At 34.1% G+C, this 72089-nt stretch overlaps 2 protein-coding genes across 2 annotated transcripts; both read right to left on the reverse strand.

Moving 5' to 3' along the window:
* Positions 1 to 20734: 20734 nt before the first annotated feature.
* Positions 20735 to 23512, reverse strand: LOC149141030 (alcohol dehydrogenase-like). Its single transcript, XM_089452701.1, has 10 exons — positions 23361 to 23512; positions 23105 to 23241; positions 22830 to 22873; positions 22430 to 22752; positions 22001 to 22083; positions 21819 to 21894; positions 21673 to 21734; positions 21437 to 21532; positions 21163 to 21324; positions 20735 to 21076 (listed from the first exon to the last, which is right to left on the reverse strand). The coding sequence occupies exons 1-10, from the start codon at positions 23503 to 23505 to the stop codon at positions 20966 to 20968; spliced, it is 1239 nt and encodes a 412-aa protein (XP_089308827.1). The 5' UTR covers positions 23506 to 23512; the 3' UTR covers positions 20735 to 20965.
* Positions 23513 to 43376: 19864 nt separating this feature from the next.
* LOC149141031 (alcohol dehydrogenase-like) lies at positions 43377 to 46245 on the reverse strand. The gene is made up of 10 exons (XM_089450767.1): positions 46016 to 46245; positions 45760 to 45896; positions 45485 to 45528; positions 45085 to 45407; positions 44656 to 44738; positions 44474 to 44549; positions 44328 to 44389; positions 44092 to 44187; positions 43818 to 43979; positions 43377 to 43731 (listed from the first exon to the last, which is right to left on the reverse strand). Exons 1-10 carry the CDS (start codon positions 46170 to 46172, stop codon positions 43621 to 43623), a joined length of 1251 nt encoding a protein of 416 aa, XP_089306893.1. The 5' UTR covers positions 46173 to 46245; the 3' UTR covers positions 43377 to 43620.
* Positions 46246 to 72089: the final 25844 nt, after the last annotated feature.

Here is a 72089-nt window from a genome sequence, read left to right on the forward strand (position 1 = left end):
GTGGGGATGGTATGTTTTTAGGATGGATTACTGCAACTAGTTGTCTAGGATTTCGGTTGAGGAGGGAGTCCGCCCTACGAGGGCTCAAGACATTAGGGAGGATCCTAAGCTCCTAGAGCTCTTCAGGGGTTGTCCATGTGATATGATGACTCTTTTACATCATATCATCAGAGCTAGTAGGTTACTAGTAGCAAGGAGGGATGGGCATGGCGCAGAAGATATGTCCCATGAGTATTCACCTAGTACTATGCCATCATATCATGATGATGAGGGTGGTGATGCTTCTAGTAGTACTATCCCATCAGATCATGTTCAATGTTTCATTGATCTTTTTGGTAGTACTCCACCTCCTTATCATTCACATCATGATTATCACCCAGTACTGGCAGTGGTGCCTCATGTTTCTCCTGAGAGAGTAGACTAACCACCTTCTCCTTTGACACCTCATAGTTTGTCTGTTGAGGAAATAATTGACCAATCATCATCTTCTGCTATAGATTAGGCTACCACTACTATGTTTTTCATATAATATATATTATAGCAGTTATTTGAATTCATGCAATTATTTGACTTCTTATATATATATATATATATATATATATATATATATATATATATATATATATATATATATATATATATATATATATATATATATATATATATATATATTTTTTTTGTATTTAATTTATATGTTGGTGTTGATGCGTATATTATTAGGTCATATTAGATATCTTCATTTAATGTGCTTGCAGATAGATGTGAATGTGATAGCAATTATTCAACATGAGATGTATATTTGAGGATGTGTATGGTGATGATGTTAGGTTACAATTCTTATGTTTTGTTAAATGTGATCACAATGATGATGCCCTATTAGATTATTAGATTTGTGTGATATCTAGTGGCGTTTATATGTGTTAGAGGTGTATATAATTAGATGATGTTAGTGGATTTGAACGTGTAGTTTAGGTTATGTTTATGTTTGTTAGATGGTTTTCATCATGATGTATTTTTTTATGAAATAATATTTATTATAGATTATGTACTGGTGAATTTATATCAATGTTTTTATACATGAAATTACATGCAAAACAACTTACTTCAAAGAAAGATCAAAGATATTTTTATAAATTACAAAGTTTAGTATGATTGAAACTATAATTGTAAAATTACCATAAATATTTTTCTATTGCTTGGATAGTTCATTCATATTTAGTCTAACCTAATTAGTAAAATATCTCAATACTCACAAGGAAAAAATAATTAAAGGTAAAATAATTTATTTTGTTCTTAATAAGACAAAAATATTTAACTCATTCAATTTTTAATATAAAATATTAATAATAACAAATTATTCAAAAATACAATTTAAACAATGAAAAATTACACTATGGTCGATCTATATATAGAGATAGAAAACCACTATAGACCCATCTTAATCACAAATTTATGAATCACTAAGAGAGATTAAACCTTTTGACATGTACATCTTTTTTCAAGTTTTGCATTCTAAAAATATATTTTCATATAATGAGATTTGGTCCCTCTCAGCTCCTCGTAGATCCATTGTTAAGATGGATCTATATTGGTTTATAAAATTCAACCTATTATTAAATTTTAAAAACTTAACTCAATTTTTTTTTATAGTTAATTTAGATTTAATATAACTTAAAAAGGTCCATTTTAATAAAATTTAATTTATCACTAAAGTTATGAGTGTTTCAAGCAATTTAAATTTAATATGTATAGAAACTCTTACTAATTTAAATTAGAAAATTCTCTTTGTGAAGATGAAGTTACTTGTAGTTCATGGGGATTTTCTCTATCAGAAGGTTTCCCTTAAAGAGGCAACTAAACTTTTTCTAGTAATAAAGATATAACATTTTGGTGTTATTTTGGTTCTTTATTTGCTATTGTGGTTTAAATTTATCTTTTTCAATAATTAATATGAGTTAAATAATACAAAAATCATACTATATTAGATTTAAGTTTTTGATAGGTAATATATTTTTTTTTATTTCTTAATGAACAAGTCAAGAAATATTATTTTTTCCACATACTTATCACAAGATAGTCACTAAAATTCATGTTTTCACATTTCTCCTAGCAAATATTACATCATGTTTACAATGATAAAGACATGTTTATTTTAAATAATTTAATTATAAATACATAAAAAAAGATACTTATTTTACATAATCTAAATAGGAAAGAAAAATGCATCACCAAGTCTATTAGAAAGTCAAACAAATACCTCTTAGTCACCATCACATTATTTATCATTTAATTCTTAGCCCAAAATAATTATTAATTCAATTTTTATTTGTAATTATGATTAAAAAGAAAAGTCAAAAGTCTTCCATTGTCCATGAAGAAAAAAACATAACCTCTCATGCATCCATGTAAGCCTCTTTGTTTCTCTTATATATGGTCCATAACAAGATGTAGTCAACATTTTATACGTGCATAAGACCACCTTTTAGTTTACATAATGTTGTAAGAACTAAAATTTAAATACAGTAAACATGAATTTACTTGTCATGTCAAGAATTTAATCTTACATATTAATACACAATTTTTTCATTCTTAAAGTCGTCATAGATTTATCACTACATTACTTGTATTAACCTTCAAATAAACCTGGAAAAAAATATGTGAACTGATTAATAAACCAATAAGTATCTAAATCTAGAATAAATCTTCAATGTTGTTTCCAAATTACCTATCATTCTTTGTTGTCATCACCTTGATTATCTTCCTCACTCTAAATCATAACACCGTTGTTCTCAAAAATATGTTTTGATCTAGGGCCATGTCTTAATATGAACCATCAATCTATATCCAACACACCTAAGTAAAAAATATCCTAGTTCTAGTGTTTGGGGAAAGCATAAGGCTCCCTAGTTTCATGCCACCTCTTTCTAGAGTTGATAGATATCATCTCACTCTCATGATCTTCCTTTACATTACTTTGATCGAAGGTGTCCCACCACTTACACCTAAAATAACACATTGGAACAAAGATAATTCCACTTCAATGATCTCTTGTATCTTTCAGCGTAACCTAACATCACCTATATTAGATTTTCATCGCAATGGCTAACACGACTAGATTGCTTGAACTCGACTTCCACTCCATATTCTTGTGTCATGCATCCATCATCAACATCCTCTATGTGAAAATGATGTCCATATGCCCACATAGATGGGAATAAATGCACTTGTAAAAGTGTGAAAAAATCAAAGTGTCATGTGTCCAATAACCTAAACATAATTTAAATATAACATATAGATGTTATAATGCAAATGTGTATTATGAAGTTAAAAATGTACACAAAGAGATTATCACTCAATTATTGCACCCAATCCCTATGTTTAGCACACTGTTAATGACCAGATGCACCATATTTCTCTCTCACTTGATCAATAACCCAACTGTTACGACATGCCATTGGCATATTTTATTTTAAATGATGAGGATAAAGCACGCTTCTACCATTCAACTGTAGAATGTGATCCACGGTTGTGTCATATCCATATTATAAAGAATGAATTTGTTGATGACTTCAATTTATGAATTTGCTAATGAAATCAAACCAACATATATAGTACATATCAAATCAAAATATGTATTAATATGAAGTTAAGGGTGAATAGTTACTATGTAGAAATTTGACTAATTATAAGTCACTTACCCTTGATCATGCACCTATTTCCATTCAATTGGAGAAGCTCCCCCTCTCTTTTCTCTTCATCCCTTTCATTGTCCCAAATCATTGCACCTGGTGTGTTTTTGATCTGCTTGATGTACTCACTAGAATAATATAAAGACTCACATGATATGTACCCTTCTGCCATAGACCCCTAGAGTTTCGCCCTTTGTCAAAAAACAAAATTCAATTTCTTCATGTACCTCTCTAAGAAGAACATTCAACGACAAGAAACCACCCCAACTAATTCAACCTCATCTGCTAGGCTAATTAGAAGATGAACCTACAAGTCCATGAAACTCATCGACAGTTCCTTCTCAAACATACAAACAATCTCGGCTATCTCTTTACGCCACCATGGAATGCTAGCCATATTAATCTCCTTTGATGTAATCCAATGTACAAATGCAAATAATTTACATATGGCATGTCGTAGGACTTGGGGGAAGTCATGATTCACACACCCATGCATGAGCAAAGGATAATGACAGTGCAAAGTAAACACATAAAAGAATTAATTATATTTTATCTTATTCCATAAAAATAATAAAAAATAAAAAAAACCATGTTTTTGACATATGTACTCTTATAAGGTTCAAATGGTCATGTGATTTCAACCCCGACAAATTGTCTTCCATAGTGAAGCAACAACATAGTGAATACCCATATAAAGAAGGCAACCTCACACCCATTATAACATCATTTTCAAAATAAATATCATCTTTCTTTAAAATCCATGGGACATCACCTTCTTTCAAAGACTAAGAGGGGCCAACCTCTCCTCTAGCTTCTTGACTTGACCAATATATATTTTTAGTTTTTGAAGAAATAAGATCTCTCCTAACAGCCATTGTGTCGTTTTATTTTGATGATATGTGCCTCCATAAAGAAAATGAAACATTTTTAAATATATGTCTCGGATCTAGTAAGTGGGCAATCTTAAGATGCTCCCAATATGGGAGATCATAAAAGACAAATTTCCTTTTCATCGCAATGGGCAATTTCTCAACACAGGTGTCAAAGAATTTTGGATCATCCAACATAGGTTCCCTATTTGAATTGAGAATTTATGCAAACTCCTTCTCCTTCTCTCCCTCATATTATCTAAGCCATTAAGTTGGTGTCATTATTGTGGGCCTTTTAGTTTTCTCTGCTTTACCATTGAAAGCGGATTTTTCTCTTTTGTAATCATGTTCTTCTAGGAGGAATTACCTAAAGCAGTCATAAAATGGATTTTGTAGGTGGTCACACCAACCATCCTTCAAAGAAGGTCCATGAAATTTACATCCATGATGCCCTTCTATTACAAAACCTACAAAATTATTGTATATAGGGCGCATTAATGATCATAAAGATCTAAAAAATTGCAGCGAATTAAATTAATATGCGAAAACGTATTGTTACATATGTAAAAAAATCAATAAACATGAAATTTACTAGAGCAAACTCTTAAGCTTGGATAATCATGTATGGTGTAAGCACATATGGCATACAACATAAAACTCCTCTCTATTGCAATGGGTCTTGATACATCATATACATGTATCCCTTCCCATAATTCCTTCAATTCATCTACCAATGTGATCCAAGTGGATCTTCAGACACAGTGGCATGGAAAAGCTCAAAATTCAAAGTGGCAAGAAGGCAAGTATCTTGACATCAGATCGAAGTGCTCATCTCCATGATTCCAACAGTGCAAATGACACTCCAATCTGAGTCCGAATGAAGGAGATAGAAACGGTCAAAGTTCTGGGTTGACTTGTAGGAAACAAGGGAAAATGAAAGTCCAAGGATTCTCCTGGAAATAGTCCCGTTGCGTAGATATTCTCATTTTGAATCTACTGCAACTTGAATGGGCTGAAACAGACTCCAGAAGATGAAGTTATCATCAAAATAATTTGCTTTTGTTCCTTTGGAAAATGAGGCATTTTCTCTAAAAAATGGGTTTTAAGACTTATAAGGCAAATTGCAATCGAAGGAGTCTAAGGGGTGGATCTAAGGCCACGCGGAAGGAACCCCTGATCAACAACATGCGATATCGGCAACTTAAGGTAGGCATCGACGATCGGAGGAACAGAAGGCATTGAACCTGCCAATCCGATACGCAAGGTGCGATATCAGCGATCGGCAGATTGGCATTGGCAATCGGTGAAGAACTATGGGCCGCAACAATTGCGATATGCTGACAAGGCTGATAGCAATACGCCAATATTGGTGATATCGACGATCGAAGATCGGTGGTTATGACTTGCGATAAAGCGCGGACCTCATGGGTTTATAGACCGAATTTTATATAATTTGAAGTCTGGGTAAAAGGCTTTTGGTCGCATTTTTCCAATGTTTTGTGTATTGTCTGTTTAAGTGAAACAAGACTATTTTAGAGGTTTGTTGCACCCATCGATCCTTCCATCTGAACAACTTCTATTTTAACAATCCAACCTCTGATTAAGCACGTTTGTAACCAAAAACCATGATAGAAAACCCAATGCATGCAGAAAGTGCAAGGGAGAGATGATTTTTGGCATGCAGTTTGAGGCAAGACAAATACAGTAGGGCGAAAGTTCATTTTGTCTAAATTAAGCAAATTTTGGCCGATAGCGATACACCAATATTGGCGATCGCCGATCGGTGGTTGCGACTTGTGATAAAGCACAGACCCGATGGGTTTATAGACCCAATTTTACATAATTTGAAGTCTGGGTAAAAGGATTTTGGTTAGGTTTTTCCAATGTTTTGTGTATTGTCTATTTAAGTAGAAAAAAACTATTTTAGAGGTTTGTTGCGCCCACCGATCCTTCCATCTGAACAACTTCTATTTTAACAATCCAACCTCCGATTTAAGAATGCCTGTAACCAAAAACCATGATATAAAACCCAATTCACGATGAAAGTGCAAGGGAGACAAGATTTTTGGCACGCAGTTCGAGGTAGGAGCAATACATGAGGGCGAAAGTTCATTTTGTCTAAATTAGGAAAATTTTATATGGTTTCTGCCCTTCTCGATGCCACAAACGTAGTGATGCTATCCATTTCTCCATCTGAGTTATGATTTTCTCAGCCATTTTTCAAAATGGAGGTATAAGACTCCTTTTATGTAGGTGATGATTGTATTCTCTTCTTTTCATGCCATTTAATGAATGAAGGCCTCCCCATTGATCGAGCAGGGACCGGAGACATAGTCCAAGTTAGATGAACTCTGTTATCAAGTCTTCTTGTATTCTTTTCATGCCTTATTTGTTTCTTCTTCTTCTATCATGTGCACATTAAATTTTTGTGTTACGCTGCAATTTTCACACGTGATTCTTTTGATACATCTATAAGCAAAAGATCCCTGGATCACAACGGTTGTAAGTAAATATCCATAGTCTTTACTTGTCTTCTTCTAGGGACTATGAGAGCCAACATAAGATGTTCCTTCTTCGCGGACAACCATTGGGGATATTGTTATTGATCACTACTACAGGCCAAACAAAGTAGTTGGTGTTTTGGTGGGAATATGGGTTGATGCCATCAATGGATATGCTGAGTCATAGACATCCTACTTCATCCTTGAATTTTTAATGCCATGTATCCTCTATATGCTTCATGGCTATTAAATTTATTGGGATTCACATAACTCCTGACTTAATTTTGTGTGAGGCATTCCATCCTTGTGACATAACTAATTATTTGCAATGAAAGAGCCTTTGAATCCTTGGGATTATAGGCATGATCCTCAATATCTTACGAGGAGGACCATGTGATTTACCAGTTTTTTTATTTACTATATGTGTCATGCCCACATTTCAGACATATCTCCTTTTCTATATATTCTCCTCTATATAGAATAACATCATTCAGGCATGCATGATATGAGATGTACTGAACACCCAACATTTTCAACAATTCCGTTGCCTCCTCGAAGCTACCCGATAAGAAGTTATCTCTCAAAAGAACCTTATCTTTGAATAACTTGCAGTTGGTGGGCAAGATAAATGTACAATGTCAATATTTAACATTCATAAAATCGACCATTTTTATCTATGTGACAAGATTTCTCAAAATACAAGGGACTTGATCAATCATGCAAGTCAATTACCTCAATATTATCAAGAAACATGCATTTGACATGCCAAAATTTTCTATCAAGTTGTACAAAATCATCGTTGTCCCCAATTAAGTATACTTTTACTGGCCTCCAAGTCCAAAGAGATGGATGGTGGAAGCATATTTTAGGCTTTCAAATATTTTACAAAAATCATGCACTATATTCACTCTACTATTGTTAATAACTTTGCTTGCTCTCATCAATTGGATCCTTACTTAAGATGGATCTATGCTCATGCTTAATGATATTATTTATCTTTATAGATAAAAGTATTCTCATTTTTATTTTTATTATCATTGATTTAATTTCTTTGGGAATATTTTTAGTAGTAAGGTTTAGATATATCTCAAGAATAATTATAACATTTTTTCTTTTAGATTAAACTAAAGAAATGTTATAAAATTAAATTAAAATAAATTATTTTATAAAATATTTTGATTTTGAAATAAGTTATGCTTTTTGGGCATGTAGTATTGATAAGCCATGGTATTGTAACAAAGTCTATTTACAATTTAATAATATTCATGGTAAAGTAGGAGTGAATATCGATGGATAATAATCTTGTCATACTATTGTAAAATAGTTTGATTGTAAAATAAGTTATGATAATTTGGCATGTGGTAATGATAAACCATGGTATTTGACCATGGCATTTTAACAAAAACTAATCACAAGTTCATAATATCAATGCAAAAGTGGGGGCGAATATCCATGGTTAAGATTTTATTATTTTATTACTTTAACTTTTTTATTATTAATTGGGGCAACATTTAAATGATTACACTCATCTCGTGGTTAAGATTTTATTATTTTATGACTTTAACTTTTTATTATTAATTGGGGCAAGATTTAAATGATTACACTCATCTCGATATTGGGGTTTATATTATTTTTAACTCTTTATTTATATTTTTAACTTTTTATTATTAATTGAGCCAACATTTAAGTGTTTACGTTTTTAATTATTGTTTAATTAAACAGCCATTTAAAATTGTTTACATACTTACATTATACCTACACATATACCCTATACTAGGTTGTAGAGTGTTAGTTCCCTATACTACTAGTTTAACCCCTTATTGTTATTAGTACAACCCCCTTATTATATTGTTGTGCCCATGTAGTCCCCATATTGTTATTATTGTGGCCCATAGAAGCCCACTATTGTTACTATTGTGCCCTTACATTATTATTGTTATGTTGGCTCTGATTATATTATGACCCCTTAGGCTCCTATATATAGAAAGGAGGTCTTGTCATTTGCATCATCCAAGAATTGCTCATTTGTGTAATGTAAATGGGGTTTTCCCCTCAAAGAAGCTTATTTATAAGGCGTTGATCTATCTTTTCTATCTTTTTGTGGGTTGGTTTCATAACATTTGGTATCAGAGATGTGGATTCTAGGGTTTCGCTGCTCTAAACAAGTCGTAATGACATTTTCACTATAACGTTTTTGCTACAAAGTTTCAAAAGCTAAAAAACAAAACCCATTTGAGAAGAAGTTGGTCTGAACCTTGCGTCTAAATTTTAGATCTTGTCTCGCTATATTTTCGGAGATATGATCTAAGGAAGTTAGGGTTTTTGCAAGCTCCAGAATTTCATCTCAAACAAGTCATCATGGAATGTTTGCTATAATATTTGTTCTACGAAGGTTCAGACTCTGAAATTAAAACCCATTTGAACCGAAATCTTGGTGAAGCTTGAGTTCGAATTTCAGATCTTGTCTCGCTATATTTTCAGAGGTATAATCCGAGACATTTAGGGTTTCTGCAGGCTCCCCAATTACATCGTAAACATGTGACCTTGGGAAAATCGTCATAACTTTCTCTCTAAGCATTAAATTGAAATTTCATAAGAAGTTACAGAAAGATGACAGACTATAGGTTTTTGTGTATCGGTTTTAGGTCCTAAGGTTGAAAAAGTGACACGTGGCAGTTCGTACTAGTTCGCTCTATTGAACCAGTCTATAATCGAGTCAGCGTGGGAGATTTTACATAACGCTTCCTTACAGAATCCAATCTTGATCAGAATTTCTGGGTTAGAAGGAGGACTCAGAGGGCTATTATAGGATGAAATTTCAGAACTTAGAGATCTGAAATTACATATTTACGATCGTTTGAAGATTGAGCTCATAAAATAAAGAAAAAGAGAAATGAGGAAGTTTGATGGCAAGGATCCCATAAATTGGATACTACAGATGGAGAAATATTTTGATCTACATGGCGTACCACTGTTACAAAAGGTACGTATTACATCTAATTATTTAGAACAAGATCAATTTTTATGCTATAAAGGGCTTTGTTCTCGTAAACCACTTGTTACGTGGTGAATCTTCATGGAGGAAATGATAGCACATTATGAGGATACAAAGAGAAACACCTTCTTTAGCCTATTGATAAATCTCAAACAACAGTGTTCAATGCCAAAGAACATTGAGGACTTTCAAAAATATAATAGAGGGGAAAACGATATTCCAAAGAAGCAGAGGACTGATGTCTTCATAGGGACTTTAAATGATAACATTCAACATGAGGTTCATCATTGGGAACCTGATTCATTGGAGAGGGAAAGAAAAGTGCAAAGAAAAATTACGGAAACAAGGAAGTCTACCCATCACAACTATAAAGATGGAAGTATTGTTTCTCCTATCTTTCGACAACCTACAAGTTTGACACCACAACAATTGGAAGAAAAAAGAGCAAAAGGGCTTTGTTACAATTGTGATAAAAAACACACTAAAGGTCATAAGTGTGTTGAGAAGAAATTATTTTACATAGATTATGAAGAGGAGGGAGAAAAGGATCAAGAAACATCAAAAGAAGAGGATATACACCAGGAACCAACCCTAGAGAAATCAGAAATGAATCTGACCATATCTTGTAAAGCATTGACAAGAATTACCACTCCTCAAACTCTCAAGAAAGAAGGACACATCAAGAACAAAAAGGTTCAAGAAGTGAAAAATCATATCGAGAAAGAAGAAATGAATCTGACCATATCTTGTAATTCATTGGCCAAAATTACGACTCCTCAAACTATAAAGATAGAAGGACATATCAAGAAGAAAAATGTTCAAGAAGTGAAAGGTCACATCAAGCATCAAGAAATGAATCCAACCATATCTTGTAATGCATTCAAAGAAATTACCACTCCTCAAACTCTCAAGATAGAAGGACATATCAAGAAGAAAAATATTCAAGCAGTGAAATATCACATCGAGCATAAATAACAAGTTATCCAACTTTTAAAGGATAATGCCACTTTGGTGTAGAATCGAATGAACAATAGGAAGATCAACATCATAGTGAAAGAAGTTTTGATGTAGGCGATTGGGTATTTTTACAGCTACATCTCAAGAAAGCAATTTATGAGAAGGAAATGTTGGAAATATTACATGCACTTAAGAAATGGCAACCTTACCTAATGGGAAGACACTTCAAGGTAAAAATGGATCATGATAGTCTTCAATAATTTTTAGAAACAATATTATGGTTAGAAGAACAGAAAAAATGGGTCACAAATATGTTGGGTTATGACTTTGAGATCATCTACAAAAAAGAGAAGCAAGATGTTATTACAAATGCACTCTCAAGAAAAGTTGAGGATGTGGAAACATTATTGTGTGCTATTTCTATTATCCAACCATATTGGATACACGAAGCAAGGGATGAATGGAAAAAGGATGAAGAAGTGTGGCCACTCATTCAAAAGTTGTAGAAGATCCCAGTTCAAACAATATTTCCAGAACTTTATGAGGAAAGAAAAATCATATTGGAACGTGGAGCATTCACAGAAACAAGAACCCGAATGCTACAAAATTGATCAATTTCAGAGTATCTCATTAAGTGGAATAACTTACCCGTTAAAGATTCCACATGGGAGGACAAGAAATTTGTACAGAAGCGTAAAGAACTACTCAAGCATTGAGGACAAGACTTTTTGAAGGAGAGGGGCCTGCTAGGTCCTTATACTACTAGTGCAACCCCTTATTGTTATTAATACAACCCCCTTATTATATTGTTGTGCCTAGGTAGTCCCCATATTGTTATTATTGTGCCCCATAGAAGCCCACTATTGTTATTATTGTGCCCTTACATTATTATTGTTATGTCGGCTTTGATTATGTTATGATCGCTTAGACTCCTATATATAGAAAGGAGGTATTGTCATTTGTATCATATAAGAATTGTTCGTTTGTGTAATGTAAAGGAGGTTTCCCCCTCAAAGAGGCCTATTTCTAAGGCGCTGATCTATCTTTTCTATATTTTTTTGAGCTGGTTTCATAACATAGAGCACTTATCTATGAAATAAAAATGATCATCTTATAATCATTTTATTACTGGAACAAGCACATTTACTAATGTGGCTTATATATGTAAATCAATGTCATTTTCATATGTCAATTGGGATATACAAGGTGGAAACTTTCATTGATTTCCACATATCAACTACATTAGTAAATTTGGCTGTGTTAGTTGATAGTTAACGTGTGGGGGGTGGATTGATTGACCATGGTTGACTATGGTTACTCAGGACTAATAATGTTGATCATGGTTGACACAATTGACCAATGTTCAAAAGTGTTGACCAATGTTGACCATGGTCAACCATTAATGTACCGATGTATTGTTGTTAGGTTAATCTAATAATGACACATTAATGCTCACATTGATGCATTATTACATTATTATTGACCATGGTTTACAATGGTTCATGTTACATTAAAATTAATGTTAATGTAGCATTAATTTTACAAAATTGATTTCATTGATCGTTGAAGTGCATTGGCGAGATTCACCATGGTTCACAACGCTAATCATGGTTGAAAAGGGTCAACCAATGTTGGTCAAGATGGACCATGGTCGACCTCAATTGACCATGATTGGCTATGATTACTATGGTTGACGTAGGATTAAGACGGAATATTATGGTTGACCTTGGTTTACCATTATTGTCCATGATTGGCCATTATTACATGGATATAGTAATGTAACATTAGTGGTTACCATGGCTAACCATGATCAACTATGCAATCTTACATTAATGCTAACGTTAATTTTATATTAATTGTACAAAAACAGTTAAATTAATGGTCGAAGAGGGTTAACAGGGTTGACCATGGTTCATGAGGACAACCATGGTTGAAAATGGTTTACCATTGTTGGTTAAGGGAGACCATGGTTGACTTCAGTTGAACATGGTTGTTAATGATTATAATGATTGACCTTAGTTGAACATTCTTGGCAGTGATTACCATGGTTTACCTTCACTAACCATGACTGACAATGGATACCATGGTTGACCTTAGTTGGCCATGATTAACAATTATTACCACAATTCCAGGGATTAAGGGGAAGATTATGGTTGATATTAGTTTAGCATGGTTGACTAAGGATGAAGAGGGTTGCTTGTGGATTAACATGGATGACTATGTTTGACCATAGCCATTCATAAATACTATCATTTTATCTATGTTATATTAATTGAACAATGTAGCATTAATATTTTCAATTGCTATATTTTCACATTAATGTTGACCATGCTTTATTTTACATTAATGTTACATGAATGTTAGAAAAATAACTTCATTACTAATTGAAGAGGGTTAACAAGCTTTACCATGGTTGAAGGTGGGTTTCCATCGTTGATTGAGGATTGGTGGAGTTACAATGGTAGACAATGGTTCATTATAGTTGAGCATAATGAAAATGGCTTGACTATGTTAACTATGGATGGACATGGTTTGATATATTTGGCCATTATTGACCATATTTTTCATGAGATATTATGGTTGACTATGTGGATAATGGTTCACCATATTTAACCGTAGAGACACTATTTTACCATGTTCGACCAATTTAATCATGGTTTATTATGGTTGGGCATAAAGAGTGGGTAGAGCATGGGTTGTTTTAAATTGACTATGGTTAACTTGAGATGACCATTATTGATTATGGTTGACCATGGCTAACTATGGCTGATCATGGTTGAATTTCACTAATGAAGGTTATGTATGGTTGAGCATGGGTAACAGTGAGTGACAATGTTTGATAGTGTTTCACCATCATTGAGTTTCCTTAACCATGTCTGACCATAGTTAAGCTAGCCAAACATGGTTGAATAGGGTCAACATGTGGTTAACTATGGTTGTACATGGTTTACCAAGGTTGTGAGTGTTTGCTATATATGACCGTGGTGAACCATGGATAATTAGGAAGCCAAGTTTGACTATGGTTCACCATATTCAACAATGTTTCCAATGGGTTATCACTATTAATGATGTTAACCATGGAGACCATTATTGAAAATGGATTGGCCATATTTGACTTGAGCTGACCTTGTTTTCCCAAGTTGTCTATGGTATACGATGGTCGATTATCACTAACTATGGTTTATTATGGTTGACTATGGTTAAGTATGGTTGAGAAAGCATATGGTTGATTAAGTTCGTTGTTGTTGATAATGGACTACCATGTTTAGCAATGCTTGAAGAGGATGAAACATGGTTGAAGATGATTGATGATGTTTGAAAAGGTTGATGAGGATTAACCATGGCTGATGATAATTCACTGTAGGTAACCATGGAAGGAAATTGGTGACAAGGATTGACAATGATCCATTATGGTTAACTATGGTTAACCACTAATTAATATCATGTTAACCATGGTTGGTCATTATTGAGCTGGTTAACAATGGTTGAAATTATTTTCAACTTTTAACCATGGTCGACTGGTTCAACGACAAATGAGCTTGTAATAGAATGGTTGACTATGGTCAGGTATTGTTGACTAAGGTTGAATGTAGTTGACCATGGTTGAAAATGTTGAACAATAAATGAATATGGTTGACCATGGTTGAAAATGTTGAACAATAAATGAATATGGTTGACCATGTTGATTATTCTTGATAAAGAAGTTGACCATGGATATCCATGGACGCTCATGGTCACCATGGTTGATTATGGTGACCATGTTCAAACATCGTTTAGTTATTTTAAACATGGTCGAACACCAACCAAGTTTGAATAGGTTAATTATGGTTGATCATATTTTATATCTTGGATATGTTCATTATGATTGACTATGTTGAATGTGATGGTTGTGTCTAACTATGTTGATTATGTGATGATGTGGACTATGGTCAAGCATGTCCTAATGGCATACCATTATGACAATGATTGATTGTAATGACACTGGGAATTTACGTCCATGTTTTTGGGAATTTATATTACACTATTACGTCTTTTGTCACATAGTGATGTTGGAGGAATTGCAATGTAATGTCACATTGCAACAATGTTTGCGACATTGCGAAGTTGGACAACATTTGTCATAATGTGATTTTGTATAAAATTTTGTACCATTTTCATGTCATAACATGTCATGTTAGTTCATTTGTCACAATATGATGTTGGTTTCCTTGTCATGTTAGCTCATTTAACACATTATGATGCTAGTTTTTTCAATCACAATTTCCCAACTTTTATTTTTATGGTAGTTTTACACAAAAAAAATTACAAAACCACATCATGATATTAGTTTTGTAATGTCACCTTCGAAAAATTTTGTCCCATTATGATGTTGAATGAATTGTGACAATATCACATTGTTGGATAAATTATTTGTTAGTTTTATAATGTCACATTATGCTAGTGGTTTTCACATTGCATCATTGGATACATTGATACGTATTATAGCACCGTGAGAATGTTTTTCACATTTCCACATCAAACAATATTTGTCATACAATGATGTTGGATAAAATTTTGTACCAATTTGATGTCAAACTATGTGTTTTACATTGTATTAAATTGGTTTTTTTGTCACTTTAGTCCATTTGCCACAATGCAACTCTAGTTTTTTTCTTTCCATGGTTCAAGAATTTATTTACATAGCAATTTCACACATTGTTTTTACTCAATCGTGTGTCACATAGCGACAAAGATATTTATTCAAGAAATTGAGACATAAAACTTATTTCTATGTTTCATGTTCATGTCATTTTATTTGCACTACGAGATTGTGATGTTAGTTGTGTAATTTGATGTTTTGATGATGTGTAATGTTCAAGAAAAGTAAAGGTTTATTCCTTTTATTTATTACAATTGTGATGCAATTTTTTTGTCACTACATTACACTAGTATTTTCCGTTACAATCAGGGAAAATTTTAGGGGCTAATATTCACAGGTGGGCTAATTTTCCATGGTTTTTTTTTCCAGAAAATTGATTCATCAATTTCTATTTTTTTTGAAAATGATTCACCCAAATTTTATAGTACAAATTTAATTAACCTTTAAAATTACCAAACTTTTACAAACATTATACAAAATCATTGTAAATTTGATTATTTTTACAAACTTATCCTCAATCATTTTATACTTTACATGTTGTGACTAGTAACATTTGCTAAGGTTTCTAAACTTTATAATAAATTTATATCCTTAAAATTTTCCGTGATTACAATGTCCCGACATTTGTTTCATAGTGTTTTGACACCATTTTATTTGTACAATGACATTGAGATGTTAGTTTTTAGTATGAAATTTTCATGGTGGTTTTTTTTTATCAAAATACAATGTATTTTGGTTGCTGGTCAGAATGAAACAAAAAAAAAAATCCTTTAAAATGAGAAAAAAAAGCACACTTGTTTTGCAAAAAGTTGTGTGAAGACTTAAAACAATAAATATCACTCTAATACCTTCTCATATTAGTAGATAGTCTATTATATTTATAATTCTATATAATAATATTAGTAGTTGTCATTTTTATCTACCCTATTGTTGCCCATAAAAACTTTTCCCAAGACTGATTCCTACTTCATTTCCCTTGGTTGAACTGAAATTTCAATTTCATGAGGCAAATTTGTCTCTAACTCCCCTTTTTTTCTTTCTCCTAACGAAAATTTATTCCCCTCTTCCTGCACACTTGACTATAATACCAATAGTCTTCACATCATTCAACTTATCAAAATATCCAGATGCTTTAAGCATCTCATCCTCTTCCTTCTTCTTGGTTACATTCTCTATGTAGTGTTCCTCAACCCTAAAGTTGTTCAACTAGCCCTCTTCATATTGTAAAAACATAAAATATGTAGGTTTTCCCATATTTGAGTGATTTTACTCCTCATATTCACTTCCTTGAAATTCATCTTCCTTCATTCTACCTCTAGATGAGTTTTCTAATTCTGGCTACTTGTAAGCTTGTACATCCCCCTTCTCTAGGATTGCATAATCTCCTCCATATTTCTCCTTAGTCATGCCCTTCATCCTCTTGAATTTCCATAAGCTACTTGATCCCAGTAAGGACACATTCCAAATTGTGTACGTCGAGGCTCTTTTCTCCCTCAATATTTGTAGCTTGTACACTCTTCTCCACATTTATAACTTTTGGATTACATAATGTGCCTGTACGTTTTCTCCATTTCCACTCAATAGAAACAATTTCCTTGAGAAGTAATATGTGGATGGATGCCTAATTCCTTCAGGCTTCCCATCATATAAATTATTCACTTGTTGAAAGTTCTTCTCTTCATTGAAAAATCCCTTACACTCAATTCTTCCTTGGGCTTGTCTCGATATTCCTCATTGGAATAGTCCTTAACCCCCTCATTTCCTTATAGAATTTGGTTGACCATTTTCTCCTCGCGAGTCAACAAATATTCACATTTATTCAACAAAATTTTATCTATTAAAGGTAAACCCATTACCTTATCATCGGTAACTTCTTTCCTCATAAGTCCGTAAGGAATCACGTTCCCTTACACTGCCACAAGTCTATTGCTCTTTACTTTATTTGCTAAATTATTCGTTTCTCTGTCTCTTAGAGACAAATATGCTTTCTCTTCCTCTTCCATGATAAACTTTGATGGCTATCCATCTTCATAATTTGCAAGACCTACATTCACACATAACTTATTAGTTTAAAAAACATGACATTCTCTATCCTCGTCCTCTATCATTAGCTTCTTCTATTTTTTTAGAATATCCACATAGTCGGTGAGACTCTCAGTAGGTCTCTCTTCATCATTTCCATCATCCTCTTCTGCAAGGCATATCCCTTACTTTGGTTCATAGTAGTGAAATTGTCTTCCTCACACTCAATTACTCTAAGATTTTCATCTTTCATATGAGCACTCAACATATACCATAGTTTCCTTCTCAACTTCTTAGCATATAGTTGTCTGACATGCTAGTGGATTTCTTTTATTTGGATCCCACTCACATCTCTAGTCTTCATCCTCCATCATTTGTAGCAGAATTTTCATCACACTAAGTCTTTTCTTTAACTCATCCATTTTTTTGTCAAATTCCTCTTAGCTCATCTTTCTTCTCCTAATGTCATTTGCTTTGTCATCTTTCTCTATTCTCTGATGGCTTTCACCCAAACCTTTTTTATGACCATTAGCGGTCATACCTGCAAACAACCTCCATAAGACACCTCATCAAGCTTCTCTCCTTAGCTCTTTGCTTTTTGGTGTCATAGTACTTCTCCTTTGGAACCTCTCGAGCCTCCTCTACTTTACTAGATGTTGTACTTTTCTCACCTTTCAATAACTTTTCCTATTCTCTCCACCTTTTTGATGACATCATTTGTCCTCTTCACTTTTCCAACCTCAATTGGAACACTTTTCTCTCTCTCTGCAAATTCTTTTTTGCAAGTGTTATGTTCGATAATTCTTTTCCTCCTACTCCTTCCTACAAATATCTCCTCCTTCACTAGCTTAAAATAAACCACAAGACCAATTTTACATGTGAGGTATCATTAATAACAATATCTTCATAATCTTTTACATTCCTTGCTTCAACAATTTTCCCAACTCTACTTTTGGGTTGGAATTCCTCCAATCTGCACCAAATCCTCTTCTCTATTGTGGGTTCATGTATCTCGATTTACTCCTACATTCTTCCTCTAGTTCCCTTTCTTGAAATCCTTCTCAAGATGCTCTACCACTAAACTCTTTGTTATCTCACCAACTATCCCTAGTTCTTTGACTCATTCTTCTCTTTCACAAGCACTCTTTTAAACTTTTTCTATTGGCTACAAATATCTTCTAGTCACTTCTCAATCCCCAAAGAGTGAATATTGTGTTCTGATGCCATATGGTGTAGCTAACACTGTAGAGTTCTGACCCATGATTGAGCATTTACTTTTTAACCCTTCTATCACAACATTAGGCCATGTTGATGCATTACTTCCTCACATTACTACATAACTAGGCTTAGCCCCGAAGGGAGTTGGCTCGTGACCTCCCCTTTCTTCCATAGAACCAAACGCTCAATGTGAATGTCGATTATACCATTGCCCAAATTTCTTGGTTTTGAGCGAAAGGAATTATACTTAAGTGACTTGGTGCTTATAGCTTCATTAGTTTCTCCCATGGGCCCTTCATACTCTACGATTGTGATTGATGGACATAAATCTATGGTGCAGGTGAATTGCAAGGGAGCTCCCCCTCTGACATAAGAAAAAGTGTCAAGCGGTTTTGAGGGGTGTCAGCAATCAAAAACTATGTCGCGGGTCCTGCTTTAATGTACGTTCATGTTAGATAGTTGGGATGCGTCATGCTCATGAGAACCCATTGATCTATGGCTTTGGTTCACTGTGGGGCCCCTTTGGTTTACAATAGTTCAACCAGGAGGGAACGGGGTGGGGGACCAGACTCCACGTTGGCGCCAAACCACTTGGTTACCCATGGTTATATTTTTTTGGAACAATGCTAGTGGCACCTAGTGTTAAAACTCTGCACTCACACTCTCATCCAAGGAAACGTGGTGTTATGCCTCAACGCTAGGATTTAAAGCCAAACTTGATGAGTGTCATGGCTCGATCTCAATTTCAAACAACTTTCTTCTTGCCATTTGGTAGGTTTGTCCACTCCGAGCCTTTCTCGCTTTCTCTATTTCATAAACTTAGCATCCTTACTTTGGTTCTCTAATAGATTGCCTAGAGTCACTTTATACCCTAATTCATCATGAGCTAACAAGTTTATGAGACCTCAGAGTTTTAACCATTAGAACAATGTTCCTACTATTCCAACACCAAATTTACACTTCACATGCACAATCTAACTACACAAAAGCCGAGGCATCCATAACTCATATACAAATAAAAATGCTTTCCATTAACTTCTCATAACAATGTATTTATAGAGAATTAAATAACTCTCACCCTAAACTCTCGTGTTGTCCCTCAAATTTCCTTCTCCTTAACTCTTGCCATACTTCTCTAACGGTAAATACATGTATTTCCTTCTCATAACTCTTGCCTTACTTCTCTAACTGTACATACATGTATAGCTTCCTATTGGCTAAAATATATCAATTAGACATCTATTCCCACTCGTAGAAACTAGCTTAACATCTCAATCTACTATCTATCATGACCATAAAATAATGGTATTTATTGTTGTGTAGTTTTACTCGTCATTTATTAATACCTTGACAAAAATTATAATAATGATTACGCGATGAATATCTTTATTGATATGTGGTTTTGTTCGTCATTCATCAATACCTTGACAAAATGGCACAGCAATCAAGATCATTATTTTATCATTACTTAATAGAGTTGTTTATGGAAGTCGAGGAATTGTTTGGATGGTCAAAATAGGGTAAATTTTTGTAAAAAATATCTTGTAGAGGCAGTGTTTGAATCATATCTTTGATGGTGAAAATAGATTCAGCACCATCAAAAACTTTTAGGACACTTAAAATTATGAATTTGGACGGCTTTTACTTAGATTTAGAAAAATCTCTACCCATTTTTTTCAAAATATGACCTAAATTTCCATAATTTCCAAAAAAAAAAAACAATAATGAATATCTGGAAAGGTGTACCATTAATCATTAATAGATCAGCACTCATTTTTATAAAAATTAATATCTCATTATCATTTTATAATTAGATTAAACATGATGAAAATGAACCATCAAAATATACAATATTGTTCATATTATCATTTTATAATTGAATTAAAAGTGAAAACTACAAAATACATTATTATCATACGCTGTCCGGGCCGGTAGTGGGGCACAGTAGCACAGGAGACGAAAATGCAAAAAGCATTATGACCAGAGCAAAGATTGGCTAAATCACTTAAGACAATTTCAAAGGTCGATTCTCAGCGAGAGAACTTAGTGGCGGATAATTCGACACCGCGCTTCGATCAAAGATGCAGCACACAGCTCAAGCAATTGCCGCTTAACAATAAATCGAATGCTTTGTTTATATCGGAGAAAGGCAACTCATGGGTAATAAATTCTTCCACTCTGATCTCCTGCAACAAACACAGAAAATGTTGATATTTTTCACCAATTAAACACAAAATTTGAAAATTAACACATGTCATGCATGTGCTTGCACCTTGTTCATGCATTTTTCAACCAGGTCGGGTAGTTGGGTTTTCGCCTTCCATCCCCCAAAAGTTGATCCGTCAATCCTCCTTCCATCGAAAAATTCCATTGGACTAAAGCTTATCTTTCGTGAGCTTGCATCAATTCCAACCAGCACTGCCAAACCCCAACCCTGCGGTACATTAATGCACATTAAAGTACATAGTCAGTTGCATTGCAAGGACTTGAAAGAAACCTTATTATAAATTCTTGAGAACGAGGCAAAGAAAAAAGATGAACATTACATCGTGTGCAGATAAGAATGCCTGGTACATTATATCTGCATGTCCAACGCACTCGAAGCTGTAATCTACGCCTCCATCCGATATTTCTTGTATCACCTGCCAGAAAGTTGACCTCTTAACCTAATAAGAGTTGAACTTACAGGATCTCCTAAGGATGAAACAAAATAATGACTATTGCATTCAGCTATACATAATTTCAGATGTTCTGATTTATTGAAAAGGACATGAAAACATACCTCGTGTATGGGCTTGGAGTGGTCCTTAGGGTTGATGCATTCGGTCACTCCTAGGGCCATGGCTGCAGCGAATTAAGAAAAAATTGGATTGAGTCTGTACGTTTAACAACTTTACAAGTTGCAGAAGTGTGGATCTGTTCATATACCTTTGGGGAACTTGTTAGGGTTGGTGTCAACTCCAATTATTTTGGATGCTCCGCTCAATCTGGCGCCCTCAGCAACCTTCGAGAATACAGGGTGAACCAGATAAGTAAGTAACGAAAAAGACTGAAAATTTCGTGACAAGAAAAGAGAGGTCAAGATGTGAATTTGGGGAAAATTTACTGACCGCAAGGCCGACTGAGCCGAGACCAAAGATGGCTACTGTCGAGCCATGCTCTACGTTAGCTGTATTCCATGCAGCACCAACACCTGCAGATCGATATTGTTAAGATGAATTGTTAAGGGATCATATTTCTATTTGTGTCTGCAACGCTCACCGATGGGTTTCTATCTATGAATGATTTTAGGGTTAACGATGTCCCAGTCCAGTTTGTGTACGCAACATCTACGAACAGGTTTTGGTTAGTGGAAGTTTCGCCATATGGCATTCGGGTTTTTTAAATGATGTATAACAAATAAAATAAAACTGAGAAATTTTAGGTTAAGATACTACATGAGATTTTTAGGTTGAGATACTACATGACTGAAATTTTAGGTTAAAAACTGATTGATATCTGAATTGAAAGGAAAATTAGTGATGAAAGGGCTCACGTACCTGTGGCTATTCCGCAGCTCAGAAGGCATGCTTTTTCGAGAGGAGCGTTGGGATTTATTTTAACAACACAGGCATAGTCAACAACTGTGTACTCGCTGAACGTTGACGTCATGAAATGATAGACCGGTTTCCCACGAACAGAGAATCGAGATTTTCCATCACTCTGCATCACGGTTCTGAAGGCATCCACTCTGAACTTTCCACATAAGTTAGTCTTCTTGGAGTTACAATAAACACAATCGCCGCACTCCCCAGCGAACAAAGGAAGCACATGATCTCCTTCCTTTAGATCTGTTACACCTGCTCCCACGCTTTCTACTATTCTGCAATTCGTCACAGGTTCCCAATGAACATTTTCTTTGATTGTGATGAAAACAATAGTGCAATAAAACATACTTACCCTGAAGCCTCGTGGCCGAATATGCGTGGAAATAGCTTCTCATCCTGCATGCCATGTACAAAGACAGATAGGCTTAGCCTTGAAATAAGATGAAGCTATGAAAAAAATTCAGGTCTAGGGTTCAGTGGGTTCAAGTTTATTCCAATTCCTAAGGATTAGTAATCCTTCCTGTAATTGGACCGAAAACGACTCTTCATTTAAATATCCTAAGAAAAAAGGGTTCCCCAAAATTTATTGTAATTAATAACGAAGTAATGAGCAAACGTTACACTGACTTCTTGCATCCAGAAAGTAACGTCGGTGTGGCAGAGGGAGGTGTGGGTGATTTTAATACGGACTTCCATGGAATTCGGTGGATCTACTTGAACTTCTTCAATAACCAGTGGCTGCTTCGGCCCCCATGCTACGGCCGCTGCTTGATATTTCAAAAAATTCATTATATCTCCTTCCTTAACCAAGATTTTGCAGCAAAACAATCCAACAAATCTAAAATCGGAACTCAACTTCAATTGAAAAAATCTATAAATTTACCTCTGCAAGTGATGACATCACCAGCTGTGTTACCCATTCTTTGAAATCGTTCATTGAGATGATTCATATCGCTGTTTCCGCTGAATGCTTCTCCCATGATTCTACAACTCGAAACACTCCCCATGTATTTCAGTTTCAAAATCATTTGCCTTTGCATATTTATAATGGAATGTGGATACAAGTGTAATGAATATTGAGATCTGTATTCAAATCAGCCATAAAGTGTTCAAATATGAAAGTACACTTAGCTATTAATGTACAAGGGAGCGACTTAAGAAGTTGAACCTAGTGAAAAAAAGTTGAGTTAATTTTTGGATTGCACTGATTTTTTTTATGTTGAGACAAACTTTTGTTATAAATTATTCGTAAAAACCATTTCTAAATTACAAACTCTAATATGTATTGCCAAAACCATATAATAGTTGGAAAATTGAGTGTTGTAGTCATTGAATTCTGCCAAGACCTCTAACTTCCAGCTTGATGTAGTAGCATCTTCATTAATAGTAAGGACTTTAGCTTTGTTAAAGTTAGATAGGATTTAATTTTTACTTCAATCTGCAACAATGAATGATACCAACGATATCTATACATTAATTGAATATTTATTGAATAATTTCCAAACAAAACAATTACTAAATAGATGCAGTGTTTGAAACATATTTTTAATGGTGGAAATAGATTCAGTACCATTAAAAATTTATAGAACCCTTAAAATTATAAATTTTAACATCTTTTACTTGGATTTACAAAAATCCCTGCCAATCTTTTTTAAAATATAACCAAAATTTCCATAACTTTCAAAGCAAAAAAATATAATTTACTCATAAAACACTTGAGAAAGTGAAACTCGGAAGTGATTGAATTCTGTCGAAGACCTACATCAGCATCTTCGTTAATGGTAAATTAATATTACATCGACTTTAACTCTGTTAAAGTTAGATGGGAATTAATTTAGAAATCAAATCAAAACCAAATGAAGGCAGAGCCCTCAAACATCTATTGATCCCAACGGTTTCTACCCATTCATTGAATCGGAAAATGACTATTTTTATTGATATGTGAGTGGAAAGAATTCGATCACAGAATGCAGTGGCCTTTGAACGTCCACGTTGCAGACTCAATCACTGTAGTAGTTAGTGAGGTGGACGTCCGCAGGTCATTCGTTCTTATCGAATTAATCTGTACTATGTCATCTTAATAAACAAAATATTCGTATGTCCTATTAATTAAAAAAAAACTGTTCGGTATTTCGTGGGGTAGCAGTTAAAATTGTTGGAGCATTGACCAGGGTCATTTTTGGGATATATTTGAACTTGACCTCTTTATTAGATTTCACTAAAGTGTTATAGTGGTAGTGGAAAAGGTTGATATTGGTTATAAAGTATAGAGTAGTTTAATTAGGTCATAATTTTGTTGAGAAAATAATGGAAATTTTGGTATGATTTTAGTAAAAATTTGGTAAAAATTTAGAGAAATTTGAATTATAGCTATTAAGTTTCAGCATATTAAATATTCTAGAGATTTTTGATGATATTGGATCAATAAAAATATAATTTAAAAACATATGATAAACATTTTTGGAAAAAAATAAAATTCTAATTTTTTTTTTCAAACTAAATTATAACCTATAACATTAATAATTATATAAATTACTTCAACAATGGATTGAACTAATTTTAATAATTCTGATAAATTTAAACTGTATAAACGAAAAGACCGACCTTATTCTCAATCACTCAAGCTACCCAACTGTAAATAAGATTCCCCTTTATAAAATTCATATCACCCTCTTGTAAAATTCATATCTAAAATCCATATTATAACCTAAACCATTTGATCCAAATTGTCATAATGCTTAAGCCCGCGGTTCCTTGTTATTGTACTGAAATCTGAGCCTGTTTGGATGCGAGAACTACCAGGGTGGAATCAATCGAAGAATTATCCATAATATGTCTGTTAGATGTTATGAGACAAACATAAACAATAAATTTTTTTACCATAAATGAAGGAAAAGTAATTTAATTTTATAATATTTTTATAATATAATTTTTATGTATACAGTGTTTTTTAAATAGAATTTTGTTTTTATACAAATTGATTATAAATTGGAAAAATGTTAGTATTAAATTGTAGAAACATTGTTTATTTGAGTCACAATCTTATCGGAATTTTGTAAAAAAACTTAAGAAATCTAATTCTGGAAGTGTTTGAATCATTTTTTTGATGGTAGAAAAATTCCATTATTTTTTCAGTAAAACCTTATTAAACTACAACTAGACTAGCATGTTAAATTTAAATGAGTTACTAAATTTACAAAACTTTATTGGTTTTATGAGAAATTAAATCCATTATATTCCCAAATACAATTTAATCCATAAGATATTATAATAATCTTATCCATAATAGCATTACGGGTATGTGTCTATTTTTAAATATTTTGCGTATATGTGTTTATTTTTAAATATTTTGCGAGTTTACATAAATCGCTAAATTTACATAATTTTATTGGTTTTATGAAGAATTAAATCCATTGTATTCCAAAATAGAATTTAAACCATAAGACATTGTAATAATCTTATCCATAATAGTATTACGGGTATGGGTCTATTTTTAAATATTTTGCGAGTTTATATAAGTCACTAAATTTACATAATTTTATTGGTTTTATGAGAAATTAAATGCATTGTATTCCAAAATACTCTTTAAACCATAAGACATTGTAATAATCCTACCCATAATAGTATTACGGGTATGTGTCTATTTTTAAATATTTTGTGATGGTGTGTATACGGATATATACCTTTTTAACATTTTGTGGATGTGTGTCGTGTAACATGTTAACTCTGTCATGTCCTAAAAGTTATGTGTCTCTCATGTTACATCCTCATATTTACACATCTAGCATGTATAATGTTCTATTGTCATGTGATTAGAATGCTATGTGTTTAATTTATATCCCTATAATTTTAGTAAATCATTTCCAAGTACAAAAAATAATGCAAAGAAGTAGAATAACTTATGTTGTATGAGAAATCTAGTTGTTAAAGGTATTATCGGGTGTTATTATATTTTAAGATCACCACATGATAATGATGCTAGATAACAAAGTATATAAACTATTTCATTTTCATACTGATATTATATATATATATATTCTTTCTGTATTAAATATATAATAAAATTATAATTTATTTATAATGGATATTTTATGAGGGGTTTAGTTATATATATTTATATAATATTTTATTAATTTTTTATGAGAATTAATTAAAGTTTGATTGAAAAGTAATGTTAGAATAAATAGAGATTATTTAGGATTTGCTTTATAATAATATATGTGATAAAAAAAAGGCCAAACTACATCATATGGAAAAATAAAAACTAATCTTTAGGATCATGGTTAAAAATCACATTTATGCATAATGAAAGTGTTGTCTCTTAGTATGCCTTTGTATCACTCATACCCTCTTCCATTTATATGTCATCCTTTACTCCCAATCTGTCCTCACTATCAACCTCTATTCTCGAAATGGAATTAATAATATTATCATACTTCTAGTTTAACTAGTCAAACATTTTCAGTATTTCATTATGCTATGATCCACTTTCTTTTATGGAACATGTAATAAGAGTTTTCACCTGCCAATACAAGTCCATAAGTTTAGGTATTTTGTGTCCCTACCCTTGAAGGACTTTATCATTTCCAAGCCAAGGGAACAATTTTTCCTCAATGCTATTGCTAGAGATTGACCCCTTATTCTCATGAATCCTGTTCCACTTTCTACCCCACTAGTATAGAGAACCAACAATGATATGCATTGTGGCCACTATAGTCATAATATAGGCCCATGTATGGCCTATTTCCTTACATTTATATAGCTTACCACTATGCACCTCAATATTGATAACATTAAGCATCACTAAACTCAACTAGTGGTCCACTTGGTCTTCTACTGTGTTTGGTCAGGTGATCAACTAGAATGTCTTTAGCTCAAAATCAAGTACTAAATTTTAGAAAAATTGAATTTCTCAAAATTTCCAAATTTGATATTTCACCATTTTGTATGGTTTCCTATATTTTGTTGCTCACCATTTCATATGTTGTCCTACCATAGTTACACTATACATTTTTTTTTATCTTAACCTAGTTTAGCTTTTCATTAACTTCACATTTTTTTTGTGCCTTGGCTTTGATCTACATTTCACATACATAACACTAATACTAATGCGAAGCTTTACATTTCAACTAGTTCAACTCCATATTTTGGCCATATATTTTCAATTTTGCTTTATATTTAGGATTTTCATTTCCATCTCCATATGTATTTCTATCTTGGCCCTAATTTTATCTCTACAACTATACAATTTTATCTAATAATCTAGATTAGATTTGCATTTTGACTTCACATTTCTATTGTGCCTTGGATTTGATCTACATTTCACATACATAACACTAATACCTAATGGCCTGCTCTACATTTCAACTAGTTCATCTCTATATTTTGACCCTCTATTTTTAATTTGGCTTTATATTTAGGGTTTACATTTCCATTTCCATATGTATTTGTGTCTCAACATTGCATTTCATCTCTACAATTCACATGTATAATGTTGATGCCTTACTCAAATTACCTTAGTTTTCGCCAAAAGGATTTCCATTGATTGGCTCGCCACAATTTTGTTTGAATGGATTTACCATTTAACTTCCCCTTATTTTTTTAAAGGATTTCCTTATTTAATTTTCACCCTAGTTCTATTCAAAAGGGTTGCCAAGTTCAAATTTTCTTGGCCAAGAACTTTTTTTTACTTCTTTTTACCTATAAATTAGTAGATACTTTATTGCATACAATATTTCTACTTTAAAATTTGCATCAATGCAAATGATGTTTTTTTTTATGAAACCTATAATTTTTGGTGTCAATGTAATTTATGAGGCATTATTGATGTGCACATTATATTACAAATATGTTTATTAAGTTACCATAATCTATATAATAGAACAACCACATTTGCTGATGTGGTTGATAAACGTTGATCAACATCATCTTCATATGCCAATTGGAGTATAAAAGGTGGAAAATGCCAACGTTTGGGCTATGTTAACCACATTAGTAAATATGGGTGTGCTAGCTGATAGTGAGTATGTGTGGGGTGGATCGATTGATCATCGTTGACCATGGTTAACAAAGGTTTATTGTTTATATTTCATAGCTTGGGAGGTACTTCAAGCCCTAATGTTCGAGGTTTGTAGGTTGGAGTGCTACAAATGGCTTTGTGGGATTAGAAACCAAGTATGTGGGCTTTGCACGCAAGTTGATGGGTGTGAAACCATGAGTAGTTTGACTAATTTGATACATGGAAGTGTTAGAGGAAGCTTAGAGGAGAAAGGGGAAGTGAAAATCAAACAAATATGAGATGCCTATGCTAAGATATTAATTTTTATGTGTAGTTGTATGTTAATGTGGCATACAAGCCAGGTCGACTTGAGGTTTATGTGTGCCACATGGGATGTTTGATGGAGCCACATGGAAAGGTATAAATAGAAGTCAAGTGTGGAGGCATTTCCACACATCCAACTGCATATTCCCATAAGAAACAAATCTCTGAAGCAACTGAGCTCAAGAAGATGACATGATGTGGATGTTTAAGGTTAGTTTGAGCTAGTTTCAGGACCGAGTAGCATAGGAGAACAAACGCATGACTTGAGGTTGAATCTGGGAAGGTTCATGTGGATTTTTGTATCTATTGCAAGTTTGAATAAGGAGTAGGAGGAAGTTATATTTCTTGAGCAAGGTCTGGAAATATTTTTGGAGTATTTTGGGTGCTTCTTCCCCTCTAGAATAGGTCACAAGCTAGGCAGCTAGTACAGGTAGGGTTGTAGGTCTATTCCACCCTTGGTGTAACACCTCATCAACATTCACCCACTTTTACAAGCTCACCAGGTTAAACATGAGTTGAGATTTACTATGCATGACCCAAAATCTAAGAACTAGTTATGGGAATGGGCTCCACTTGTCCAAAAACTTTTGCAACACCCAAGGACACATGGCTGCATTAACATCAAATCATTTTTTCCTGGTGATCACTTTTTGTAAGCATAGGCCACCCTTCAACCTAATGTTATTGCCCAACTGCATGCATGCATGGCTACTAGCATGGCCAAAGAGCTATAGTCACATGCACAAACTATCCTTAGTGTGGATGTAGACAAAATTTTCTAGTTCTATGCCTGTTGCTAGGTACTTTGTCCTCTAATATCAAGGCTAGCCTACAGGCCAATTACCGATAACTTCTCATAACTTCATCTACAAAGTTTTTGAGCTTTGTTCTTGCTCATGATTACACAACACATGTTAGTCATTTATTCTTGTTCATTGTTTCATTAGTCTTACTAGATGTTCATATAGAAGGCTCACTTCCCTCTCATACTAGTTGTAACAAACATATATTAGCTCATTCATTCATATCAACCAATCAATAAATTATCACATCATGAACAAGATCAATAACAAGAGAACAACCTATAATAGGAGATAAAGGATGCCTGTAACTAGCATTTAACCAGAATGAGGCCATGACAAACCAACCATAAAATCAACATAATAACCAATAATTCTTCTCATTAATCTCTATAAGAAATAAAACATATTAACATATGCATAGTGTCAACCAAGTTAGGGACTTCCACATACTACCCAATCATAGATTGGGACTAAACCAAATCTTTCTTTCAGGCTAATCACCCTTATGCCATATTCCAAGAAGGAATATGGGATCACATGCGATAAAACAAAACATAAACAAACAAGGAATCTAGAGGTTAAACCACCTCCACCATCAAGACATAGTGAATTCACCTAAACTTGTCCACAAATGACCAAATTAGCAAAAGCTAGGAAGCCTCAGGATTTCTTCACCATACCCAAAGGAATTTTCTTGTCTCCACCTAGCTATCAAGAGCTTCCCGAAGAAAACCATCTCCACCCTCAACCCTTGGGATTTTCCTAATACCACCTCAACTGGATCCAAATCCATTGGTAATCCAAAGCTCAACTAAAATGAAAACTCACTATACTATGGATATTCAGGAAATGAAAAAGGCAAGGTTGTACATGATTGTCACTTTAGGAAATTCCCATTCCTTGCTTGATTTCTACACTTGATTTCTGTTGATCCAATTCCTCTTGTGCTCCCTTGCTTTTCCTTGCTTGCCATTTTCTTTCTTTCTTGTGTCTTATTTATGTCTAAGTGCTCTCTTTATTTTGTTGTAGTTGTTCTCTCTTCCCTTTTTCCTCTCTTTTTCTTGAAATATAACGCTATAATGATGTCTCTCCAAATTATTTTCTTTTCTTTTGCTTTTCCTTCATTTTCCTTTTCATGCATATTATTTTACTATCTTTCTCCTTTTCTTGTCTCTTACTCTTCCCCACTTAATGAAGTGACATTTCTTCATTTTCCTTTTGCACTTTTCCATGTCATTGCTAGCCTGTATTAAATAATTTTCCATTATTACCTTTTAGTTCTTGCTGATGCCATTGCAAATTCCCATAGCTAATAAATAAATAATTAACTTAAATTAAAATAAATTATTTTATAAAATATTTTGATTTTGAAATAAGTTATGCTTTTTGATTTTGTAGTATTGATAAGCCATGGTATTGTAACAAAGTCTATTTGGGGTTAATAATATTCATGGTAAAGTAGGAGTGAATATCGATGGATAATAATCTTGTCATACTGTTATAAAATATTTTGATTGTAAAATAAGTTATGATAATTTGGCATGTGGTAATGATAAGATGTGGTATTTGACCATGGCATTAACAAAAACTAATCACAAGTTCATAATATCAATGCAAAAGTGGGGGCGAATATCCATGGTTAAGATTTTATTATTTTATTACTTTAACCTTTTTATTATTAATTGGGGCAGCATTTAAATGATTACACTCATCTCCTGGTTAAGATTTTATTATTTTATGACTTTAACTTTTTATTATTAATTGGGGCAAGATTTAAATGATTACGCTCATCTCGATATTGGGGTTTATATTATTTTTAACTCTTTATTTATATTTTTAACTTTTTATTATTAATTGAGCCAACATTTAAGTGTTTACATTTTTAATTATTGTTTAATTAAACTCAAATCATTTGAAATTGTTTACATACTTACATAATACCTACACATATACCCTATACTAGGTTGTAGAGTGTTAGTTCCCTATACTACTAGTTGAACCCCTTATTGTTATTAGTACAACCCCCTTATTATATTGTTGTGCCCATGTAGTCCCCATATTGTTATTATTGTGGACCATAGAAGCCCACTATTATTATTATTGTGCCCTTACATTATTATTGTTATGTTGGCTCTGATTATATTATGACCCCTTAGGCTCCTATATATAGAAAGGAGGTCTTGTCATTTGCATCATCCAAGAATCTACATTTGTGTAATGTAAAAGGGGTTTCCCCCTCAAAGACCTTATTTATAAGGTGTTGATCTATCTTTTCTATCTTTTTTGTGAGCTAGTTTCATAACATTTGGTATCAGAGTTGTGGATCCTAGGGTTTCGCTGCTCTAAACATGTCATCATGGAATTTTCGCTATAACGTTTTTCTACGAAGTTTCAGAAGCTAAAAAACAAAACCCATTTGAGAAAAATTTGGTCTGAATCTTGCGTCTAAATTTTAGATCTTGTCTCGCTATATTTTCGGAGATATGATCTGAGGAAGTTATGGTTTTTGCAAGCTCCAGAATTTCATCTCAAACAAGTCATCGTGGAATGTTCGCTATAATTATTTTTTCTACGAAGGTTCAGACTCTGAAATTAAAACCCATTTGAACCAAAATCTTGGTGAAGCTTGGGTTCGAATTTCAGATCTTGTCTCGCTATATTTTCAGAGATATAATCTAAGACATTTAGGGTTTCTGCAGGCTCCCCAATTACATCGTAAACATGTGACCTTGGGAAAATCGTCATAACTTTCTCTCTGAGCATGAAATTGAAATTTTGTAAGAAGTTACAGAAAGAGGATGGACTATAGGTTTTTGTGTGTCGGTTTTAGGTGCTAAGGTTGAAAAATTGACATGTGGCACTTCGTACAAGTTCGCTCTACTGAACCAGTCTATAATCGAGTCATCACGGGAGATTTTACATAACGCTTCCTTAGAGAATCCAAGCTTGATCAGAATGTCTGGGTTAGAAGGAGGACTCAAAGGGCTATTATAGGACGAAATTTTAGAACTTAGAGATCTGAAATTACATATTTACAATCGTTTCAAGATTGAGCTTGTAAAATAAAATAAAAGAAAAAGCGAGATGAGGAAGTTTGATGGAAAGGATCCCATAAATTGGATAGTACAGATGGAGAAATATTTTGATCTACTTGGCGTACCAATCTTACAAAAGGTACGTATTACATCTAATTATTTAGAACAAGATCAATTTTTATGGTATAAAGGGCTTTGTTCTCCTAAACCACTTGTTACGTGGTGAATTTTCACGAAGGAAATGATAGCACATTATGAGGATACAAAGAGAAGCACCTTCTTTAGCCTATTGATAAATCTGAAACAAAACTGTTCAATGCCAGAGAACATTGAGGACTTTCAAAAATTTAATAGAAGGGAAAATGATATTCCAGAGAAGTAGAGGATTGATGTCTTCATAGGGACTTTAAATGATAACATTCAACATGAGGTTCATCATTGGGAACCTGATTCATTGGAGAGGGAAAGAAAAGTGCAAAGAAAAATTATGGAAACAAGGAAGTCTACCCCTCACAACTATAAAGATGGAAGTATTGTTTCTCCTATCCTTCCACAAACTACAAGGTTGACACCACAACAACTGGAAGAAAAAATAGCAAAAGGGCTTTGTTACAATTGTGACAAAAAATACACTAAAGGTCATAAGTGTGCTAAGAAGAAATTATTTTACATAGATTATGAAGAGGAGGAAGAAAAGGATCAAGAAACATCAAAAGAAGAGGATATACACCAGGAACCAACCCCAGAGAAATAAGAAATGAATCCGACCATATCTTGTAAAGAATTGACAAGAATTACCACTCCTCAAACTCTCAAGAGAGAAGGACACATCAAGAACAAAAAGGTTCAAGAAGTGAAAAATCATATCGAGAAAGAAGAAATGAATTTGACCATATCTTGTAATTCATTGGCTGAAATTACGACTCCTCAAACTATAAAGATAGAAGGACATATCAAGAAGAAAAATGTTCAAGAAGTGAAAGATCACATCAAGCATCAAGAAATGAATCCAACCATATCTTGTAATGCATTCGAAGAAATTACCACTCCTCAAACTCTCAAGATAGAAGGACATATCAAGAAGAAAAATATTCAAGCAGTGAAATATCACATCAAGCATCAACAACAAGTTCTCCAACTTTTAAAGGATAATGCCACTTTGGTGTAGAATCGAATGAAACAATAGGAAGATCAACATCACAGTGAAAGAAGTTTTGATGTAGGTGATTGGGTATTTTTACAGCTACATCTCAAGTAAGCAATTTATGAGAAGGAAATGTTGGCAATATTACATGCACTTAAGAAATGGCAACCTTACCTAATGGGAAGACACTTCAAGGTAAAAATGGATCATGATAGTCTTAAATAATTTTTAGAAAAAATATTATCTTTAGAAGAATAGAAAAAATGGGTCACAAATATGTTGGGTTATGACTCTGAAATCATCTACAAAAAAGAGAAGCAAGATGTTATTGCAAATGCACTCTCAAGAAAAGATGAGGATGTGGAAGCATTGTTTTGTGCTATTTCCATTATCCAACCAGATTGGATACACGAAGCAAGGGATGAATGGAAAAAGGATGAAGAAGTGTGGCCACTCATTCAAAAGTTGTAGAAGATCCTAGTTCAAACAATATTTCCAGAACTTTACGAGGAAGGAAAAATCATATTGGAATGTGGAGCATTCACAGAAACAAGAACCTAAAAGCTACAAAATTGATCAATTTTTGAGTATCTCATTAAGTGGAAGAAATTACCCGTAAAGATTCCACATGGGAGGATAAGAAATTTGTACAGAAGCGTCAAGAACTACTCAAGCGTTGAGGACAACACTTTTTGAAGGAGAGGGGCTTATTAGGTCCTTATACTACTAGTGTAACCCCTTATTATTATTAAGACAACCCCCTTATTATATCGTTGTGCCCAGGTAGTCCCCATATTGTTATTATTGTGCCCCAGAGAAGGCCACTATTGTTATTATTGTGCCCTTACATTATTATTGTTATGTCGGCTCTAATTATATTATGATCGCTTAGACTCCTATATATAGAAAGGAGGTATTGTCATTTGTATCATCTAAGAATCGTTCATTTGTATAATGTAAAGGAGGTTGCCCCATCGAAGAGGCTTATTTCTAAGGCGTTGATCTATATTTTCTATATTTTTGTGAGCTGGTTTCATAACACAGAGCACTTATCGGTGCAATAAAAATTATCATCTTATAATCATTTTATTACTGGAACAAACACATTTACTAATGTGGCTTATATATGTCAATCAATGTCATTTTCATATATCAATTGGGATATACAAGGTGGAAACTTTCATTGTTGCCACATATCAACTACATTAGTAAATTTGGCTCTGTTAGTTGACAGCTAACATGTGGGGGGTGGATTGATTGACCATGGTTGACTATGGTTACTCAGGACTAATAAGGTTGATCATGGTTGACACAATTGACCAATGTTGAAAAGGGTTGACCAAGGTTGACCATGGTCAACCATTAATGTACTGATGTATTGTTGTTAGGTCAATCCAATAATGACACATTAATGCTGACATTGATGCATTATTACATTATTATTGACCATGGTTTACAATGGTTCATGTTACATTAATATTAATGTTAATGTAGCATTAATTTCACAAAAATGATTTCGTTGACGGTTGAAGTGCATTGGCGAGATTGGCCATGGTTCACAAGGTTGATCATGGTTGAAGAGGGTCGACCAATGTTGGTCAAGATGGACCATGGTCAACCTTAATTGACCATGATTGACTATGATTACTATGGTTGACCAAGGATTAAGACGAAATATTATGGTTGACCTTGGTTTACCATTATTGTCCATGATTGGCCATTATTACGTGGATATAGTAACGTAACATTAATGGTTACCATGGCTAACCATGATCAACTATGCAATCTTACATTAATGCTAATGTTAATGTTATATTAATTGTACAAAAACAGTTAAATTAATGGTCGAAGAGGGTTAACAGGGTTGACCATGGTTCATGAGGAAAACCATGGTTGAAAAGGGTTTACCATTGTTGGTTAAGGGAGACCATGGTTGACTTCAGTTGAACATGGTTGTTAATGATTACAATGATTGACCTTAGTTGAACGTTCTTGTCAGTGATTACCATTGTTGACCTTCACTGACCATGATTGACAATGATTACCATGGTTGACCTTAGTTGGCCATGATTAACAATGATTACCACAATTCCAGGGATTAAGGGGAAGATTATGGTTGATATTAGTTTAGCACAGTTGACTAAGGATGAAGAGGGTTTCTTGTGGATTAACATGGATGACTATGTTTGACCATGGCCATTCATAAATACTATCATTTTATCTATGTTATATTAATTGAACAATGTAGCATTAATATTTTCAATTGCTATATTTTTACATTAATGTTGACCATGCTTTATTTTACATTAATGTTAAATGAATGTTAGAAAAATAACTTCATTAATAATTGAAGAGGGTTAACAAGGTTGACCATGGTTGAGGATGGGTTTACATCGTTGATTGAGGATTGGTGGAGTTACAATGGTTGACAATGGTTCATTATAGTTGAGCATGATGAAAATGGATTGACTATGTTAACTATGGATGGACATGGTTTGACATATTTGGCCATTATTGACCATGTTTTTCATGAGATATGATGGTTGAATATGTGGATAATGGTTCACCATATTTAACCATAGAGACGCTATTTTACCATGTTCGACCAATTTAATCATGGTTTATTATGGTTGGGCATAAAGAGTGGGTAGAGCATGGGTTGTTTTAAATTGACTATGGTTAACTTGAGATGACCATTATTGATTATGGTTGACCATGGCTAACTATGGCTGATCATGGTTGAATTTCACTAATGAAGGTTATGTATGGTTGAGCGTGGGTAGTAGTGAGTGACAATGTTTGACAATGTTTCACCATCATTGAGATTTCTTAACCATGACTGACCATAGTTAACCTAGCCAAACATGGTTGAATAGGGTCAACATGTGGTTAACTATGGTTGTACATGGTTTACCAAGGTTGTGAGTGTTTGCTATATATGACTGTGGTGAACCATGGATAATTAGGAAGCCAAGTTTGACTATGGTTGACCATATTCAACAATGTTTCCATGGGTTATCACTATTAATGATGTTGACCATGGAAACCATTATTGAAAATGGATTGGCCATATTTGACCTGAGTTGACCTTGTTTTCCCAAGTTGTCTATGGTATACGATGGTCGATTATCACTAACTATGGTTTATTATGGTTGACTATGGTTAAGTATGGTTGAGAAAGCATACAGTTGAGTAAGTTCATTGTTGTTGATAATGGACTACCATGTTTAGCAATGCTTGAAGAGGATGAAACATGGTTGAAGTTGATTGATGATGGTTTGAAAAGGTTGATGAGGATTAGCCATGGCTGATGAGAATTCACTATAGGTAACCATGGCAGGAAATTGGTGACAAGGACTGAAAATGATCCATTATGGTTAACTATGGTTAACCACTAATTAATATCATGTTAACCATGGTTGGTCATTATTGAGTGGTTCACTATGGTTGAAATTCTTGTCAACTTTTAACCATGGTCGACTAGTTCAACGACAAGTGAGCTTGTAATAGAATGGCTGACTATGGTTAGGTATTGTTGACTAAGGTTGAATGTAGTTGACCATGGTTGAAAAAGTTGAACAATAAATGAATATGGTTGACCATGTTGATTATTCTTGATAAATAAATTGACCATGGATATCCATGGATGCTCATGCTCACCATGGTTGATTATGGTGACCATGTTTGAACATCGTTTAGTTATTTTAAACATGGTTGAACACCAACCAAGTTTGAATAGGTTAATTATGGTTGATCATATTTTATATCTTGGATATGTTCATTATGATTTACTATGTTGAATGTGATGGTCGTGTCTAACTATGTTGATTATGTGATGATGTGGACTACGGTCAAGCATGTCCTAATGGCATACCATTATCACAATGATTGATTGTAGTGACACTCGGAATTTACGTCCATGTTTTTGGGAATTTATATTACACTATTACATCTTTTGTCACATAGTGATGTTGGAGGAATTGCAATGTAATGTCACATCGCAACAATGTTTGCAACATTGCGAACTTGGACAACATTTGTCATAATGCGATGTTGTATAAACTTTTGTACCATTTTCATGTCATAACATGTCATGTTAGTTCATTTGTCACAATATGAAGTTGGTTCCCTTGTCATGTTAGCTCATTTAACACATTGTGATGCTAGTTTTTTCCATCACAATTTCCCAACTTTTATTTTCATTGTAGTTTTACACAAAAAAAATTACAGAACCACATCACGCTATTAGTTTTGTAATGTCACCGTATGAAATTTTTTGTCCCATTATGATGTTGGATGAATTGTGACAATATCACATTGTTGGATAAATTATTTGTTAGTTTTATAATGTCACATTACGCTAGTGGTTTTCACATTGCATCATTGGATACATTGATACATATTATAGCACTATGAGAATGTTTTTCACATTTCCACATCAAACAATATTTGTCATACAATGACGTTGGATAAAATTTTGTGCCATTTTGATGTCAAACAATGTGTTTTACATTGTATTAAATTGGTTTTTTTGTCACTTTAGTCCATTTGCCACAATGCAACTCTAGTTTTCTTTCTTTCCATGGTTAAGAATTTATTTACATAGCAATTTCACACATTGTTTTTACTCAATCATGTGTCACATAGCGACAAAGATATTTATTCAAGAAATTGAGACATAAAACTTATTTTTATGTTTCATGTTCATGTCATTTTATTTGCACTACCAGATTGTGATGTTAGTTGTGTAATTTTATGTTTTGATGATGTGTAATGTTCAAGAAAAGGAAAGGTTTATTCCTTTTATTTATTACAATTGTGATGCTAGTTTTTTGTCACTACATTACACTAGTATTTTTCATTACAATCAGGGAAAATTTTAGGCGCTAATATTCATAGGTGGGCTAATTTTCCATGTTTTTTTCCAGAAAATTGATTCGTCGATTTCTATTTTCTTTTAAAATGATTCACCCAAATTTTATAGCACAAATTTATTTAACCTTAAAAATTACCAGACTTTTACAAACATTATACAAAATCATTGTAAATTTGATTATTTTTACAAACTTATCCTCAATCATTTGTATACTTTGTATGTTGCGACTAGTAACATTCACTAAGGTTTCTAAACTTTAAAATAAATTTCTATCCTTAAAATTTTCCTTGATTACAATGTCCCAACATTTGTTTCATAGTGTTTTCACACCATTTTCTTTGTACAATCACATTGAGATGTTAGTTTTTAGTATGAAATTTTCATGGTGGTTTTTTTTATCAAAATACAATGTATTTTGGTTGCGGGTCACAATGAAACAAAGAAAATTCCTTTAAAATGAGAAAAAAAAGCACACTTGTTTTTCAAAAAGTTGTGTGAAGACTTAAAACAATAAATATCACTCTAATACCTACTCATATTAGTAGATAGTCTATTATATTTAAAATTCTATATAATAATATTAGTAGTTGTCATTTTTATCTACCCTAATTGTTGCCCATAAAAGCTTTTTCCAAAACTGATTCCTACTCCATATCTCTTGGTTGAACTAAAATTTCAATTTCATGAGGCAAATTTATCTCTAGCTCCCCTTTTTTTCTTTCTCCTAACAAAAATTTGTTCCCCTCTTCCTGCACACTTGACTATAATACCAATAGTCTTCACATCATTCAATTTATCAAAATATCCAGATGCTTTGAGCATCTCATCCTCTTCCTTCTTCTTGGTTACATTCTTTTTGTAGTGTTCCTCAACCTAAAGTTGTTCAACTAGCCCTCTTCATATTGTAAAAACATAAAATATGTAGGTTTTCCCATATTTGAGTGATTTTACTCCTCATATTCACTTCCTTGAAATTATTCTTCCTTCATTCTACCTCTAGATGAGTTTTCTAATTCTGGCTACTTGCAAGCTTGTACATCCCCCTTCTCTAGGATTGCATAATCTCCCCCATACTTCTCCTTAGTCATACCCTTCATCCTCTTGAATTTCCATAAGCTACTTGATCCCAGTAAGCAAGCATTCTAGATTGTGTACACTGAGGCTCTTTGCTCCCTCAATATTTGTAGCTTGTACACTCTTCTCCACATTTATAACTTTTGGATTACATAATGTGCCTGTATGTTTTCTCCATTTCCACTCAATAGAAACAATCTCCTTGAGAAGTAATATGTGGATGGATGCCTAATTCCTTCAGGCTTCCCATCATATAAATTATTCACTTGTTGAAAGTTCTTCTCTTCATTGAAAAATCCCTTACACTCAATTCTTCGTTGGGCTTGTCTCGATATTCCTCATTGGAATAGTCCTTATCCCCCTCATTTCCTTATAGAATTTGGTTGACCATTTTCTCCTCATGAGCCAAAAAATATTCACATTTATTCAACAAAATTTTATCTATTAAAGGTAAACCCATTACCTTATCATCTGTAACTTCTTTCCTCATAAGTCCGTAAGGAATCACATTCCCTTTCACTGCCACAAGTCTATTGCTCTTTACTTCATTTGCTAAATTATCCATGTCTCTGTCTCTTAGAGACAAATATGCTTTCTCTTCCTCTTCCATGATAAACTTTGATGGCTATCCATCTTCATAATCTGTAAGACCTACATTCACACATAACTTATTAGTTTAAAAAACATGACCTTCTCTGTCCCGGTCCTCTATCATTAGCTTCTTTTATTTTTCTAGAATTTCCACATAGTCGATGAGACTCTCATTATGTCTCTCTTCATCATCTCCATCATCCTCTTCTGCAAGGCATATCCCTTACTTTGGTTCATAATAGTGAAATTATCTTCCTCACACTCAATTACTCTAAGATTTTCATCTTTCATATGAACACTCAACATATACCATAGTTTCCTTCTCAACTTCTTAGCATATAGTTGTCTGACATGCCAGTGGATTTCTTTTCTTTGGATCCCATTCACATCTCTAGTCTTCATCCTCCATCATTTGTAGCAAAATTTTCATCACACTAAGTCTTTTCTTTAACTCATCCATTTGTTTGTCAAATTCCTCTTAGCTCATCTTTATTCTCCTAATGTCATTTTCTTTGTCATCTTTCTCCGTTCTCTGATGGCTTTCACCCAAACCTTTTTCATGACCATTAGTGGTCATTTCTTTCACTTCCTCCATAAGGTTCTCCATACTCACTATGACCTGCAAACAACCTCCATAAGACACCTCATCAAGCTTCTCTCCTGAGCTCTTTGCTTTTTGGTATCATAGTACTTCTCCTTTGGAACCTCTCGAGCCTCCTCTACTTTACTAGATGTTGTACTTTTCTCACCTTTCGATAACTTTTCCTATTCTCTCCACCTTTTTGATGAGATCATTTGTCCTCTTCACTTTTCCAACTTCAATTGGAACACTTTTCTCTCTCTCTCTCTGCAAATTCTTTATTGCAAGTGTTATGTTCGATAATTCTTTTCCTCCTACTCCTTCCTACAAATATCTCCTTCTTCACTAGGTTAAAATAAACCACAAGACCAATTTTACATGTGAGGTTTCCTTAATAACAATATCTTCATAATCTTTTGCATTCCTTGCTTCAACAATTTTCCCAACTCTACTTCTGGGTTGGAATTCCTCCAATCTGCTCCAAATCGTCTTCTCTATTGTGGGTTCATGTATCTTGATTTACTCCTACATTCTTCCTCTGGTTCCCTTTCTTGAAATCCTTCTCAGGATGCTCTACCACTAAACTCTTTGTTATCTCACCAACTATCCCCAGTTCTTTGACTCATTCTTCTCTTTCACAAGCACTCTTTTTAACCTTTTCTATTGGCTGCAAATATCTTCTAGTCACTTCTCAATCCCCAAAGGGTGAATATTGTGTTCTGATGCCATATGGTGTAGCTAACACTGTAGGGTTCTGACCCATGATTGAGCATTACTTCCTCACAACATTAGGCCATGTTGATGCATTACTTCCTCACATTACTACATAACTAGGCTTAGCCCCAAAGGGAGTTGGCTCGTGACCTCCCCTTTCTTCCATAGAACCAAACGCTCAATGTGAATGTCGATTATACCATTGCCCAAATTTCTTGGTTTTGAGCGAAAGGAATTATACTTAAGTGACTTGGTGCTTATAGCTTCATTAGTTGCTCCCATGGGCCCTTCATACTCTACGATTGTGATCGATGGACATAAATCTATGGTGCAGGTGAATTGCAAGGGGTCTCCCCCTCTGACATAAGAAAAAGGGTCAAGGGGTTTTGGGGGGTATCAGCAATCAAAAACTATGTCGCGGGTCCTGCTTTAATGTACGTTCATGTTAGACAGTTGGGATGCGTCATGCTCATGAGAACCCATTGATCTATGGCTTTGGTTCACTGTGGGGCCCCTTTGGTTTACAATAGTTCAACCAGGAGGGAACAGGGTGGGGACCAGACTCCACGTTTGCGCCAAACCACTTGGTTACCCATGGTTATATTTTTTTGGAACAATGCTAGTGGCACCTAGTGTTAAAACTCTGCACTCACACTCTCATCCAAGGAAACATGGTGTTATGCCTCAACGCTAGGAATTAAAGCCAAACTTGATGAGTGTCATGGCTCGATCTCAATTTCAGACAACTTTCTTCTCGCCATTTGGTAGGTTTGTCCACTCCGAGCCTTTCTCGCATTCTCTATTTCATAAACTTGGGGTCTTTACTTTGGTTCTCTAGTAGATTGCCTAGAGTCACTTTATACCCTAATTCATCATGAGCTAACAAGTTTATGAGACCTCAGAGATTTAACCATTAGAACAATGTTCCTACTATTCCAACACCAAACTTACACTTCACATGCACAATCTAACTACACAAAAGCCGAGGCATGCATAACTCATATACAAATAAAAATGTTTTCCATTAACTTCTCATAACAATGTATTTATAAAGAATTAAGTAACTCTCACCCTAAACTCTCGTGTTGTCCCTCAAATTTCCTTCTCCTTAACTCTTGCCATACTTCTCTAACGGTAAATACATGTATTTCCTTCTCATAACTCTTGCCTTACTTCTCTAACTGTACATACATGTATAGCTTCCTATTGGCTAAAATATATCAATTAGACATCTATTCCCACTTGTAGAAACTACCTTAACATCTCAATCTACTATCTATCATGACCATAAAATAATGATATTTATTGTTGTGTAGTTTTACTCGTCATTTATTAATACCTTGACAAAAATTATAATAATCGTAACCATAATAAGGAAATGATTACGCGATGAATATCTTTATTGCTATGTAGTTTTGTTCGTCATTCATCAATACTTTGACAAAATGGCATAGCAATCAAGATCATTATTTTATCATTACTTAATAGAGTTGTTTATGGAAGCTGAGGAATTGTTTGGATGGTCAAAATAAGGTAAATTTTTGTAAAAAAAATATCTTGTAGAGACAGTATTTGAATCATATTTTTGATGGTGAAAATAGATTCAGCACCATCAAAAACTTCTAGAACACTTAAAATTATGAATTTGGATGGCTTTTACTTAGATTTACAAAAATCTCTACCAATTTTTTTTAAAATATGACCTAAATTTCCATAATTAAAAAAAATAATAATAAATATCAGCACTCATTTTCATCAAATGAACCATCAAAATATAAAATATTGTTCATATTATCATTTTATAATTGAATTAAAAGTGAAAACTACAAAATACATTATTATCATATGCTGTCCGGGCCGGTAGTGGGGCACAGTAGCACAGGAGACGAAAATGCAAAAAGCATTATGACCAGAGCAAAGATTGGCTCAATCACTTAAGACAATTTCAAAGGTCGATTCTCAGCGAGAGAACCTAGTGGCGGATAATTCGGCACTGCGCTTCCATCAAAGATGCAGCACACATCTCAAGCAATTGCCGCTTAACAATAAATCGAATGCTTTGTTTATATCGGAGAAAGGCAACTCATGGGTAATAAATTCTTCCACTCTGATCTCCTGCAACAAACACAGAAAATGTTGATATTTTTCACCAATTAAACACAAAATTTGAAAATTAACACATGTCATGCATGTGCTTGCACCTTGTTCATGCATTTTTCAACCAGGTCGGGTAGTTGGGTTTTCGCCTTCAATCCCCCAAAAGTTGATCCGTCAATCCTCCTTCCATCGAAAAATTCCATTGGACTAAAGCTTATCTTTCGTGAGCTTGCATCAATTCCAACCAGCACTGCCAAACCCCAACCCTGCGGTACATTAATGCACATTAAAGTACATAGTCAGTTGCATTGCAAGGACTTGAAAGAAACCTTATTATAAATTCTTGAGAACGAGGCAAAGAAAAAAGATGAACATTACATCGTGTGCAGATAAGAATGCCTGGTACATTATATCTGCATGTCCAACGCACTCGAAGCTGTAATCTACGCCTCCATCCGATATTTCTTGTATCACCTGCCAGAAAGTTGACCTCTTAACCTAATAAGAGTTGAACTTACAGGATCTCCTAAGGATGAAACAAAATAATGACTATTGCATTCAGCTATACATAATTTCAGATGTTCTGATTTATTGAAAAGGACATGAAAACATACCTCGTGTATGGGCTTGGAGTGGTCCTTAGGGTTGATGCATTCGGTCACTCCTAGGGCCATGGCTGCAGCGAATTAAGAAAAAATTGGATTGAGTCTGTACGTTTAACAACTTTACAAGTTGCAGAAGTGTGGATCTGTTCATATACCTTTGGGGAACTTGTTAGGGTTGGTGTCAACTCCAATTATTTTGGATGCTCCGCTCAATCTGGCGCCCTCAGCAACCTTCGAGAATACAGGGTGAACCAGATAAGTAAGTAACGAAAAAGACTGAAAATTTCGTGACAAGAAAAGAGAGGTCAAGATGTGAATTTGGGGAAAATTTACTGACCGCAAGGCCGACTGAGCCGAGACCAAAGATGGCTACTGTCGAGCCATGCTCTACGTTAGCTGTATTCCATGCAGCACCAACACCTGCAGATCGATATTGTTAAGATGAATTGTTAAGGGATCATATTTCTATTTGTGTCTGCAACGCTCACCGATGGGTTTCTATCTATGAATGATTTTAGGGTTAACGATGTCCCAGTCCAGTTTGTGTACGCAACATCTACGAACAGGTTTTGGTTAGTGGAAGTTTCGCCATATGGCATTCGGGTTTTTTAAATGATGTATAACAAATAAAATAAAACTGAGAAATTTTAGGTTAAGATACTACATGAGATTTTTAGGTTGAGATACTACATGACTGAAATTTTAGGTTAAAAACTGATTGATATCTGAATTGAAAGGAAAATTAGTGATGAAAGGGCTCACGTACCTGTGGCTATTCCGCAGCTCAGAAGGCATGCTTTTTCGAGAGGAGCGTTGGGATTTATTTTAACAACACAGGCATAGTCAACAACTGTGTACTCGCTGAACGTTGACGTCATGAAATGATAGACCGGTTTCCCACGAACAGAGAATCGAGATTTTCCATCACTCTGCATCACGGTTCTGAAGGCATCCACTCTGAACTTTCCACATAAGTTAGTCTTCTTGGAGTTACAATAAACACAATCGCCGCACTCCCCAGCGAACAAAGGAAGCACATGATCTCCTTCCTTTAGATCTGTTACACCTGCTCCCACGCTTTCTACTATTCTGCAATTCGTCACAGGTTCCCAATGAACATTTTCTTTGATTGTGATGAAAACAATAGTGCAATAAAACATACTTACCCTGAAGCCTCGTGGCCGAATATGCGTGGAAATAGCTTCTCATCCTGCATGCCATGTACAAAGACAGATAGGCTTAGCCTTGAAATAAGATGAAGCTATGAAAAAAATTCAGGTCTAGGGTTCAGTGGGTTCAAGTTTATTCCAATTCCTAAGGATTAGTAATCCTTCCTGTAATTGGACCGAAAACGACTCTTCATTTAAATATCCTAAGAAAAAAGGGTTCCCCAAAATTTATTGTAATTAATAACGAAGTAATGAGCAAACGTTACACTGACTTCTTGCATCCAGAAAGTAACGTCGGTGTGGCAGAGGGAGGTGTGGGTGATTTTAATACGGACTTCCATGGAATTCGGTGGATCTACTTGAACTTCTTCAATAACCAGTGGCTGCTTCGGCCCCCATGCTACGGCCGCTGCTTGATATTTCAAAAAATTCATTATATCTCCTTCCTTAACCAAGATTTTGCAGCAAAACAATCCAACAAATCTAAAATCGGAACTCAACTTCAATTGAAAAAATCTATAAATTTACCTCTGCAAGTGATGACATCACCAGCTGTGTTACCCATTCTTTGAAATCGTTCATTGAGATGATTCATATCGCTGTTTCCGCTGAATGCTTCTCCCATGATTCTACAACTCGAATCACTCCCCATGTATTTCAGTTTCAAAATCATTTGCCTTTGCATATTTATAATGGAATGTGGATACAAGTGTAATGAATATTGAGATCTGTATTCAAATCAGCCATAAAGTGTTCAAATATGAAAGTACACTTAGCTATTAATGTACAAGGGAGCGACTTAAGAAGTTGAACCTAGTGAAAAAAAGTTGAGTTAATTTTTGGATTGCACTGATTTTTTTTATGTTGAGACAAACTTTTGTTATAAATTATTCGTAAAAACCATTTCTAAATTACAAACTCTAATATGTATTGCCAAAACCATATAATAGTTGGAAAATTGAGTGTTGTAGTCATTGAATTCTGCCAAGACCTCTAACTTCCAGCTTGATGTAGTAGCATCTTCATTAATAGTAAGGACTTTAGCTTTGTTAAAGTTAGATAGGATTTAATTTTTACTTCAATCTGCAACAATGAATGATACCAACGATATCTATACATTAATTGAATATTAATTGAATATTTATTGAATAATTTCCAAACAAAACAATTACTAAATAGATGTAGTGTTTGAAACATATTTTTAATGGTGGAAATAGATTCAGTACCATTAAAAATTTATAGAACCCTTAAAATTATGAATTTTAACATCTTTTACTTGGATTTACAAAAATCCCTGTCAATCTTTTTTAAAATATAACCAAAATTTCCATAACTTTCAAAGCAAAAAAATATAATTTATTCATAAAACACTTGAGAAAGTGAAACTCGGAAGTGATTGAATTCTGTCGAAGACCTACATCAGCATCTTCGTTAATGGTAAATTAATATTACATCGACTTTAACTCTGTTAAAGTTAGATGGGAATTAATTTAGAAATCAAATCAAAACCAAATGAAGGCAGAGCCCTCAAACATCTATTGATCCCAACGGTTTCTACCCATTCATTGAATCGGAAAATGACTATTTTTATTGATATGTGAGTGGAAAGAATTCGATCACAGAATGCAGTGGCCGTTGAACGTCCACGTTGCAGACTCAATCACTGTAGTAGTTAGTGAGGTGGACGTCCGCAGGTCATTCGTTCTTATCGAATTAATCTGTACTATGTCATCTTAATAAACAAAATATTCGTATGTCCTATTAATTAAAAAAAAACTGTTCGGTATTTCGTGGGGTAGCAGTTAAAATTGTTGGAGCATTGACCAGGGTCATTTTTGGGATATATTTGAACTTGACCTCTTTATTAGATTTCACTAAAGTGTTAAAGTGTTATAGTGGTAGTGGAAAAGGTTGATATTGGTTATAAAGTATAGAGTAGTTTAATTAGGTCATAATTTTGTTGAGAAAATAATGGAAATTTTGGTAAAAATTTTGAGAAATTTGAATTATAGCTATTAAGTTTCAGCATATTAAATATTCTAGAGATTTTTGATGATATTGGATCAATAAAAATATAATTTAAAAACATATGATAAACATTTTTGGCAAAAAATAAAATTCTAATTTTTTTTTTCAAACTAAATTATAACCTATAACATTAATAATTATATAAATTACTTCAACCATGGATTGAACTAATTTTAATAATTCTGATAAATTTAAACTGTATAAACGAAAAGACCGACCTTATTCTCAACCACTCAAGCTACCCAACTGTAAATAAGATTTCCCTTTATAAAATTCATATCACCCTCTTGTAAAATTCATATCTAAAATCCATATTATAACCTAAACCATTTGATCCAAATTGTCATAATGCTTAAGCCCGCGGTTCCTTGTTATTGTACTGAAATCTGAGCCTGTTTGGATGCGAGAACTGCCAGGGTGGAATCAATCGAAGAATTATCCATAATATGTCTGTTAGATGTTATGAGACAAACATAAACAATAAATTTTTTTACCATAAATGAAGGAAAAGTAATTTAATTTTATAATATTTTTATAATATAATTTTTATGTATACAGTGTTTTTTAAATAGAATTTTGTTTTTATACAAATTGATTATAAATTGGAAAAATGTTAGTATTAAATTGTAGAAACATTGTTTATTTGAGTCACAATTTTATCGGAATTTTGTAAAAAAACTTAAGAAATCTAATTCTAGAAGTGTTTGAATCATTTTTTTGATGGTAGAAAAATTCCATTATTTTTTCAGTAAAACCTTATTAAACTACAACTAGACTACCATGTTAAATTTAAATGAGTTACTAAATTTACAAAACTTTATTGGTTTTATGAGAAATTAAATCCATTATATTCCCAAATACAATTTAAACCATAAGATATTATAATAATCTTATCCATAATAGCATTACGGGTATGTGTCTATTTTTAAATATTTTGCGTATATGTGTTTATTTTTAAATATTTTGCGAGTTTACATAAATCGCTAAATTTACATAATTTTATTGGTTTTATGAAAAATTAAATCCATTGTATTCCAAAATAGAATTTAAACCATAAGACATTGTAATAATCTTATCCATAATAGTATTACGGGTATGGGTCTATTTTTAAATATTTTGCGAGTTTACATAAGTCACTAAATTTACATAATTTTATTGGTTTTATGAGAAATTAAATGCATTGTATTCCAAAATACTCTTTAAACCATAAGACATTGTAATAATCTTACCCATAATAGTATTACGGGTATGTGTCTATTTTTAAATATTTTGTGATGGTGTGTATACGGATATATACCTTTTTAACATTTTGTGGATGTGTGTCGTGTAACATGTTAACTCTGTCATGTCCTAAAAGTTATGTGTCTCTCATGTTACATCCTCATATTTACACATCTAGCATGTATAATGTTCTATTGTCATGTGATTAGAATACTATGTGTTTAATTTATATCCCTATAATTTTAGTAAATCATTTCCAAGTACAAAAAATAATGCAAAGAAGTAGAATAACTTATGTTGTATGAGAAATCTAGTTGTTAAAGGTATTATCGGGTGTTATTATATTTTAAGATCACCACATGATAATGATGCTAGATAACAAAGCATATAAACTATTTCATTTTCATACTGATATTATATATATATATATTCTTTCTATATTAAATATATAATAAAATTATAATTTATTTATAATGGATATTTTATGAGGGTTTAGTTATATATATTTATATAATATTTTATTAATTTTTTATGAGAATTAATTAAAGTTTGATTGAAAAGTAATGTTAGAATAAATAGAGATTATTTAGGATTTGCTTTATAATAATATATGTGATAAAAAAAGGCCAAACTACATCATATGGAAAAATAAAAACTAAATAAAAACTAATCTTTAGGATCATGGTTAAAAATCACATTTATGCATAATGAAAGTGTTGTCTCTTAGTATGCCTTTGTATCACTCATACCCTCTTCCATTTATATGTCATCCTTTACTCCCAATCTGTCCTCACTATCAACCTCTATTCTCGAAATGGAATTAATAATATTATCATACTTCTAGTTTAACTAGTCAAACATTTTCAGTATTTCATTATGCTATGATCCACTTTCTTTTATGGAACATGTAATAAGAGTTTTCACCTGCCAATACAAGTCCATAAGTTTAGGTATTTTGTGTCCCTACCCTTGAAGGACTTTATCATTTCCAAGCCAAGGGAACAATTTTTCCTCAACGCTATTGCTAGAGATTGACCCCTTATTCTCATGAATCCTGTTCCACTTTCTACCCCACTAGTATAGAGAACCAACAATGATATGCATTGTGGCCACTATAGTCATAATATAGGCCCATGTATGGCCTATTTCCTTACATTTATATAGCTTACCACTATGCACCTCAATATTGATAACATTAAGCATCACTAAACTCAACTAGTGGTCCACTTGGTCTTCTACTGTGTTTGGTCAGGTGATCAACTAGAATGTCTTTAGCTCAAAATCAAGTACTAAATTTTAGAAAAATTGAATTTCTCAAAATTTCCAAATTTGATATTTCACCATTTTGTATGGTTTCCTATTTTTTGTTGCTCACCATTTCATATGTTGTCCTACCATAGTTACACTATACATTTTTTTTTATCTTAACCTAGTTTAGCTTTTCATTAACTTCACATTTTTTTTGTGCCTTGGCTTTGATCTACATTTCACATACATAACACTAATACTAATGCGAAGCTTTACATTTCAACTAGTTCAACTCCATATTTTGGCCATATATTTTCAATTTTGCTTTATATTTAGGATTTTCATTTCCATCTCCATATGTATTTCTATCTTGGCCCTAATTTTATCTCTACAACTATACAATTTTATCTAATAATCTAGATTAGATTTGCATTTTGACTTCACATTTCTATTGTGCCTTGGATTTGATCTACATTTCACATACATAACACTAATACCTAATGGCCTGCTCTACATTTCAACTAGTTCATCTCTATATTTTGACCCTCTATTTTTAATTTGGCTTTATATTTAGGGTTTACATTTCCATTTCCATATGTATTTGTGTCTCAACATTGCATTTCATCTCTACAATTCGCATGTATAATGTTGATGCCTTACTCAAATTACCTTAGTTTTCGCCAAAAGGATTTCCATTGATTGGCTCGCCACAATTTTGTTTGAATGGATTTACCATTTAACTTCCCCTTATTTTTTTAAAGGATTTCCTTATTTAATTTTCACCCTAGTTCTATTCAAAAGGGTTGCCAAGTTCAAATTTTCTTGGCCAAGAACTTTTTTTTACTTCTTTTTACCTATAAATTAGTAGATACTTTATTGCATACAATATTTCTACTTTAAAATTTGCATCAATGCAAATGATGTTTTTTTTTATGAAACCTATAATTTTTGGTGTCAATGTAATTTATGAGGCATTATTGATGTGCACATTATATTACAAATATGTTTATTAAGTTACCATAATCTATATAATAGAACAACCACATTTGCTGATGTGGTTGATAAACGTTGATCAACATCATCTTCATATGCCAATTGGAGTATAAAAGGTGGAAAATGCCAACGTTTGGGCTATGTTAACCACATTAGTAAATATGGGTGTGCTAGATGATAGTGAGTATGTGTGGGGTGGATCGATTAATCATCGTTGACCATGGTTAACAAAGGTTTATTGTTTATATTTCATAGTTTGGGAGGTACTTCAAGCCCTAATGTTCGAGGTTTGTAGGTTGGAGTGCTACAAATGGCTTTGTGGGATTAGAAACCAAGTATGTGGGCTTTGCACGCAAGTTGATGGGTGTGAAACCATGAGTAGTTTGACTAATTTGATACATGGAAGTGTTAGAGGAAGCTTAGAGGAGAAAGGGGAAGTGAAAATCAAACAAATATGAGATGCCTATGCTAAGATATTAATTTTTATGTGTAGTTGTATGTTAATGTGGCATACAAGCCAGGTCGACTTGAGGTTTATGTGTGCCACATGGGAAGTTTGATGGAGCCACATGGAAAGGTATAAATAGAAGTCAAGTGTGGAGGCATTTCCACACATCCAACTGCATATTCCCATAAGAAACAAATCTCTGAAGCAACTGAGCTCAAGAAGATGACATGATGTGGATGTTTAAGGTTAGTTTGAGCTAGTTTCAGGACCGAGTAGCATAGGAGAACAAACGCATGACTTGAGGTTGAATCTGGGAAGGTTCATGTGGATTTTTGTATCTATTGCAAGTTTGAATAAGGAGTAGGAGGAAGTTATATTTCTTGAGCAAGGTCTGGAAATATTTTTGGAGTATTTTGGGTGCTTCTTCCCCTCTAGAATAGGTCACAAGCTAGGCAGCTAGTACAGGTAGGGTTGTAGGTCTATTCCACCCTTGGTGTAACACCTCATCAACATTCACCCACTTTTACAAGCTCACCAGGTTAAACATGAGCTGAGATTTACTATGCATGACCCAAAATCTAAGAACTAGTTATGGGAATGGGCTCCACTTGTCCAAAACCTTTTGCAACACCCAAGGACACATGGCCGCATTGACATCAAATCATTTTTTCCTGGTGATCACTTTTTGTAAGCATAGGCCACCCTTCAACCTAATGTTATTGCCCAACTGCATGCATGCATGGCTACTAGCATGGCCAAAGAGCTATAGTCACATGCACAAACTATCCTTAGTGTGGATGTAGACAAAATTTTCTAGTTCTATGCCTGCGGCTAGGTACTTTGTCCTCTAATATCAAGGCTAGCCTACAGGCCAATTACCGATAACTTCTCATAACTTCATCTACAAAGTTTCTGAGCTTTGTTCTTGCTCATGATTACACAACACATGTTAGTCATTTATTCTTGTTCATTGTTTCATTAGTCTTACTAGATGTTCATATAGAAGGCTCACTTCCCTCTCATACTAGTTGTAACAAACATATATTAGCTCATTCATTCATATCAACCAATCAATAAATTATCACATCATGAACAAGATCAATAACAAGAGAACAACCTATAATAGGAGATAAAGGATGCCTGTAACTAGCATTTAACCAGAATGAGGCCATGACAAACCAACCATAAAATCAACATAATAACCAATAATTCTTCTCATTAATCTCTATAAGAAATAAAACATATTAACATATGCATAGTGTCAACCAAGTTAGGGACTTCCACATACTACCCAATCATAGATTGGGACTAAACCAAATCTTTCTTTCAGGCTAATCACCCTTATGCCATATTCCAAGAAGGAATATGGGATCACATGCGATAAAACAAAACATAAACAAACAAGGAATCTAGAGGTTAAACCACCTCCACCATCAAGACATAGTGAATTCACCTAAACTTGTCCACAAATGACCAAATTAGCAAAAGCTAAGAAGCCTCAGGATTTCTTCACCATACCCAAAGGAATTTTCTTGTCTCCACCTAGCTATCAAGAGCTTCCCGAAGAAAACCATCTCCACCCTCAACCCTTGGGATTTTCCTAATACCACCTCAACTGGATCCAAATCCATTGGTAATCCAAAGCTCAACTAAAATGAAAACTCACTATACTATGGATATTCAGGAAATGAAAAAGGCAAGGTTGTACATGATTGTCACTTTAGGAAATTCCCATTCCTTGCTTGATTTCTACACTTGATTTCTGTTGATCCAATTCCTCTTGTGCTCCCTTGCTTTTCCTTGCTTGCCATTTTCTTTCTTTCTTGTGTCTTATTTATGTCTAAGTGCTCTCTTTATTTTGTTGTAGTTGTTCTCTCTTCCCTTTTTCCTCTCTTTTTCTTGAAATATAACGCTATAATGATGTCTCTCCAAATTATTTTCTTTTCTTTTGCTTTTCCTTCATTTTCCTTTTCATGCATATTATTTTGCTATCTTTCTCCTTTTCTTGTCTCTTACTCTTCCCCACTTAATGAAGTGACATTTCTTCATTTTCCTTTTGCACTTTTCCACATGTCATTGCTAGCCTGTAATAAATAATTTTCCATTATTACCTTTTAGTTCTTGCTGATGCCATTGCAAATTCCCATAGCTAATAAATAAATAATTAACTGCAAGTTGATCCCAATGTACTCTTTTTCCCTTCATTCACCTTTGAATAAGTGTCCCATGACCTTGGTTTGATTTTTTCTTTTATAATGTCCCTTTATTTACATGGAAACTTAAATTGGGGTTGTTATACTTGCATGGGGCACTAAGAGGACTAATTGAGGAGAAAATCATCCCTAAATGACAACAAGTGTATGTCACAAATTGGGAGAGATGAATCACAACTTCTAGAGGGCTCATCCTATAAGGTTGTTTAGATGTTGGTGTTGCTCCTAGCATAAACTTGATAGAGAAGTCCACTTCCTATGATGAGTAAAATCTGGAATCTTTGCAGGAAACACTTCCCGAAATTTCTACAAGATAGGATACTTCCTCGGGATTTCACCATGCACATTATCCTTCCCTTTGTCATCGGGAACATATACTGCAATTAATAAAAATCCTTTCCTGCAACTACACTTAACTTGCATGGTTGTAACCATCCTTGCTTTTGTAGGTTTCTTCTTTCCCTCCAAGACTTTCTTTTCTCCATCCTCGTCCAGGCACTCAATGGCCTTCTCATAGCAATCTACCTTGGTCTTGCAAATAAATAACCAATCTATATGAAAAAGAATGATATACACACACAAAGAAAGAAAATCCAGGTTTATTATTGTAGGCATGCCATTAAGCTCAAATGCATAAGACTTCAAATAATTATGAAATCTTGTCTTAATCCCTATAGCCAACTGCACCAACCAAGATTTTTCATGCACTTCCTTATTCAAATGACATTGATCCACTTGTTCAGTACTAACATGACTATAATTTTCTTTAGGATCAATCAAAATATAAACAACTTAATAAAAAAGCTTACCTTCCATCTTGGAAATTGATTCCTGGTGGTTTTCTTGTCTGTCGTCAACTACTACATAGATCCAAGGAATGCTTAGACCCAAATCCCCAACTATATGCACCTCTTGAGCACTATAGATCTGAAACCTGTCACCCTGATATAATGGACAATTCCTTCTTGCAATGATATCTACCATAAATCTAACACTTCAATGGTTCTCTTCGACTACCTTTATTGTGATACTGCACAGTCTAAGACCCATATCCTTTCACAGCTACATTAGAATTCTTATGCAGAGCTACATTTTCCTTTTTGTCTACATCATGAGATATTCCTCACTTCTTAGGCCATTTTCCTTTAGCATTATCATTACCCTTCCATACATGCTTGAACATGGGCTTATAGTTTGACTGTTCATAATAATGCTTCAATTTCTTGATGGTTTCTTCCAATCACTGAGGCTCATCAAACTCAATACACTCTTTTAATGCTAATGGAAATCCATTGATGAACCTTTGGATATTTTCTTTCTCATCCTTGAGATATGGCACATATCTCAACAACTATAGAAATTTGGTTACATATTATTCATATGACATGGAACCTGTCCTAAGCTATAAAATTCCTTGGCCTTTCCATCATAATACCTCTTAGATAGGTAATTCTTCCTGAATTAGCTCCTCTTCCCTGATGCCTCTGACATGCTTGACATCTTCCAACCCAATATATTCTTTTCCTTTGAGGCTGAAAGTAGCTATGTACACTTTCATATTCTCTGAGTAATCGTGAAGTTTGAAAATTTTCCTCATTATAAGAAGCCATGCTTCTGCATTTTCTGACTTGGTCCTATCACCATCAAAAGTATAAGCATTGTATTTCTTAATTTTCTCTAGAAAATATCACTTCTCACTCCTCCTATAATGATGATGGAAGTGACGGAAATTATGTCTTTGAGAAGTAAATATAGAATAAAATATATGCATACTATCCCTCCTCTCAGGTGTATCCAAGAGTCTGCCACTCTTTGATGAATCATCCCTATCCATCTTATACCTTTTCTAATACCATCTTCCATCTCCACCATTAGTCCTTTCTTTCCACCTATCTCCATGACTAATCCCCGGTTGTTCTTGCTTCTACTATTGGAAATATTGAGAGGTGCAGTGAATCAATATTTATTTTCAATTGTTACTTTTACCAGTTAGATCACTTATATTTAGAACACAAAATGAACAATAGGAATAAATGGTTTTATTAATATAATATTTACAATGAATCAAGTACAATATAGGTAGGGCTCCAACCCTAGATGAAGAAACCTAGGTTCCACCTGAAATGTGCCAAGCACCTACTAGGACTTTCAAGGCACCGAGCTTGTCAATTCAGAGGTACCGAACCCAGGGACTTCAATCTTATACCTTCTTCTTCACGCACTGACCTGGATTATTGAGGACTCCGATCCTCTAGGGCTCCAACCCTATCCTTCAAGGCACCAACCTTGTTTGTTCAAGGCTCCAAACTTCCAGGCTCCAACCCATTGTTGTACTTTTTCTAGATTTGTTTGATAGAAAAAATCACGACTCCCAAAGTCTTCTTGACAGATCCTTGTCAATATTCAGTTATCCCTTCACTTATTCTCCACGTCACGTCATCAATGACAACCTTTTCATACAGAAAGTGTCACCAATGTTCTTCATAATACCCAACCAATATCTTCAAGTTACCTCATCATGACATCAACATTGCATTATGATCTTTAATACAAACATTCAATGTGTCTTCAATGAACCGCACCAATTTCTACACCAGATCTAATAATAGTTCGGCACCTTCTTCAAATATGGTCCAAGGTTAGTCCCAAAGATTATTTCAAGTTACCTCCAAAGGTGTGCACCAAAGTTTGCACCATGAATTCTTCACTGCATGAATATTTCAACACCAAATTATCTCAAGACTACTGGACCACTACTGCACCAAGACATCAGCACTAGATTGTGACAATTATTCTTTACAAATGTCCTTACACCACACTGCACCAGACCTTTGTTCAAACTATTCCAATACTACAACATAGTGAATACCCATTTAAATAAGGCAACCTCACACCCATTATAACATCATTTTCCAAATAAATATCATATTTCTTTAAAATCCATGGGACATCACCTTCTTTCAAAGACTAAGAGGAGCCAACCTCTCCTCTAGCTTCTTGACTTGACCAATATATATTTTTAGTTTTTGAAGAAATAGTATCTCTCCTAACATCCATTGTGTCATTTTATTTTGATGATATGTGCCTCCGTAAAGAATATGAAACATTTTTAAATATATGTCTCAGATCTAGTAAGTGGGAAATCTTAAGATGCTCCCAATATGGGAGATCATAAAAGACAAATTTCCTTTTCATCGCAATGGGCAATTTCTCAACACAGGTGTCAAAGAATTTTGGATCATCAAACATAGGTTCCCTATTTGAATTGAGAATTTCTGCAAACTCCTTCTCCTTCTCTCCCTCATATTATCTAAGCCATTAAGTTGGTGTCATTATTGTGGGCCTTTTAGTTTTCTCTACTTTACCATTGAAAGCAGATGTTGCTCTTTTCTAATCATGTTCTTCTGGGAGGAATACCCTAGAGCAGTCATAAACTGGATTTTGTAGGTGGTCGCACCAACCATCCATCAAAGAAGGTCCACAACATTTACATCCATGATGCCCTCCTAATACAAAACCTACAAAATTATTGTATATAGGGCACATAAACGATCATAAAGATCTAAACAATCATAGTGAATTAAATTAATATGTTAAAATGTATTGTTACATATGTAAAAAAATCAATAAACATGAAATTTACTAAAGCAAACTCTTAAGCTTGGATAATCATGTATGGTGTAAGCACATATGGCATACAACATAAAACTCCTCTCTATTGCAATGGGTCTTGATACATCATATACATGTATCCCTTCCCATAATTCCTTCAATTCATCTACCAATGTGATCGAGGTGGATCTTCAGACACAGTGGCATGGAAAAGCTCAAAATTCAAAGTGGCAGGAAGGCAAGTATCTTGACATTAGATCGAAGTGCTCATCTCCCTGATTCCAACAGTGCAAACAAAACTCCAATCCGAGTTTGAATGAAGGAGATAGAGACAGTCAAAGTTCTGGGTTGACTTGTAGGAAACAGGGGAAAATGAAAGTCCAAGGGTTCTCCTGGAAATAGTCCCGTTGCATAGATATTCTCATTCTGAATCTACTGCAACTTGAATGGGCTGAAATGGACTCCGGAAGATGAAGTTATCATCAAAAGACTTTGCCTTTGTTCCTTTGGAAAATGAGGCATTTTCTCTAAAAAATGGGTTTTAAGCCTTATAAGGCAAATCGCAATCGGTGGAGTCTAAGGGGCGGACCTAAGGCTAGGCGGAAGGAACCCCCGATTAGCAACATGCGATATCAGCAACTTAAGGCAGGCATCGGTGATCGAAGGAGCAGAAGGCATTGACCCCACCAATCCGATACAAAAGGTGTGATATTAGTGATCAACGGATTGGCATTGGCAATCGGTGAAGAACCATGGGCCTTAACAATTGCGATATGTTGACAAGGCTGATAGCGATACGCCAATATCGGTGATATCAACAATCGAAGATCGGTGGTTGCGACTTATGATAAAGCACGGACCTGATGGGTTTATAGACCCAATTTTATATAATTTGAAGTCCGGGTAAAAGGATTTTGGTCAGGCTTTTCCAATGTTTTGTGTATTTTCTGTTTAAGTGGAAAAAGAATATTTTAAAGGTTTGTTGCGCCCGCCGATCCTTCCATCTGAACAGCTTCTATTTTAACAACCCGACCTCTGATTCAAGCACGCTTGTAACCAAAAACCATGATATAAAACCCAATGCACGTAGAAAGTGCAAGGGAGAGATGATTTTTGGCACGCAGTTTGAGGCAAGAGAAATACAGTGGGGCGAAAGTTAATTTTGTCCGAATTAGGAAAATTTTGGCCGATAGCGATACACTGATATCAACGATCACTGATCGGTGGTTGCGACTTGCGATAAAGCGCGGACCCGATGGGTTTATAGACCCAATTTTATATAATTTGAAGTCCGAGTAAAAGGCTTTTGGTCGGGTTTCTCCAATGTTTTGTGTATTGTCTATTTAAGCGGAAAAAGACTATTTTAGAGCTTTATTACGCCCGCCAATCCTTCCATTTTAACGGCTTCTATTTTAACAATCCAACCTCCGATTTAAGAATGCCTGTAACCAAAAACCATGATATAAAACCCAATGCACGTAGAAAGTGCAAGCGAGACAAGATTTTTGGCACACAGTTCGAGGCAGGAGTAGTACATGAGGGTGAAAGTTCATTTTGTCTGAATTAGATAAATTTTACATGGTTTCTACCCTTCTCGATGCCATGAACATAGTGGTGCTATCCATTTATCCATCTAAGTTCTCCCTTTCTCAGCCATTTTTCAGAATGGAGGTATAAGACTCCTTTTATGTAGGTGATGATTGTATTCTCTTCTTTTCATGCCATTTAATGAATGAAGGCCTCCCCATTGATCGAGCAAGGCCCAGAGACGTAGTCCAAGTTAGACGAACTCTGTTATCAAGTCTTGTTGTCTTCTTTTCATGCCTTATGTGTTTTTTCTTCTTCTCTCATGTGCGCATTAAATTTTTATGTTAAGCTGCAATTTCACACGTGATTCTTTTGATACATCTATAAGAAAAAGATCCCTGGATCACAATGGTTGTAAGTAGACATCCTTAGTCTTTACTTGTCTTCTTCCAGGGACTATGAGAGAAAACATAAGATGTTCATTCTTCACGGACAACCATTGGGGATACTGTTATTGATCACTACTACAGGCCAAACAAAGTAGTTGGTTTTTTGGTGGGAATATGGGTTGATGCCATCAATGGCTATGCTGAGTCATAGACATCCTACTTCATCCTTGAACTTTTAATGCCATGTATCCTCTATATGCTTCATGGCTATTAAATTTATTGGGATTCACATAACTCCCGACTTAATTTTGTGTGAGGCATTCCATCCCTGTGACATAGCTAATTATTTGCAATGAAAGAGCCTTTGAATCCTTGAGATTATAGGTATGTTCCTCAATATCTTACGGGGAGGACCATGTGATTTACCAGTTTTTTTATTTACTATATGTGTCATGCCCACATTTCAGACATATCTTTTTTTCTATATATTCTCCTCTATATAGAATAACATCATTCAAGCATGCATGATATGAGATGTACTCAACACCCAACATTTTCAACAACTGCGTTGCCTCCTCGAAGCTACTCAACAAGAATTTATCTCTCAGAAGAACCTTATCTTTGAATAACTTGCAGTTGGTGGGCAAGATAAATGTACAATGTCAATATTTAACATTCATAAAATCAACCATTTTTAATGTTGATTGTGTGACAATATTTCTCAAAATACAAGGGACTTGATGGATCATGCAGGTCAATTACCTCAATATTATCAAGAAACATGCATTTGACATGCCAAAATTTTCTTTCAAGTTGTACAAAAACATCGTTGTCCCCAACTAAGTATACTTTTACTGGCCTCCAAGTCCAAAGAGATGGGTGGTGGAAGCATATTTTAGGCTTTCAAATATTTTACAAAAATCATGCACTATATTCACTCTACTATTGTTAATAACTTTGCTTGCTCTCACCAATTGGATCCTTACCTAAGATGGATCTATGCTCATGCTTAATGATATTATTTATCTTTATAGATAAAAGTATTCTCATTTTTATTTTTATTATTAAAACCTTGATTTAATTTCTTTGGGAATATTTTTAGTAGTAAGGTTTAGATATATCTCAATAGTAATTATAACATTTTTCCCTTCAGATTCAACTAATGAAATGTTATAAAATTAAATTAAAATAAATTATTTTATAAAATATTTTGATTTTGAAATAAGTTATGCTTTTTGGGTATGTAGTATTGATAAGCCATGGTATTGTAACAAAGTCTATTTACAAGTTAATAATATTCATGGTAAAGTAGGAGTGAATATCGATGGATAATAATCTTGTCATACTGTTATAAAATATTTTGATTGTAAAATAAGTTATGATAATTTGGCATGTGGTAATGATAAGCCATGGTATTTGACCATGGCATTAACAAAAACTAATCACAAGTTCATAATATCAATGCAAAAGTGGGGGCGAATGTCCATGGTTAAGATTTTATTATTTTATTACTTTAAATTATTAATTGGGGCAGCATTTAAATGATTACACTCATCTCATGGTTAAGATTTTATTATTTTATGACTTTAACTTTTTATTATTAATTGGGGCAACATTTAAATGATTACGCTCATCTCGATATTGGGGTTTATATTATTTTTAACTCTTTATTTATATTTTTAACTTTTTATTATTAATTGAGCCAACATTTAAGTGTTTACATTTTTAATTATTGTTTAATTAAACCGTCATTTGAAATTGTTTACATACTTACATAATACCTACACATATACCCTATACTAGGTTGTAGAGTGTTAGTTCCCTATACTACTAGTTCAACCCCTTACTGTTATTAGTACAACCCCCTTATTATATTGTTGTGCCCATGTAGTCCCCATATTGTTATTATTGTGGACCATAGAAGCCCACTATTATTATTATTGTGCCCTTACATTATTATTGTTATGTTGGCTCTGATTATATTATGACCCCTTAGGCTCCTATATATAGAAAGGAGGTCTTGTCATTTGCATCATCCAAGAATTGTTCATTTGTGTAATGTAAAAGGGGTTTCCCCCTCAAAGAGGCTTATTTATAAGGTGTTGATCTATCTTTTCTATCTTTTTTGTGAGCTAGTTTCATAACATTTGGTATCAGAGTTGTGGATCCTAGGGTTTCGCTGCTCTAAACAGGTCATCATGGAATTTTCGCTATAACGTTTTTCTACGAAGTTTCAGAAGCTAAAAAACAAAACCCATTTGAGAAAAATTTGGTCTGAATCTTGCGTCTAAATTTTAGATCTTGTCTCGCTATATTTTCGGAGATATGATCTGAGGAAGTTATGGTTTTTGCAAGCTCCAGAATTTCATCTCAAACAAGTCATCGTGGAATGTTCGCTATAATATTTGTTCTACGAAGGTTCAGACTCTGAAATTAAAACCCATTTGAACCAAAATCTTGGTGAAGCTTGGGTTCGAATTTCAGATCTTGTCTCGCTATATTTTCAGAGATATAATCTAAGACATTTAGGGTTTCTGCAGGCTCCCCAATTACATCGTAAACATGTGACCTTGGGAAAATCGTCATAACTTTCTCTCTGAGCATGAAATTGAAATTTTGTAAGAAGTTACAGAAAGAGGACGGACTATAGGTTTTTGTATATCGGTTTTAGGTGCTAAGGTTGAAAAATTGACATGTGGCACTTCGTACAAGTTCGCTCTACTGAACCAGTCTATAATCGAGTCATCATGGGAGATTTTACATAACGCTTCCTTAGAGAATCCAAGCTTGATCAGAATTTCTGGGTTAGAAGGAGGACTCAAAGGGCTACTATAGGACGAAATTTTAGAACTTAGAGATCTGAAATTACATATTTACAATCGTTTCAAGATTGAGCTTGTAAAATAAAGAAAAAGCGAGATGAGGAAGTTTGATGGAAAGGATCCCATAAATTGGATAGTACAGATGGAGAAATATTTTGATCTACTTGGCGTACCAATCTTACAAAAGGTACGTATTACATCTAATTATTTAGAACAAGATCAATTTTTATGGTATAAAGGGCTTTGTTCTCCTAAACCACTTGTTACGTGGTGAATTTTCACGAAGGAAATGATAGCACATTATGAGGATACAAAGAGAAGCACCTTCTTTAGCCTATTGATAAATCTGAAACAAAACTGTTCAATGCCAGAGAACATTGAGGACTTTCAAAAATTTAATGGAAGGGAAAATGATATTCCAGAGAAGTAGAGGATTGATGTCTTCATAGGGACTTTAAATGATAACATTCAACATGAGGTTCATCATTGGGAACCTGATTCATTGGAGAGGGAAAGAAAAGTGCAAAGAAAAATTATGGAAACAAGGAAGTCTACCCCTCACAACTATAAAGATGGAAGTATTGTTTCTCCTATCCTTCCACAACCTACAAGGTTGACACCACAACAACTGGAAGAAAAAATAGCAAAAGGGCTTTGTTACAATTGTGACAAAAAATACACTAAAGGTCATAAGTGTGCTAAGAAGAAATTATTTTACATAGATTATGAAGAGGAGGAAGAAAAGGATCAAGAAACATCAAAAGAAGAGGATATACACCAGGAACCAACCCCAGAGAAATAAGAAATGAATCCGACCATATCTTGTAAAGAATTGACAAGAATTACCACTCCTCAAACTCTCAAGAGAGAAGGACACATCAAGAACAAAAAGGTTCAAGAAGTGAAAGATCATATCGAGAAAGAAGAAATGAATTTGACCATATCTTGTAATTCATTGGCCGAAATTACGACTCCTCAAACTATAAAGATAGAAGGACATATCAAGAAGAAAAATGTTCAAGAAGTGAAAGATCACATCAAGCATCAAGAAATGAATCCAACCATATCTTGTAATGCATTCGAAGAAATTACCACTCCTCAAACTCTCAAGATACAAGGACATATCAAGAAGAAAAATATTCAAGCAGTGAAATATCACATCAAGCATCAACAACAAGTTCTCCAACTTTTAAAGGATAATGCCACTTTGGTGTAGAATCGAATGAAACAATAGGAAGATCAACATCACAGTGAAAGAAGTTTTGATGTAGGTGATTGGGTATTTTTACAGCTACATCTCAAGCAAGCAATTTATGAGAAGGAAATGTTGGCAATATTACATGCACTTAAGAAATGGCAACCTTACCTAATGGGAAGACACTTCAAGGTAAAAATGGATCATGATAGTCTTCAATAATTTTTAGAAAAAATATTATCTTTAGAAGAATAGAAAAAATGGGTCACAAATATGTTGGGTTATGACTCTGAAATCATCTACAAAAAAGAGAAGCAAGATGTTATTGCAAATGCACTCTCAAGAAAAGATGAGGATGTGGAAGCATTGTTTTGTGCTATTTCCATTATCCAACCAGATTGGATACACGAAGCAAGGGATGAATGGAAAAAGGATGAAGAAGTGTGGCCACTCATTCAAAAGTTGTAGAAGATCCTAGTTCAAACAATATTTCCAGAACTTTACGAGGAAGGAAAAATCATATTGGAATGTGGAGCATTCACAGAAACAAGAACCTAAAAGCTACAAAATCGATCAATTTCAGAGTATCTCATTAAGTGGAAGAAATTACCCGCTAAAGATTCCACATGGGAGGATAAGAAATTTGTACAGAAGCGTCAAGAACTACTCAAGCGTTGAGGACAACACTTTTTGAAGGAGAGGGGCTTATTAGGTCCTTATACTACTAGTGTAACCCCTTATTATTATTAAGACAACCCCCTTATTATATCGTTGTGCCCAGGTAGTCCCCATATTGTTATTATTGTGCCCCATAGAAGCCCACTATTGTTATTATTGTGCCCTTACATTATTATTGTTATGTCGGCTCTAATTATATTATGATCGCTTAGACTCCTATATATAGAAAGGAGGTATTGTCATTTGTATCATCTAAGAATCGTTCATTTGTATAATGTAAAGGAGGTTGCCCCATCGAAGAGGCTTATTTCTAAGGCGTTGATCTATATTTTCTATATTTTTGTGAGCTGGTTTCATAACACAGAGCACTTATCGGTGCAATAAAAATTATCATCTTATAATCATTTTATTACTGGAACAAACACATTTACTAATGTGGCTTATATATGTCAATCAATGTCATTTTCATATATCAATTGGGATATACAAGGTGGAAACTTTCATTTGTTGCCACATATCAACTACATTAGTAAATTTGGCTCTGTTAGTTGACAGCTAACATGTGGGGGGTGGATTGATTGACCATGGTTGACTATGGTTACTCAGGACTAATAAGGTTGATCATGGTTGACACAATTGACCAATGTTGAAAAGGGTTGACCAAGGTTGACCATGGTCAACCGTTAATGTACTGATGTATTGTTGTTAGGTCAATCCAATAATGACACATTAATGCTGACATTGATGCATTATTACATTATTATTGACCATGGTTTACAATGGTTCATGTTACATTAATATTAATGTTAATGTAGCATTAATTTCACAAAAATGATTTCGTTGACGGTTGAAGTGCATTGGCGAGATTGGCCATGGTTCACAAGGTTGATCATGGTTGAAGAGGGTCGACCAATGTTGGTCAAGATGGACCATGGTCAACCTTAATTGACCATGATTGACTATGATTACTATGGTTGACCAAGGATTAAGACGAAATATTATGGTTGACCTTGGTTTACCATTATTGTCCATGATTGGCCATTATTACGTGGATATAGTAATGTAACATTAATGGTTACCATGGCTAACCATGATCAACTATGCAATCTTACATTAATGCTAATGTTAATGTTATATTAATTGTACAAAAACAGTTAAATTAATGGTCGAAGAGGGTTAACAGGGTTGACCATGGTTCATGAGGACAACCATGGTTGAAAAGGGTTTACCATTGTTGGTTAAGGGAGACCATGGTTGACTTCAGTTGAACATGGTTGTTAATGATTACAATGATTGACCTTAGTTGAACGTTCTTGGCAGTGATTACCATTGTTGACCTTCACTGACCATGATTGACAATGATTACCATGGTTGACCTTAGTTGGCCATGATTAACAATGATTACCACAATTCCAGGGATTAAGGGGAAGATTATGGTTGATATTAGTTTAGCACAGTTGACTAAGGATGAAGAGGGTTTCTTGTGGATTAACATGGATGACTATGTTTGACCATGGCCATTCATAAATACTATCATTTTATCTATGTTATATTAATTGAACAATGTAGCATTAATATTTTCAATTGCTATATTTTTACATTAATGTTGACCATGCTTTATTTTACATTAATGTTAAATGAATGTTAGAAAAATAACTTCATTAATAATTGAAGAGGGTTAACAAGGTTGACCATGGTTGAGGATGGGTTTACATCGTTGATTGAGGATTGGTGGAGTTACAATGGTTGACAATGGTTCATTATAGTTGAGCATGATGAAAATGGATTGACTATGTTAACTATGGATGGACATGGTTTGACATATTTGGCCATTATTGACCATGTTTTTCATGAGATATGATGGTTGAATATGTGGATAATGGTTCACCATATTTAACCATAGAGACGCTATTTTACCATGTTCGACCAATTTAATCATGGTTTATTATGGTTGGGCATAAAGAGTGGGTAGAGCATGGGTTGTTTTAAATTGACTATGGTTAACTTGAGATGACCATTATTGATTATGGTTGACCATGGCTAACTATGGCTGATCATGGTTGAATTTCACTAATGAAGGTTATGTATGGTTGAGCGTGGGTAGTAGTGAGTGACAATGTTTGACAATGTTTCACCATCATTGAGATTTCTTAACCATGACTGACCATAGTTAACCTAGCCAAACATGGTTGAATAGGGTCAACATGTGGTTAACTATGGTTGTACATGGTTTACCAAGGTTGTGAGTGTTTGCTATATATGACTGTGGTGAACCATGGATAATTAGGAAGCCAAGTTTGACTATGGTTGACCATATTCAACAATGTTTCCCATGGGTTATCACTATTAATGATGTTGACCATGGAGACCATTATTGAAAATGGATTGGCCATATTTGACCTGAGTTGACCTTGTTTTCCCAAGTTGTCTATGGTATACGATGGTTGATTATCACTAACTATGGTTTATTATGGTTGACTATGGTTAAGTATGGTTGAGAAAGCATACAGTTGAGTAAGTTCATTGTTGTTGATAATGGACTACCATGTTTAGCAATGCTTGAAGAGGATGAAACATGGTTGAAGTTGATTGATGATGGTTGAAAAGGTTGATGAGGATTAGCCATGGCTGATGAGAATTCACTGTAGGTAACCATGGCAGGAAATTGGTGACAAGGACTGAAAATGATCCATTATGGTTAACTATGGTTAACCACTAATTAATATCATGTTAACCATGGTTGGTCATTATTGAGTTGGTTCACTATGGTTGAAATTCTTGTCAACTTTTAACCATGGTCGACTAGTTCAACGACAAATGAGCTTGTAATAGAATGGTTGACTATGGTTAGGTATTGTTGACTAAGGTTGAATGTAGTTGACCATGGTTGAAAAGGTTGAACAATAAATGAATATGGTTGACCATGTTGATTATTCTTGATAAATAAATTGACCATGGATATCCATGGATGCTCATGCTCACCATGGTTGATTATGGTGACCATGTTTGAACATCGTTTAGTTATTTTAAACATGGTTGAACACCAACCAAGTTTGAATAGGTTAATTATGGTTGATCATATTTTATATCTTGGATATGTTCATTATGATTTACTATGTTGAATGTGATGGTCGTGTCTAACTATGTTGATTATGTGATGATGTGGACTATGGTCAAGCATGTCCTAATGGCATACCATTATCACAATGATTGATTGTAGTGACACTCGGAATTTACGTCCATGTTTTTGGGAATTTATATTACACTATTACATCTTTTATCACATAGTGATGTTGGAGGAATTGCAATGTAATGTCACATCGCAACAATGTTTGCAACATTGCGAACTTGGACAACATTTGTCATAATGCGATGTTGTATAAACTTTTGTACCATTTTCATGTCATAACATGTCATGTTAGTTCATTTGTCACAATATGAAGTTGGTTCCCTTGTCATGTTAGCTCATTTAACACATTGTGATGCTAGTTTTTTCCATCACAATTTCCCAACTTTTATTTTCATTGTAGTTTTACACAAAAAAAATTACAGAACCACATCACGCTATTAGTTTTGTAATGTCACCGTATGAAATTTTTTGTCCCATTATGATGTTGGATGAATTGTGACAATATCACATTGTTGGATAAATTATTTGTTAGTTTTATAATGTCACATTACGCTAGTGGTTTTCACATTGCATCATTGGATACATTGATACATATTATCGCACTATGAGAATGTTTTTCACATTTCCACATCAAACAATATTTGTCATACAATGACGTTGGATAAAATTTTGTACCATTTTGATGTCAAACAATGTGTTTTACATTGTATTAAATTGGTTTTTTTGTCACTTTAGTCCATTTGCCACAATGCAACTCTAGTTTTCTTTCTTTCCATGGTCCAAGAATTTATTTACATAGCAATTTCACACATTGTTTTTACTCAATCATGTGTCACATAGCGACAAAGATATTTATTCAAGAAATTGAGACATAAAACTTATTTTTATGTTTCATGTTCATGTCATTTTATTTGCACTACCAGATTGTGATGTTAGTTGTGTAATTTTATGTTTTGATGATGTGTAATGTTCAAGAAAAGGAAAGGTTTATTCCTTTTATTTATTACAATTGTGATGCTAGTTTTTTGTCACTACATTACACTAGTATTTTTCATTACAATCAGGGAAAATTTTAGGCGCTAATATTCATAGGTGGGCTAGTTTTCCATGTTTTTTTCCAGAAAATTGATTCGTCGATTTCTATTTTCTTTTAAAATGATTCACCCAAATTTTATAGCACAAATTTATTTAACCTTAAAAATTACCAGACTTTTACAAACATTATACAAAATCATTGTAAATTTGATTATTTTTACAAACTTATCCTCAATCATTTGTATACTTTGTATGTTGCGACTAGTAACATTCACTAAGGTTTCTAAACTTTAAAATAAATTTCTATCCTTAAAATTTTCCTTGATTACAATGTCCCAACATTTGTTTCATAGTGTTTTGACACCATTTTCTTTGTACAATCACATTGAGATGTTAGTTTTTAGTATGAAATTTTCATGGTGGTTTTTTTTATCAAAATACAATGTATTTTGGTTGCGGGTCACAATGAAACAAAGAAAATTCCTTTAAAATGAGAAAAAAAAGCACACTTGTTTTTCAAAAAGTTGTGTGAAGACTTAAAACAATAAATATCACTCTAATACCTACTCATATTAGTAGATAGTCTATTATATTTAAAATTCTATATAATAATATTAGTAGTTGTCATTTTTATCTACCCTAATTGTTGCCCATAAAAGCTTTTTCCAAGACTGATTCCTACTCCATATCTCTTGGTTGAACTAAAATTTCAATTTCATGAGGCAAATTTATCTCTAGCTCCCCTTTTTTTCTTTCTCCTAACAAAAATTTGTTCCCCTCTTCCTGCACACTTGACTATAATACCAATAGTCTTCACATCATTCAATTTATCAAAATATCCAGATGCTTTGAGCATCTCATCCTCTTCCTTCTTCTTGGTTACATTCTTTTTGTAGTGTTCCTCAACCTAAAGTTGTTCAACTAGCCCTCTTCATATTGTAAAAACATAAAATATGTAGGTTTTCCCATATTTGAGTGATTTTACTCCTCATATTCACTTCCTTGAAATTATTCTTCCTTCATTCTACCTCTAGATGAGTTTTCTAATTCTGGCTACTTGCAAGCTTGTACATCCCCCTTCTCTAGGATTGCATAATCTCCCCCATACTTCTCCTTAGTCATACCCTTCATCCTCTTGAATTTCCATAAGCTACTTGATCCCAGTAAGCAAGCATTCTAGATTGTGTACACTGAGGCTCTTTGCTCCCTCAATATTTGTAGCTTGTACTCTCTTCTCCACATTTATAACTTTTGGATTACATAATGTGCCTGTATGTTTTCTCCATTTCCACTCAATAGAAACAATCTCCTTGAGAAGTAATATGTGGATGGATGCCTAATTCCTTCAGGCTTCCCATCATATAAATTATTCACTTGTTGAAAGTTCTTCTCTTCATTGAAAAATCCCTTACACTCAATTCTTCGTTGGGCTTGTCTCGATATTCCTCATTGGAATAGTCCTTATCCCCCTCATTTCCTTATAGAATTTGGTTGACCATTTTCTCCTCACGAGCCAAAAAATATTCACATTTATTCAACAAAATTTTATCTATTAAAGGTAAACTCATTACCTTATCATCCGTAACTTCTTTCCTCATAAGTCCGTAAGGAATCACATTCCCTTTCACTGCCACAAGTCTATTGCTCTTTACTTCATTTGCTAAATTATCCGTGTCTCCATCTCTTAGAGACAAATATGCTTTCTCTTCCTCTTCCATGATAAAATTTGATGGTTATCCATCTTCATAATCTATAAGACCTACATTCACACATAACTTATTAGTTTAAAAAACATGACATTCACTATCCTCATCCTCTATCATTAGCTTCTTCTATTTTTCTAGAATTTCCACATAGTCGGTGAGACTCTTCATCATCTCCATCATCCTCTTCTGCAAGGCATATCCCTTACTTTGGTTCATAATAGTGAAATTATCTTCCTCACACTCAATTACTCTAAGATTTTCATCTTTCATATGAGCACTCAACATATACCATAGTTTCCTTCTCAACTTCTTAGCATATAGTTGTCTAACATGCTAGTGGATTTCTTTTCTTTGGATCCATTCACATTTGTAGTCTTCATCCTCCATCATTTGTAGTAGAATTTTCATCACACTAAGTCTTTTCTTTAACTCATCCATTTGTTTGTCAAATTCCTCTTAGCTCATCTTTCTTCTCCTAATGTCATTTGCTTTGTCATCTTTCTCCGTCCTCTGATGGCTTTCACCCAAACCTTTTTCATGACCATTAGTGGTCATTTCTTTCACTTCCTCCATAATGTTCTCCATACTCACTATGACCTGCAAACAACCTCCATAAGACACCTCATCAAGCTTCTCTCCTGAGCTCTTTTCTTTTTGGTATCATAGTACTTCTCCTTTGGAACCTCTGAAGCCTCCTCTACTTTACTAGATGTTGTACTTTTCTCACCTTTCGATAAATTTTCCTATTCTCTCCACCTTTTTTATGACATCATTTGTCCTCTTCACCTTTCCAACCTCAATTGGAACACTTTTCTCTCTCTCTGCAAATTCTTTTTTGCAAGTGTTATGTTCGATAATTCTTTTCCTCCTACTCCTTCCTACAAATATCTCCTTCTTCACTAGGTTAAAATAAACCACAAGACCAATTTTACATGTGAGGTCTCCTTAATAACAATATCTTCATATTCTTTTGCATTCCTTGCTTCAATAATTTTGCCAACTCTACTTCTGGGTTGGAATTCCTCCAATCTTCTCCAAATCCTCTTCTCTATTGTTGGTTCATGTATCTCGATTTACTCCTACATTCTTCCTCTGGTTCCCTTTCTTGAAATCCTTCTCAGGATGCTCTACCACTAAACTCTTATTTATCTCACCAACTATCCCCAGTTCTTTGACTCATTCTTCTCTTTCACAAGCACTCTTTTTAACCTTTTCTATTGGCTGCAAATATCTTCTAGTCACTTGTCAATCCCCAAAGAGTGAATATTATGTTCTGATGCCATATGGTGTAGCTAGCATTGTAGGGTTCTGACCCATGATTGATGCATTACTTCCTCACAACATTAGGCCATGTTGATGCATTACTTCCTCACATTACTACATAACTAGGCTTAGCCCCAATGGGAGTTGGCTTGTGACCTCCCCTTTCTTCCATAGAACCAAACACTCAATGTGAATGTCGATTATACCATTGCCCAAATTTCTTGGTTTTAAGCGAAAGGAATTATACTTAAGTGACTTGGTTCTTATAGCTTCATTAGGTGCTCCCATGGGCCCTTCATACTCTACGATTGTGATCGATGGACATAAATCTATGGTGCAGGTGAATTGCAAGGGGTCTCCCCCTCTGACATAAGAAAATGGGTCAAGGGGTTCGGGGGGTGTCAACAATCAAAAACTGTGTCGCGGGTCCTGCTTTAATGTACGTTCATGTTAGACAGTTGGGATGCGTCATGCTCATGAGAACCCATTGATCTATGGCTTTGGTTCACTGTGGGGCCCCTTTGGTTTACAATAGTTCAACCAAGAGGGAACGGGGTGTGGGACCAGACTCCACGTTTGTGCCAAACCACTTGGTTAGCCATGGTTATATTTTTTTGGAACAATGCTAGTGGCACCTAGTATTAAAACTCTGCACTCACACTCTCATCCAAGGAAACGTGGTGTTATGCCTCAACGCTAGGATTTAAAGCCAAACTTGATGAGTGTCATGGCTTGATCTCAATTTCAAACAAAATTCTTCTCGCCATTTGGTAGGTTTGTCCACTCCGAGCCTTTCTCGCTTTCTCTATTTCATAAACTTAGGGTCTTTACTTTGGTTCTCTAGTAGATTGCCTAGAGTCACTTTATACCCTAATTCATCATAAGCTAACAAGTTTATGAGACCTCAGAGATTTAACCATTAGAACAATGTTCCTACTATTCCAACACCAAACTTACACTTCGCATGCACAATCTAACTACACAAAAGTCGAGACATGCATAACTCATATACAAATAAAAATATTTTCCATTAACTTCTCATAACAATGTATAGAGAATTAAATAACTCTCACCCTAAACTCTCGTGTTGTCCC

The sequence above is a fragment of the Pinus tabuliformis genome, chromosome X (genome assembly GCF_031772625.1).
Source record: "Pinus tabuliformis cultivar Carrire ecotype Pingquan chromosome X, CPIR1, whole genome shotgun sequence".
Classification (NCBI taxonomy): domain Eukaryota; kingdom Viridiplantae; phylum Streptophyta; class Pinopsida; order Pinales; family Pinaceae; genus Pinus; species Pinus tabuliformis.

Excerpts from the sequence above, each read along its gene's own strand:
- LOC149141030 (XM_089452701.1), bottom strand. The coding sequence starts at position 23,505 with ATGATTTTGAAACTGAAATACATGGGGAGTGTTTCGAGTTGTAGAATC. Across the intron at positions 21,895-22,000 it reads TCGGCTCAGTCGGCCTTGCG|GTTGCTGAGGGCGCCAGATT; the intron begins GTCAGTAAATTT and ends GTATTCTCGAAG. Across the intron at positions 21,735-21,818 it reads CCCTAACAAGTTCCCCAAAG|CCATGGCCCTAGGAGTGACC; the intron begins GTATATGAACAG and ends AATTCGCTGCAG.
- LOC149141031 (XM_089450767.1), bottom strand. The coding sequence starts at position 46,172 with ATGCAAAGGCAAATGATTTTGAAACTGAAATACATGGGGAGTGATTCG. Across the intron at positions 45,897-46,015 it reads TGATGTCATCACTTGCAGAG|CGGCCGTAGCATGGGGGCCG; the intron begins GTAAATTTATAG and ends AATATCAAGCAG. Across the intron at positions 44,550-44,655 it reads TCGGCTCAGTCGGCCTTGCG|GTTGCTGAGGGCGCCAGATT; the intron begins GTCAGTAAATTT and ends GTATTCTCGAAG.